This window comes from Lolium rigidum, chromosome 6, assembly GCF_022539505.1.
Source record: "Lolium rigidum isolate FL_2022 chromosome 6, APGP_CSIRO_Lrig_0.1, whole genome shotgun sequence".
NCBI classification, from domain to species: domain Eukaryota; kingdom Viridiplantae; phylum Streptophyta; class Magnoliopsida; order Poales; family Poaceae; genus Lolium; species Lolium rigidum.
Window position 1 is genome coordinate 7,838,622 of NC_061513.1, and position 72,089 is coordinate 7,910,710.

Consider the following 72,089-nt stretch of genomic DNA (forward strand, 5'->3'; position numbering starts at 1 on the left):
GAAATACAGACAATAATTTGTGTGAATATACTTTTTTTTAAACCAGGTTACACAGACACAAAAACAACATAGTACTTATACCTAAAGAGAAAAAAAACATATATAATACGATGAACCACATATAGATAACAAAAATGTTAACATAAGTTTTATGTAGTCGTAGACATCAACAAATTATCCCCAATATGATCCATCATCAAATTATAGTACATTATCCCAAATATGATCAAACATAAAATTATTACAGGCTCGCCAAATACCCAAAACTATGCAAGTTCCCGACATAGTACATCCCAAACTCGCAGTTCGTCTTCGGCAGCTTCTTCACCAACCTGATAGTAGAAATGGTGGAAGGAAGGGAAACTAGTTTTTCTCTTGAATTAAAAACAATTTTGCCACTCTAAGGAGTGACCTCATAGTGTACAAATCACATCTTGTTGTTATTTTCCGTTTATAGCTACCCTCAACGTCGAGAGTTCGTATTTCATTTGTCAAATTCTCTATTTTGTAGAAACACTATAAGCCGAAATTTGTGCCAGAATTATGATGCATACATTCTCAACTATGTGTGCGAAAGTAGGTAGGAGTATAGGACAAATAAGGGTGTCTCCCAAGATTTGTTTTAGCTGAAGCACATTAAAATAAATAATTTTAGTACTAAACTTTAATAATTTTTATATATTTTTCATTACTAAGGTGGCAATGTACAACACATAATATGACCGAATCACATGAATATACGATGTTCTTTACTCTACATTTACGATATCCTTATCAAATAATATACTTACACTATACTACCTCCGATTCAACGAATAAAGCGCCCTTATTTTACGTGCTTTTCGTTTGACTAAGTATTACTTCAAATATATAAAGATTGTTTGTATAAAATTAACATCATTAGAAAGTGCTTTTCAATACGAAACCAACAATACTAATTACATATAATATAACTAAGATTTTGTTGCTCAATTTTTATGGTCAAAATTCGTCTTGGAATACGTGTGCACCTTATTCCTTGGGACGGAGGTAGTACATTATATTCAAACCATCTTTGTAATGTTCTTTAATTTCACTTTTAGACACATTATCACTTTATATGTTTAGCTAAACTCAATCCAGTCAGTTGTGAGAACAATTAAACGTAGGATAAAATTTCATGATGTGAAATATTAATTTGGGACACCTTAATGCTATATACTATATCTACATGTTTGTGTGTGTTTGTGCATGCAAATGTGTTCACTTTAAATCCTCAAGTAACTTTCTAGATATCTCAAAAGGCTCCATAGGTGTGAGTTTAAAGCAGCCATGATGTTTGAAAAATAGTGGCATTTTGTTTTTTGTTGTTGTTGCTACAAAGGGATGCTGATGTTCCGTCTAAAAATAAAATGAACTTGGTTTTCCTGTCTAAGAAAACTAACGGATGATGATGAGGACAGTATCTTCACTGATAGTGATGAACCCATTGGGAATTGATTTGCTATTATCATGATATGTATTTTCTGAGCCTAATGTTGTTGTGTTCCGGTTGTAAGTTGGTTATTATCAGTTTGTTCCTAACTATATATTGAACTCCGAAAGCGTCTTATATTTAGGAACAGAGAAAGTATTACTTTCTGTCGTAATTTGGATGTTCCTTTTGTCATTATTTGTTAATATTTATTTTTTACATTTTGGAGTGCATCAATCTTCACATAATAATACTGAACTTGCCTTTGCACATTACTATAGTGTAATTCGTTGCCTTCCGACACGTACTGGACCGGGTCATCACCGGCAGGTTTGTCGATGGAGCACATAGAGGTTGGTTCCTGCGCTAGGCCTAGCGCGGCTCACGGCGCGAAGGAACCTGCCTTTGCTATGAAACAAAAGGAATATGATCCGTAAAGAATTGTAGTCGAACTCGGATTAGTCCCTCCCACACCGACCACCTTGTGCCATGTGGAACCTGGGGCCTCCGTCGCACACCCATCGACCAAACGCACAAAGTCGTCGCCATGGAAGCCGCCGTCCGATCCTCCTCCGTCTACACTCCTTTGCCGCCACCGACAGATGCCGATCTGATTTGCCGCCGTCGCTGGAGGGACTGGGCTAATCTCACTGATGGACCGACGGGGCTCATCGCCGAGCACGTCCTCGCCCACGACATCTCCAACTATGTCCGCTTCCGCTCAGTGTGCCGCTCGTGGCGGCGGTGCTCCGCCGACACGCACGCGCACTGCGGTCTGGACCGCTGGTCCATCCCTCGCGTTGGACAATGCTCCAGGATGAACTTGCCGCGCTGGACCGCCACTGCTTCCTCAACACGTCCACCGGTGAGTGCGTGAAGGTTGATATCCCGGAGCTCCACCCCCGAGCTCCCCGCCCTACCCCCAGGGGCCTCCTTGTTCTTGCGCACAAGCCTCCCTGCGACACCACCATCTGCCTGCTCAACCCGCTCACCCGCCACCTCATCCAGCTTCCGCCACTCAGCACGCTGGTGCCCTCTAAGTACCACAACGACATGCTTCCTAAGCGCGATGGCCTTTCTTTAGGATCATACTTCCGAGCCTGGGGCTCGGGCATCGCCGATGATGACTTCACGGTGGTGCTCTGCTTCCACTAGCTCAATATGCTTGGGATGGCCAAGCCCGGCGACGACCACAGCCCACAGGACGCTGCTCGACTATGATGGTGGTGGCATGTCAACTACGCCCATAATTTTTAAAGGCCGATTCTACTACTGCGTTAACCGCAACAGTGTAGAAATGATAAAGTTTTTAATGATAAGAATTGTTCTTTTTTTTATTAGAATTGTTCTCCCTTGCAGGTTATCTACAGATGTACCGCTACGTTCCGTTCGTGGTCTATGCTACAGAAGATGGAGAATCGCGACCTCTTTACGGAGGTCTGTACACGGTTGAAGGATACGGCGAGTGGTACTTTTTCCCTACATGGGTGGCAGCATGATTTGCGGATTGGGCTTCAACTTTCTTCTTAGACATTTTACAGTTGCTCATGTTTTGATATGTAATTTGCCTTATTAGCTATCATTTCAGACTTTTGAGACTACTTAAACGGCTGTGTGTATCTTAACTATGCAGAGGTCGGGTGTAATTGCTTTCATAAGTAATAAAGCGCCCATTATCAAAACAAAAAAAACCCGCAGCGGTGTCATGGTGTTGGAAACAGGGCCGCCACGCCTCGAGGTGGTTGCCAAGCTGAAAATGCATTTCTACACGTTGGAAGATACATTTCCACCTCGTCAACAGTTGTGGAGTGTTGATGCTGGTGCATTGTCACATCGGATGGAAGAAACCAAACCAGGTACGATATACGACATGTATCGTGTGGATTTGGCCACCAGGACACTACTCCCTGTCATGAGCTTAGGCGGCGCAGGGCGTTCGCTGTTCTTGGGCTGGCGTTGCTCTCTCTCGGTGTCTCTAGAGGCCTTCCCCTCCGGCACCATTAGCCCCAATACCATCTACTTGAGCTTTGACATGTACTAGAGACTAAAGAGAGCTGGTAAAAGTTGAGGCATATCATCTCGCAAATGGAAGCGTTGATCCCACCAGTAGCTTGGTGTCACGGCCACATTCTCTCGCTGAATGTCTATCTCTGGCCAGTACTATCAAATGAACGAACCGAGCTAGAGTTATATCTGGCTAACTGGTCATGCTTAATTTGCATGTTGAATCCACCAACCATCCATACATAATTGTAAAGCATCTATCTAGCTAGTCTAGCATAGAGGAGTTTGGCCCTGAAAGTCTTTCTTCTACTGTTGTGGGGAGGTGATGATGCTGATAAATTAGTTTAGTGACTTTACTAGACAAGTAAAGTTACTGAAAGAATACATTCCACAACAAGCAGCTTCTTCACCATATAACAAAAAAAAACAGAATCAAGAATTGAAAGTGTTTGATTTAGATGAATAATTTGGTGAAAATGAGAGATGAAAAATAAGTGGTGAGAACACCATTGCTGATCTTAACCTGTAACTGTCAAATAATAATGACATTCTTATGCAGTTGGAGTCCTAGTTCAGCCAAACCGAGACTTAGCACAGCAAGATTGCTTCTCTCTAGCATGCACACATTTCTAAAACCAAGTTTTTTTTGCATCAACATAACAGAAAGGATGTAGTCTGAAAATGATAGCACCTCTACTACTTTATACAAAGTTGCCTTTAACAAAGAGATAATACAGTTCTGCACATTATCGACAAGCCTGTTAGATCATTATTGATGCGCAGTACAAGACTACAAGTACGAAACTAGCACCCAGAGTTAATCGCAGCTTAGCCTCAGCAAAGATGATGAAATCATCGTACAGTTATCGGAAAATTAAATTCCTCATATTTAAGGCTAAAAAATATTAACACCAAACTATATGGCATGCAAAGGCCTGAATATGACCATGCCGAATTTTGGTGCATGCCTGAGAAGGTACTGGCCTATATATTTGTTCATCCTAATAATTTTTTGACATTAACTTAATTGGGACAAAATTACTAATCCGAAGAACAGTAATAGTCTTAGCTGAAAATCATCAGAATCAGACTAAGAAACAAATCTCTCATTGGCCTGATATGGTACGCACTAAATATTCAGTGAAATTAGCGCGCAAAGGTCGCTGCCTTCTACTTCTGTAGTATTGAATAATAAGATCATAAAAAACTAGGTTGCTCCATCGTGTGCATCGCACCGATTTTAGTGCAAAGGACTGAATAAGACCAAGCAAAATTAGCCAACTGAATTAGATCATTACCACTGATTTGGTGGTCGGCTGGTGGAGTAGGCTGCGGCCTGCCTGCAGTGCGCCTCCGGCGACGGCAGCGGAACTGGTGCCCCTGGGGCATTCACCGTGCTTTTGCCTGTGGGGGCACGACTCGCGAGCAGCTTCTTGTAGGCGGCCGTTGGGCGGGGGCAGAAGGGGTCCGAGCAGGCAGAGGGAGGGCCCGGCCGTGGAGGCGAAGGGGCGAGGTCGGACAGAAGGCGGGGAGGGTGCGGCGAGGCAAGGGGCAGGTGGGACGCGATGCGAAGGCGGCTTCGACCGGTGGAGCCGAATTCAGTGACTTCTCCCTTCCCATCCAGCTTGCACTCCACATCCAACGTCCCACGGCCCACAGCAACCTGAGCAAAACTGAACCGAACTAATATAACAGGTGACGGACTGGTCTTGGATTCAGCAGCAGGCATCAAGCTCATCACCAGTATCCTAGCCTCACGTCCAGTCTAGCAGAATATATGAGTAGATATGGCAACATATAGCACAAGATTTTCGATCCACTAAACCTCAGGACAGTTAAGTGCACATGGTTCTTGTTTCAACAACCAAACACAAATTAAGCTCAATTCATGGTCCATCAATCAGACAATCACACACAGCTACATTTATGATGCACACCAGCACACACAACCTTTTTTTTATTACAAACAAGCAGTTAACCAATACAACTGAAAAAATCCAGATTGATCGGTCGTGAACACCACACCACACCAAGCTAGAGAGACCGAGCGGTACAATCCGGTGCTGCTTGACCGCACACCAATCCCAGAACACACACACGTACTGATATGATCTGGAGATCATATTACCGCACACCAATCCAGATCATATCAGGTATATGGACCATTTTATTCGATGCGCAAGTAGCAACAAGACTTGCACCAACGCCACACCGCAGATCAAGCTTGTAACGAACACACTTGCAAACTAAACGGAAACACTTCAGAGAGCTATGGGATCATTTCAACTTGATTGTACCAGGATACAATAAGATGATGCATGATCCATGTAAGCCTATCACTATCCACCTCCCTTTGCATGATCCAGATTACCTAGACATGAAGAAGAACGGAAATAAAAAAGCATTAGTCATCCACATATATAGTAGTAAATCAACGGCACTAGCTTGCTCAGCTCATCTATATGTCGAAACATACCTTAGAACGGAGACCCTCGGGAGGGTCTTCTTGTAGTGAGCCGGGTGGCGTGTCTCGAAGAGCGATGGATCGTGGTTGGCATCGGAGTCGTCCCACTCAAGCATGTCCCACCAGTCTTTCTCACAATCCACCACCACCTTGGGGCCTTGGCGCGACACAGCTGGTAGCCGTCTCAAGGCCCAGCAGTCCCTGAGGCTAATCGTTTCCAACGCCGGAATGGTGAGCCTGGCCTTGCATATCTGCTCTAGTTTGTGGAGATGGTACAGCTTGATGTGCTTCAGCTTATCAAATGTGACACCAGATGCTATCTTTTGAGGGCACTTGTCGTCCAGTGGAAAAATATGTTGGAGGTTACCACAATATGCAATCTGAATGCTCTCCAAGTTTGGCAATCTGAACGAAATGGAGAGGACGTACTCCAGCCTAGGACAATTGTGCAAGTATATGTGTTGTAGCTCTTCAAAGGCCTTCCAGTGATAATCAGTGTATGTACCCCAAATACAATAGACCAGTGGGAGATGAGATGCAGAAAATATCCTTAATGAATTAAAGCTCCGATATCCACCCCAACTAGGGAACACAGTGTGCAGCTTGCAGCACCTCTCAATATGACACCATTGTAGCTTTTCCCAATATCTTGATGGCCCCGGAAAGATAGCTGTGATTGAGATATTGCCATGAACATGCAATGACTCAACAATCTCTATGAACCGTCTGAAAGCTTCATGGTTGTTTATACTGTCTAAATGGTGGCTTGCTTCACCAATCTCGATATGCCGACGCAAAGGATAGAGCTGTTGGTGGTCCCACACCAAAGATGAGCATGTGACAGTATCCTTGCCAAGGACAGTATCCTTGTATGGTAAGAAGGAACCTATTGGAACCAAACCATCCATGCTAGGCCCTATCTCCTCGATACTTTTGGTGATGTTGACCTGGCTTTGAATTTTTGAAGAGATATGGAGGTACAATTTGGAGTTATACCGAGTAATAGAAAGGAGTGATCGTATGACAGACCAAACAAACCTTCCATCTGTAAAAGCCACATGTGCCTCTAAGGACATTTGTTCTCCACAAATGATCAGTGGTCTACTCTCCCCCCGAGTGTCTACGTGTATAACTCTCAATGAATCGTTTGTTCTTCCATCCCAAAATAGGCTATGGAGTTGCTCACAACCAAGTAGGAATAGCTTCTTTATTTCAGGAACATCCATTTTACCGAGATCAAGTTCTCGAACGGCTGTGTTAGAGAGGTCCACCTCCTCAAGATTGGGCAAGGCACGCAAGAAAATGTTGCGCAATCGAGTGCAACCCTTTAGAGAAATCCTTCTCACTTTGGCTTCTTGAACTAGATGAGTTCGAGACTTGGGCCGCAACTCCACTTTCGGTAGTTGTATGGGGTGTGTCCACCTCTTTGCTGGACCATAACCATCGAAGCTAAAACTCTCGAGCAGTGGAGGGGCTCCTTCTAGTGCAACATGCTCCAAGCTAGAACAACCATCAAGAACAAGCATCTTCAGGTTTCCCGCTGATGACATTGTAGGCAATGACTCCATATGAATGTTACCTGACAAGTCAAGAAGTTCCAGATTCATCATATCTATGGAAGAGCAGTTGTCCACATTTATCACATCTGAGGATTCAGTTACCCTAAGCTTGTGAAGGTTTTGCAGCTTTTTCCATGCATAATTGAGCGTCCTCCATGAGACACCCTTGGTATTTACCTCCCTCAGATTGATCATCACCTCTATCGTCTCTGGTAACAATGGAAAATCGGTGAAGCGAATATCAAGCACCAACATGTTCGGGAAAAATGGCCCGCCACCTTGATCCTCCCCTGTGTTTGTGCAATGATCAAGCCAAAGGAATCTTAGGTTATGGCAGCATCGAAAAGGAGGGGATGTAAAATCAAAGTTGCTCTTGCAGAGTTTCAGCACACGGAGGTTGTTGGCTAGCTGAAAAATATCATTTTTCAGTTGTGGTTGACCGTCTCCCTCAAATGATAGGAAATAGGATGATGCATCTTGTGATATTTGTTCATTGGAGGAGACTGAAATCCACTGTTTATATCGTTCTGTGTGTGGATGAAAGACTGACATTTGGAATGTTATTGCGGCTAGATTGGGCACCATTTGTATCACACTATGCAATGCACTGCCAACATCGCATGCTTTGTCCCCATGAAGGATGCCATCACATATCCAGTAGTTGCAAGCATGAGTATCCCATTCATAGTCAATATTGCTACGGTTACGTCCTCCTTTCTCTACTAGGAAGAGTGAGTACAAGAAGCAATCCAAAACTATTGATGGGTTGATGTTGTCTATGCCGGTGTAATCAATCACTTCAGCAGCTTCTTTTTTCAATAAATGATTTAGTAATTGCTCGGTATTGACATTATCAGGATGTATAGTAATTCTTTTAAAATAAGCAGAATTGGACTTTAACCCCCTTTTTCTCCCCAAGAGCTGAAATCTTCCATAACCGCTCCATAATAGTTTTCCGGTTGAATAGGTTCCAAATTCAGGATTAGGAATGCCACACTCGGCTAGATCGATATCTTCTTCTCCCTCATAATGAAAAATCATCAGAAATCTTTCATTTCTTAGAAACGCATATATCTCACTTCCGATGCTCTCTATCTCTTTCCTAGAGCTGACGGCTATCCCTTCAAAATCATCCTCCTCATCCTGGTTATCAAAGATCGGCATTAAATGACCAAGGTTTAGCTCCTTCGCGATTGCCCTCTGCATATCTCTTCTGTTTTTACATAGAGAGTAGTCGACATGAATAACTTTTCCAAAATGTTGTGTCGTGTCAGGATGACTTCTTCCGGATTTCAGGAGTTCGACAGTGGCTCTAAGAACAGCAGAAGCTCCAACACCCTCGCCGAACCAGCCAGCCAGGAAGAATGATTTAGCTTTACGATCGTACTCTAACCGAAGCAGAAGATCAAGCAACTTCCTCGGGGCATCATCAATACCGTCTATGTACTGCAGTAAGAACATTTGTTAGATGTGAATTGTGCAGTACATATATCACTACCATATTTTGAAATGCTATAACTTTTAGAATGAATATATTGGGACGATGAATGATACAATGTTAATTCCAGAATTCTTACTCATGCAGTTGCATGATTCGAAAGAAACAAATGCACTCTCGAGACTCACATCCATCCCTGTACCGGCCCGCCACCACCAGTGTGCCGTAGAGGTCCGCGACTGCTAGAATGGCAGCGCGTGCCGCTGCAGTCCTTCGTGTGAGCCTCTCCCGCGCACTACAATGTTCTCCATAAGCGACGCCTACAAGAAGGGAACAATGCACAAGTGCTGTCGTCGTCCGATCATAGATCTTAGATGTTCACCCTAAAGAAACTTCCTACTCTCAAAATAATGTCTTCCACAAGGCCATTGCCAGGCATGACATTTAAGGCAAGACCTTGGATTTTCACCCTGGAAGGTAAGACGTTGAACTTCACATGTGTTGTCAACCCCACTTGCATACCATTGCCATGAATCGAAACACCAAGCAACTCCCTCGTCGCTGCAAAGACTCGAACCACCATTATTAGTGCTCAAATCTCGGCTTCCATGCCATTATCCTTATTCGACTTCACCATGAAACGAAAAAGACATGTTCCATGATGGAAACAGATAGCATAGCTTCGTTCTGCCCCCTACTGGGACTAAACGGCCAGAAAAAACATGGGTGTGCATGAACGAATCCCATCTGATCCAACAAAATTAAGACATGATTCACCGAATGGAGTTCGCCGACTGAGCCTTCTAGAACTTGACACTCCGGCTAGATCAAGGCCGAAAGGCATGTAGCAGTTCTTTATCTTGGTCCGAGAGAGACCCTAGGTCTGCAGCCTTTATTCAGGCCAAGCCCCTCGGAGCAGCCCATTCTTGGCAGCCCGACCTACCGGAAAAGGTTGGCAGATCGATGGAGGCACGTAAACTGGACCTTCACCGCCGAAGATCTGTGTGGGGTCCCAAGATCCCCCACCCCATATCCCATCGAGGCCGTCCATCTCTAGAGAGGAGGTCGCCGCCATGCCCGAGGTCACCGCCCCCGCTCCCATGGTGCTGCGGGCAAAGCCACCTTCATTTCCACGCCCAGGGAGCCAGCAGGGTGCAAAATCGGGGCCTCACGAGCTTGCACACCGCTGCTAGCCATATGTAACACCATGCCTCCAGCCACCATCAAGCACCATCGCAGTTTAAGAGGGAGAGTGGCCGTCACGGCCATCCCGGCTAGCCGCACCAAGCATGATCCCTCCACTGCCACATCGTGTGTGATTTCCTTGATGGTGTGTTTGGCGGCGGAGGAAGGATTGGAGGTCATGGGAGGAAGCGGACGAGCCCCCAAGCGGGGAGGCACCACCAGACGAGGTCGTGGGAGGAGGAGTTTAGGCTAGGCCAAACTGCGCAGTTGCCACCTCAGACATGAAACTAATGGAGTAAGGCTTAGAGCATGCACAGTAGGCCACTGGCCACCTCAGCTGTCTATAGCGGGTGCCACATGAGAGTGTTATTTTTTTTTTATGTCTAAGTAGTTTAAAGAGTGTGTTTGCAATTCGTCAGGCTTTTGCCTTTGTATGCAAGGCATCGGTCATCTGCCTTTTTCCTTACCAAAACCCAATCCCGTGATTTTATTTTTCCTGCTTCATTGGCATTCTCACAAGGGATTTCGACGCATCCTACATGCTCCAAAGAGACCTGAACAACTAGGGCATCCATGCTTCTTGACGTCGAGTCACCTCCATCCGGCCAAGTAGAATGTACTGCTCACGCTACACCACTGCAGCCTTGAACACAATCAGATAATTGTGGCCATGTGTAAAGGTACATTGCCCCTATGTGTGGGTTTGGTAATTAATGAGAACCCCTATGGACTAATGTTTGCATTGAGTTTATATGAAGGAATATTCCATATATACTACTTGTAGTCCATGTGTTGGATTCAAGTATGGATGCCATGAAGATAAAAGATATACCTTGAGTATTGGCATCAAGATCATCGATTTGAAGACATATATGTGATATGATCATGAAGAAGAAATGAAGATGGAGTTCTTATGTGGAACTCAACATTAGCCATGTTCTAGCTTATGTGTTAAGCAATGAATGATCAAGATCTTGAGTGCTTTGATTCCAAGTGAAGAATTCAAGATATGGCTCTAAGTCGGTGGCATGATAGTCTCATGAGTTGAGCTATGGTTTTGTTGCGGTCAGAAACCCACCGGCGAGCAGCGACGGGCAACACGGTAGAGCCGGGAGGCTCCCAGGACTGCGGCTGGCCCTGGTCCCTCCGAGCGACGGCCCGCAAAGACTCGGCACGCACGTCCGATGCTGGTGCAAGGCGTGCCACCCGACCTATACCCGGTCGGGAAGGTGTTGGATGTGCCTCGCTTAGTTTCCTGCATGGCATACACGTAAACATTAAATACGAGCCTCGATCGGCTCTCGAGTTGTCCCGTGAATCGGCTCAAGGAGCCGATCCACCCATGATCCGTACGAGGTGTACGATCAGATGGTGGTCCTGCTTGATCAAAATAAAGCTAAAACGACCTACTACGATTTAGGGTTTTCACCACATAATCGGAACATCCTACTCGTGATTGAGCCTGGCGGCCATGCACGGTGATCGTAAACCAACCCTAGATAAGGCCTAAAAACCAACATAAAGTTGATCCCCGGAACATCCTGTCTAGGGCTAGCAAACTACACCCTACGCGCCACTGGATCCTTCAACCCGTTTGTAAGGCCTAACTATGCAGATATTAAACTAATCCTTGTAGAACAAGGAGCAATCATGACGGATCGGATCTACTAAATAATAATCAAGCGGGGTGCCGCCCTTACACCTAAGATAGGTGTAAGGGCGGCTAGACGTCTAAGGGTTGCACGACGACAGCATATGATACGATGAACAATGCTAACCCTAACACATCTATGATAACTACGTTGCTCGCCATCAACAAGGCTTCGATGACGAGCAACGCATGAACAGCGAATAAACGTGTATCGCCTAGATCGCAAGATGCGATCTAGGCAGCATGATGCTTACCCGGAAGAAACCCTCGAGACAAGGGAGTTGGCGATGCGCCTAGATTGGTTTGTGGTGAACGTGATTGTTGTTTATTTCATAAACCCTAGATACATATTTATAGTCCGTAGACTTTCTAACGTGGGAATAATCCCAACCGGGCACGAGCCAAACTCTATCTAATCGACACGTATCCTACTATGTTACAGATACACGGGAAAACTAGCCCAAACTTTGTATACAAGGCCGATTCATGTATTTCTTATATGTATATTCTTCAAGCCCATCTTTAATCGCGGCCCACCTCTGATCCGGTCAAATTCTGGTGATAACACATGCCCCCCTGGTTTTGGAAATGACAATTCCAAAATCACTGCTTTTTTCTTCGTCGGGTCATGTCGTGGCGGAGCAGTAACCGCCGCAGTATCCTTCATCATGATGCCTTGCCTCCTCCACTTCTCCGCGTGACTCGGCAATTTTTTTTTCTGTTGGGCACCACTTCCTCGGAAACTGCTGTGGCATTGAATCTCCACTATATCCCCTTTTATTTAACCGTTCCAAACAGTTTGCTTCTTCATCCCCTTCGCATTAGCACTCCAAAAAACCCTCCTGCGCCACCATGTCTTCTTCCTCCTCCGCCTCATCGGGTCTTTCCACCCAATCCTCCTCCTCTCGCGAGCCGACGCCAGAGTGGGACCCGGAGGAGGCCCATGCGGCCAACATCCGCCGCGCCATCGAAGCCGGGGAGGAGTCCAGTCACGACTTCTCCGTCCGGTCTGAGGACGATAAGTCCTCGACCGACGGGGAAAGTGACCTCCGCTTCCTTGCCGACGGGGAAACGGAGGAGGAGAGCGATGACGATCGCTTCTCCTGGGATGACTTCACCTCCTCCGAGGAGGAGGAGGAGGAGGACGACACCTCCTCCGACGAACCGCCGGCCAAGCGCTTCTGCCCCTGGCCGGGGAACCTCAGCGACTTCGACAGCGACGACGACGACGCTGGCGAGGAGGACGAGGACAACGAGGGCCCTGTCGGCGGCCGCTGCAGCAGCGACGACGAGCCCGCCGGGAGTAGCGCCGACAACGGTGACGACGGCGACGACGAGGGCAGCGACGGCCCGTAGATAGGACCCTTAGCATAGGATCAGTAGTAGTAGATGGGGCAATGTATCCCCTAGTACTTCCTTTTGAGAGCAATCAGCTCTTTATGTAAGAAATCTCGTTTATCAATGAAGAATTTCCCCGAATTTGATTTTGCCGATTTCCTTTACGCTAATTTAGCCGATTTCCCCTCATACTGACTTTGCCGATTGTCCACTTAGCCAATGCTCAATGAGCCGATGGCAACGCATCGGTCCCTCATAATTCGCCCTTCATCTCTTCGGCTAAGGAGTGATTGTAAACTTGGTCAATGCTCAATAAGCCGATGTCAACGCATCGGTCCCTCACGATCTATCCTTCATCTTTTCGACCGATGACTTTGAGCTCTGGTGGACAATGTGGAAGACCAATGCCTTCAAGAGAGCCCTAGGACCGCTCGCTGAAACGACTTGACGCCGAAGCCGATACTTCGCGGCAACGGATGTCACCCGCTCGCAAATCTCCTCGGTGATACTTTATAACCCTGCTCTGTTCCTTTGCAGCAACCGGATGGCCCAGAGCCAACTCCCTATCGGTGATGATGGATCCCTCTTAAAATTCCTCCTACCAGCTCCAGTGATCCTCTTCTGCAAGAACTCACCACCTTTGAAGAAGATTATGATGGAGGGCCAGCCGATGAAATCCCAATCGGCTTCTTAAAAACAGAGTATCTACCAGGTCAGTTGCCCCCCGAGCCTCAGTCAAGGCGAGAACGGCGGTGAGGACACACAGCTCAATCGAAGAGCCTCGAACTCAAGCAAACTTGAGACAGCCAAACTCCTCCAAAGGGCAGGGCAGCTCCATCCTCTCCTCGGCTCAACTTGGCCAAACCAACCGCAGAAACACCAGAGCCGATCGCCTCTTCCTCCGTTGAAAGCCGATATTGCAAACACCAACGGCTTAATGAGCAAAAGGCTGCCTTGTGCGCCAAGCAGAAGCCCTCGAAGCTGAACTGAAGACCGACTTGGTCGAAATCCGCGTCGGGAACATGCAGACTGGTAGATCCCGTGTAATTTGTACTAGAGTCGATGGCTGTGCATCGGCTTTGTTTCTTAGCTCTAAAGTCGATGTCCGTGCATCGGCTGTACATCGTGAGAATTTTTTTTATCGGCCGATTTTTCTATCGGCCCCCAATATTTCACCGCACATGTATCGCACATGTTCATCCGATTAGGTGCCCCCGAGCCGAATCTGCCAGGTAACTGCGGATATCGGCTCTTGTAGTTAGCCAAGGCACTGTATTTGAACGTCGGCTTCGTTAGGACCAATGTTGACTTCTTCCAGCTCATCAGCCGACGTAAAACCGCTGCCCATTAGATCGACGTTGAACACAGGCAAAACGTATGGTGAGGATAATTTTGGCCGATTGCTGGAATCGACCTCCATGTTGATTGAATCGCTCAATGAAGGTTTGTAATGTTCCTCCATATATCTTCGGGGCCGATCACACGGATCAGCCTCGCCACGTTTGTCCATAGATGTTGCTCTTGTTACACGGTCAGGCCGGTGGATAAGACCAGCCTCACCCCGTCCTTTGTCACGTCGATGTGCTCGCAGTCGTCCAAATTGATGCCTGAGAGTGGCTCTTGGCCTGTTGTCTCCCAAACGTTCATGCCAGCCGTTGATATCTCGGCTGAATCATCTGCGTGGACGACCTCTACTTCATCTCCATCCCACTGTATTAAGCATTGGTGCATTGTGGATGGAATGCAACAGTTGGCGTGGATCCAATCTCTTCCTAGTAGGACAGCATAGGTGATCTTGCTGTCGACAATAAAGAACGTCGTAGGGATGGTTTTCCTTCCTACGGTCAGATCCACGTTCAGAACACCTTGTGCATCAGATGCTTGGCCGTTGAAATCGCTCAGTGTCACGTTGGTCTTGATCAGATCCGAACTAGAGCGTCCTAACCGCCGTAGCATGGGGTATGGCATAATGTTGATCGCCGCTCCGGTGTCCACCGAGCATCTTGTTGACGGGCTGCCCATTGATATAACCTCGCAAGTACGGGGCCTTCGGATGTCCGTAGCTTCTTTCTCGTGGCTTCTCAAAGATAACCGGCCGTGGGCCGCAGTCAAGTTGTGCCACAGGTGCTTCGTCTAATCCTGGAGCACTAAACTCCGTCGGCAGGATGAACACCATGTTTGTGCCAGCCGATGTTTCATCATCGGCTTTCTTTTGTCTGGGACGCCACTCTTTCCTTTGTGGCCGACCTTCTTTGTCCAGGGTTCGCTGAATTTTAGCGGCCAGATCAGGCCGCGCCTTCCTCAACGTGTGCAGGTATAACCTTTCGGCTTCCTCCAAACCACGTAGTCGCTGAACCCTACGCCTTTGGGAACGGCTGAGTCCATCAGGGCACCACCTTGGCCGGTGGTACTTATGTTCTTCTTCATCATCGTATTCTAGTTCCTCGAGATCTTCTACCCGAGAGGACTCAGCGTGCTTGTTCCGGGGCGGGAGAGGCCCTAGACGTTTGAACACGGACACGTTAGCTGCATCCTTCTTCTTCTGTCTACATTCTGGGCAGTTGCCGATTGTAGGCAATCGGCTCATTCCTGAATCCCAGCAGTGTCTGAAGAAGGGACAGTCCCAGTGCCTGTCCACATCGTCTTGCTCTCTCGACTTTTCCTTGGCGTGGCGCTCATATCTCTCCTCGTCGCGATCATGCCGACGGTGTCTCCTGGCGTTCCTAGCCAGACGATCTTTTTCATTATCGTCGTTGTATCGTCGGCGTTGGTCGTATTGACTCACATATTTGTTGAGGAGGTGATCAGAGAGAGGTCGTTGATATCTCACATTCCTCACTTCTCCCTCTGTGATGTAGCGCTTGCCATCGTGCCGGAGCCGATCGCGTGGAACGGCTTCCTCTCGTGTCCTTGCTATGAGAGCAGCTGCCCTCGTCTCCGTCCTTACCAGAGTGGTGCCCAGGCCCTACCATGTTGATGTTGAACGAGAATCCTGGCTGGCACCCTTCAGGGTAAGTGCACTCCACCATGTTAACGGCGGGGAAGGGGTGTGTGTCGACCTTCATGGCGTACTGGCTGAAAATTAGACGCCCTTGTTCTATCGCCATTTGGACCTGCTGCCGCCACACCCTGCAGTCGTTGGTGGCATGGGTGAACGTGTTATGCCACTTGCAGTATGGCTTTCCGTTCAGCTCCTGCGCCGTGGGGATCTTGTGGCCTTCGGGTACCTTTAGCTGCTTCTCCTTAAGTAAGAGGTCGAAAATCTGTTCAGCTTTGGTCACGTCGAAGTCAAACCCTCTTGGAGGCCCTTGTGGCTTAACCCACTTACAGGACACGAGGCTTGCCCCCCGAGTCCATTCAGCCACTGCTACCTTTTGATCTCCCGCAGAGCCTTCATCTTCATCTGCCTCAACCAGGACCACCGCACGCTTGAATTTATCCTGGTATACATCTGGGTGGCGCTGTTCATATGCTGACAGCTTCTGCACCATGTGCGCCGGTGAAGGGTAGTCTCGCTTGGGAGGCCACGTCCTTGATCGATGATGAGAGACCCACCACCGCCAACTCGATCGCTTCCTTTTCGGTCACATGAGCCGAATAGCATCGGTTCCTAATGGTCCCGAAGCGCTGGACGTATTCCGACACCGTTTCCCCGCGCTTCGTCGTACTTGTGCTAGATCGGCAATGCCAGCCTCGGAAGCCTCCGAGTGATACTCGCATGTAGAACTGTTCTTCCAACTCGCTTCCAAGTCCGGATTGAGTCCGGTGGCAGCGATGTGTACCACCCGAAAGCCGATCCTGTGAGGGACTGTGCGAAGAACCTCACACGCAGATCATCTGATGCTGAGATCGTGCCCAGCTGTGCCAAATATCGGCTCACATGCTCGATGGAACTGGAACCATCTGATCCATTAAACTTAGAGAAATCAGGAGCCGATATTTGGGTGGTAGCGGGATCAACTCGTTGGGGTACGGCTTGGAATAGCCGGTTGTCCTCCTTTTCGGCACCATGCCGAACTGGTCTCTCAGGATTGTACTGATCTGATCCGCGGTACTGGCTGCAGGAGTCGAACTCTGAAGATTCGCCGGAGTGGCATACTTAGCCAGCCATGCTTGCTTTTCCAGCTCCGAGCCAACCGCAGGAGCTGAGCTCGGAGGTTTGTCGGAGTGGCATACTTAGCTAGCCACGTCTCGTTTCTCAAGATCCGTTCCCGAAGTTCCTCCCGCTGTTCCGAAGTCCCTGCTGTTGCGATCCGGTTTGTGAGTGCCCGAGTCATCGCGGTCCGGCACGTATGTGCACGTGTATCCGTGACGGATCTCCTTAGGCGCCTCATGCAAGAACTGGTAGTCACTAGGGTCACCACCGATCTTGTAGACGACGTATGCCGGTGAACTCGGCACTTCTGGGGCTGCCAATGCGAATGACAGCGGTGGACGGGACTGGAGTGGCATCTCTCCTTGGTGGGTCCCTAGAGCTGGTCCTGACGGAGATACTGATGTCTCATGATTTCCTGGATCACCCGAAGAGCGACACGCTCCAAAGTGTTCACCAGGCTCTCAGAATGGCGGTGCAGCGAATGAGCTACCATGAAGTTAATCTCCTGACGCAGGGACCTGGTGCGTTCTTCCGACGGGGTGGATAGGTCCACTCCATCAAGCGCCTTCAGGTGAGAACCCTTTCCACCTGATGCCATGTGAGCGGGTTCTGTGAAAAGAGCCGATGAGGTCGGCTTCGAGGACTGCTTTGATCTCGTCATACTTCTCCTTGAGCTCCTCGGTCAAATCCTCGTACGTGAGTGGAGTGCCTTCCGCCATCTCAGATGTAGATGGCGCTGCGGTTGATGTCGAAGACTGTCCCACCGGGCGTGCCAGAATGTGTTGCGGTCAGAAACCCACCGGCGAGCAGCGACGGGCAACACGGTAGAGCCGGGAGGCTCCCAGGACTGCGGCTGGCCCTGGTCCCTCCGAGCGACGGCCCGCAAAGACTCGGCACGCACGTCCGATGCTGGTGCAAGGGTGTGCCACCTGACCTATACCTAGTCAGGAAGGTGTTGGATGTGCCTCGCTTAGTTTCCTGCATGGCATACACGTAAACATTAAATACGAGCCTCGATCGGCTCTCAGGTTGTCCTGTGAATCGGCTCAAGGAGCCGATCCACCCATGATCCGTACGAGGTGTACGATCGGATGGTGGTCCCGCTTGATCAAAATAAAGCTAAAACGACCTACTACGATTTAGGGTTTTCACCACATAATCGGAACATCCTACTCGTGATTGAGCCTGGCGGCCATGCACGGTGATCGTAAACCAACCCTAGATAAGGCCTAAAAACCAACATAAAGTTGATCCCCGGAACATCCTGTCTAGGGCTAGCAAACTACACCCTACGCGCCATTGGATCCTTCAACCCGTTTGTAAGGCCTAACTATGCAGATATTAAACTAATCCTTGTAGAACAAGGAGCAATCATGACTGATCGGATCTACTAAATAATAATCAAGCGGGGTGCCGCCCTTACACCTAAGATAGGTGTAAGGGCGGCTAGACGTCTAAGGGTTGCACGACGATAGCATATGATACGATGAACAATGCTAACCCTAACACATCTATGATAACTACGTTGCTCGCCATCAACAAGGCTTCAGTACGAGCAACGCATGAACAGCGAATAAACGTGTACTGCCTAGATCGCAAGATGCGATCTAGGCAGCATGATGCTTACCCGGAAGAAACCCTCGAGACAAGGGAGTTGGCGATGCGCCTAGATTGGTTTGTGGTGAACGTGATTGTTGTTTATTTCATAAACCCTAGATACATATTTATAGTCCGTAGACTTTCTAACGTGGGAATAATCCCAACCGGGCACGAGCCAAACTCTATCTAATCGACACGTATCCTACTATGTTACAGATACACGGGCAAACTAGCCCAAACTTTGTATACAAGGCCGATTCATGTATTTCTTCTATGTATATTCTTCAAGCCCATCTTTAATCGCGGCCCACCTCTGATCCGGTCAAATTCTGGTGATAACACATGCCCCCCTGGTTTTGGAAATGACAATTCCAAAATCACTCTGTTTTTTTTCTTCGTCGGGTCATGTCGTGGCAGAGCAGAACCGCCGCAGTATCCTTCATCATGATGCCTTGCCTCTTCCACTTCTCCGCGTAACCTGTCAATTTTTTTTTCGTTGGGCACCACTTCCTCGGAAACTGCTGTGGCATTGAATCTCCACTATATCCCCTTTTATTTAACCGTTCCAAACAGTTCGCTTCTTCATCCCCTTCGCATTAGCACTCCAAAAACCCTCCTGCGCCACCATGTCTTCTTCCTCCTCCGCCTCATCGGGTCTTTCCACCCAATCCTCCTCCTCTCGCGAGCCGACGCCAGAGTGGGACCCGGAGGAGGCCCATGCGGCCAACATCCGCCGCGCCATCGAAGCCGGGGAGGAGTCCAGTCACGACTTCTCCGTCCGGTCTGAGGACGATAAGTCCTCGACCGACGGGGAAAGTGACCTCCGCTTCCTTGCCGACGGGGAAACGGAGGAGGAGAGCGATGACGATCGCTTCTCCTGGGATGACTTCACCTCCTCCTCCGAGGAGGAGGAGGAGGACGACACCTCCTCCGACGAACCGCCGGCCAAGCGCATCTGCCCCTGGCCGGGGAACCTCAGCGACTTCGACAGTGACGACGACGACGCTGACGAGGAGGACGAGGACAACGAGGGCCCTGTCGGCGGCCGCTGCAGCAGCGACGACGAGCCCGCCGGGAGTAGCGCCGACAACGGCGACGACGGCGACGACGAGGGCAGCGACGGCCCGTAGATAGGACCCTTAGCATAGGATCAGTAGTAGTAGATGGGGCAATGTATCCCCTAGTACTTCCTTTTGATAGCAATCAGCTCTTTATGTAAGAAATCTCGTTTATCAATGAAGAATTTCCCCCAATTTGATTTTGCCGATTTCCTTTACGCTAATTTAGCCGATTTCCCCTCATACTGACTTTGCCGATTGTCCACTTAGCCAATGCTCAATGAGCCGATGGCAACGCATCGGTCCCTCATAATTCGCCCTTCATCTCTTCGACTAAGGAGTGATTGTAAACTTGGTCAATGCTCAATAAGCCGATGTCAACGCATCGGTCCCTCACGATCTATCCTTCATCTTTTCGACCGATGACTTTGAGCTCTGGTGGACAATGTGGAAGACCAATGCCTTCAAGAGAGCCCTAGGACCGCTGCTGAAACGACTTGACGCTGAAGCCGGTACTTCTGCAGAACAGATGTCACCTGCTCGCAAATCTCCTCAGTGATACTTTATAACCCTGCTCTGTTCCTTTGCAGCAACCAGATGGCCCAGAGCCAACTCCCTACCGGTGATGATGGATCCCTCTTTAAATTCCTCCTACCAGCTCCAGTGATCCTCTTCTGCAAGAACTCACCACCTTTGAAGAAGATTATGATGGAGGGCCAGCCGATGAAATCCCAATCGGCTTCTTAAAAACAGAGTATCTACCAGGTCAGTTGCCCCCCGAGCCTCAGTCAAGGCGAGAACGGCGGTGAGGACACACAGTTCAATCGAAGAGCCTCGAACTCAAGCAAACTTGAGACAGCCAAACTCCTCCAAAGGGCAGGGCAGCTCCATCCTCTCCTCGGCTCAACTTGGCCAAACCAACCGCAGAAACACCAGAGCCGATCGCCTCTTCCTCCGTTGAAAGCCGATATTGCAAACACCAACGGCTTAATGAGCAAAAGGCTGCCTTGTGCGCCAAGCAGAAGCCCTCGAAGCTGAACTGAAGACCGACTTGGTCGAAATCCGCGTCGGGAACATGCAGCTGGTAGATCCTGTGTAATTTGTACTAGAGTCGATGGCTGTGCATCGGCTTTGTTTCTTAGCTCTAAAGTCGATGTCCGTGCATCGGCTGTACATCGTGAGAATTTTTTTACTGGCCGATTTTTCTATCGGCCCCTAATATTTCACTGCACATGTATCGCACATGTTCATCTGATTAGGTGCCCCCCGAGCCGAATCTGCCAGGTAACTGCGGATATCGGCTCTGTAGTTAGCCAAGGCACTGTATTTGAACGTCGGTTTCGTTAGGACCAATGTTGACTTCTTCCAGCTCATCAGCCGACGTAAAACCGCTGCCCATTAGATCGACGTTGAACACAAGCAAAACGTATGGTGAGGATAATTTTGGCCGATTGCTGGAATCGGCCTCCATGTTGATTGAATCGCTCAATGAAGGTTTGTAATGTTCCTCCATATATCTTCGGGGCCGATTACACGGATCAGCCTCGCCACGTTTGTCCATAGATGTTGCTCTTGTTACACGGTCAGGCCGGTGGATAAGACCAGCCTCACCCCGTCCTTTGTCACGTCGATGTGCTCGCAGTCGTCCAAATTGATGCATGAGAGTGGCTCTTGGCCTGTTGTCTCCCAAACGTTCATGCCAGCCGTTGATATCTCGGCTGAATCATCTGCGTGGACGACCTCTACTTCATCTCCATCCCATTGTATTAAGCATTGGTGCATTTTGGATGGAATGCAACAGTTGGCGTGGATCCAATCTCTTCCTAGTAGGACAGCATAGGTGCTCTTGCTGTCGACAATAAAGAACGTCGTAGAGATGGTTTTCCTTCCTACGGTCAGATCCACGTTCAGAACACCTTGTGCGTCAGATGCTTGGCCGTTGAAATCGCTCAGTGTCACGTTGGTCTTGATCAGATCCGAACTAGAGCGTCCTAACCGTCGTAGCATGGAGTATGGCATAATGTTGACTGCCGCTCCGGTGTCCACCAACATCTTGTTGACAGGCTGCCCATTGATATAACCTCGCAAGTACAGGGCCTTCAGATGTCTGTAGCTTCTTTCTCGTGGCTTCTCAAAGATAACCGGCCGTGGGCCGCAGTCAAGTTGTGCCACAGGTGCTTCATCTAATCCTGGAGCACTAAACTCCGTCGGCAGGATGAACACCATGTTTGTGCCAGCCGATGTTTCAACATCGGCTTTCTTTTGTCTGGGCCACCACTCTTTCCTTTGTGGCCGACCTTCTTTGTCCAGGGTTCGCTGAATTTTAGCGGCCAGATCAGGCCGCGCCTTCCTCAACGTGTGCAGGTATAACCTTTCGGCTTCCTCCAAACCACGTAGTCGCTGAACCCTACGCTTTTGGGAACGGCTGAGTCCATCAGGGCACCACCTTGGCCGGTGGTACTTATCTTCTTCTTCATCATCGTCTTCTAGTTCCTCGAGATCTTCTACCCGAGAGGACTCAGCGTGCTTGTTCCGGGGCGGGAGAGGCCCTAGACGTTTGAACACGGACACGTTAGCTGCATCCTTCTTCTTCTGCCTACATTCTGGGCAGTTGCCGATTGTAGGCAATCGACTCATTCCTGAATCCCAGCAGTGTCTGAAGAAGGGACAGTCCCAGTGCCTGTCCACATCGTCTTGCTCTCTCGACTTTTCCTTGGCGTGGCGCTCATATCTCTCCTCGTCGCGATCATGCCGACGGTGTCTCCTGGCGTTCCTAGCCAGACGATCTTTTTCATTATCGTCGTTGTATCATCGGTGTTGGTCGTATTGACTCACATATTTGTTGAGGAGGTGATCAGAGAGAGGTCGTTGATATCTCACATTCCTCACTTCTCCCTCTGTGATGTAGCGCTTGCCATCGTGCCAGAGCCGATCGCGTGGAACGGCTTCCTCTGTGTCCTTGCTATGAGAGCAGCTGCCCTCGTCTCCGTCCTTACCAGAGTGGTGCCCAGGCCCTACCATGTTGATGTTGAACGAGAATCCTGGCTGGCACCCTTCAGGGTAGGTGCACTCCACCATGTTAACGGCGGGGAAGGGGTGTGTGTCGACCTTCATGGCGTACTGGCTAAAAATTAGACGCCCTTGTTCTATCGCCATTTGGACCTGCTGCCGCCACACCCTGCAGTCGTTGGTGGCATGGGTGAACGTGTTATGCCACTTGCAGTATGGCTTTCCGTTCAGCTCCTGCGCCGTGGGGATCTTGTGGCCTTCGGGTACCTTCAGCAGGAACTAAGCTTGGGGACCCTGATACGTCTCCAACGTACCTATAATTTCTGATGTTCCATGCTTGTTTTATGACAATACTTACATGTTTTGCTGGCACTTTATAATGTTTTTATGCATTTTCCGGAACTAACCTATTAACAAGATGCCGAAGTGTCAGTTCCTGTTTTCTGCTGTTTTTGGTTCCAGAAAGGCTGTTCGGGCAATATTCTCGGAATTGGACGAAATCAACGCCCAGAACCTTATTTTTCCCGGAAGCTTCCAGAGAGCCAGAGTGGGACCAGAGGGGAGCCCTGGGGGCCCCACACATGGTGGTGGCGCGGCCTAGGGGGGGCGCCCCCTACTGTGAGGGGGCCCCGTGGCCCTTCCGGCTCCGAATCTTCGCCTATTTAAGCCGTCCTGACCTAAATCTTCGAGACGAATGGACGAAACTCCAGAAAGACTCCAGGGGCGCCGCCGCCATCGCGAAACTCCGTTTCGGGGGACAGAAGTCTCTGTTCCGGCACGCCGCCGGGACGGGGAAGTGCCCCGGAAGCCATCTCCATCAACGCCACCGCCTCCATCATGCTCCGTGAGTAGTTCCCCCATGGACTACGGGTTCTAGCTGTAGCTAGTTGGTATTCTCTCCCCCATGTACTTCAATACAATGATCTCATGAGCTGCCTTACATGATTGAGATTCATCTGATATAATCGGTGTTGTGTTTGTTGGGATCCGATGGATTGTTACATTATGATTAGTCTATCTATAAAGTTTGTGAAGTTATTGTTGCTGCAATCTTGTTGTGTTTAATGCTTGTCACTAGTGCACGAGTGGCATGATCTTAGATTTAAGCTCTATAATTATTGCTTAGATTGTATCTACAAGTGGTTTGCACATGTCTATGTCCGGAACCCGAGGCCCCAGAGTGACAGCAACTGGGATAACTGGAGGGGAAGGCGTAGGTATGAGGATCGCATGATTTCACCAAGTGTTAATGCTTTGCTCCGGTGCTCTATTAAAAGGAGTACCTTAATCGCCAGTAGATTCCCTTGAGGCCCGGCTGCCACCGGCTGGTAGGACAAAAGATGTTATGCAAGTTTCTCATTGCGAGCACGTATGAATATATATGGAAAACATGCCTACATGATTAATAATCTTGATGTTCTATCTTAATGCTTTCAATCCTATCAATTGCCCAACTGTAATTTGTTCACCCAACACTTGTCACTTGTTATTGGAGAGTTACCACTAGTGTAGATAGCTGGGAACCCCGGTCCATCTTTCATCATCATATACTCGTTCCTATATGACATTGGAAGTAGTATCAACTATTTTCTGGTGCCATTGCCTCCGTGTTACATGTACTCGCTGCTCGTGTTACTCGTTACTATTGCTTACTCGCTGCTTTCACATCACCCCCGTTACTAGTGCTTTTCCAGGTGCAGCTGAATTGACAACTCAGTTGTTAAGGCTTATAAGTATTCTTTACCTCCCCTTGTGTTGAATCAATAAATTTGGGTTTTACTTCCCTCGAAGACTGTTGCGATCCCCTATACTTGTGGGTTATCAACGCGCCATAGTTTGAAGTCAAGGCGTTGGAGTGGATCTGTCTCCATGGCGCCACCACCCGCCCATGACGAGGAGACCACGTGTTGAAACCCTTCAATCTTAGTCCAACAATGCTCAAACCGAAACCGCCTCTTCACGGAACAACAACGGCCGTGGACATCAGGATGGGAGCATAGTCGGAAAACGAAGAGGACAACACAGAGAGAGAGGCGAAAGGGTGCAAGGCATCCCATTCCACCGACCCAAACCACCGGTCAATCCGCTCAAGGGTTGGCGTCGCCCGCTCATTGCTCCACGTAAACCTCCTCCCCAACAAATTCGACTCTTTGAGCTCCAAATCTTTGACAGCGCGTCGAAACATGGCCATGGAGCGGCGGTTGACGTTGGTGTTGTTCTTATCATGCGCTTCGAGGATAAGGTTAAAATCGTCGGCGACAGCCCAAGGCCCGGTACAAACACCCCGAAGGAACCGCAGTTCGTCCAGGAATCCAGGCTTGAGGGGCAAGGAACAGGGCCCATACACAGCCGTCAACCACAATGTCTGCCCACCCTCTGTAGAGAGGAGGATCAAAACTAAGAAACAATCCGTCTGTTGTGCATGGACCGTAACAACCTCAGACCTCCACACTACCAGCACTCCTTCGGCCGAACCAAGCGAAGGCAAGTACGCGAACCTGTCAAAACCGGGTCCAAAACACTCAACTACAATGTAGGGAGATACAACTTGGAGCTTAGATTCGGAGATACACACAATAGCCGCACGAGACTCGGTGATAGACGCCCTAACAGAGGTTCTACGAGCAGGATTGTTGAGGCCCCGCCCATTCCACAATGCAATGTTTAAGTTGCGCTCTTCCACTGACAAGAGCAACCAGGTGTCCACCAACAAGAGGCGCGCACTAGGCAGCAGGCGTCTCCACCAGCGAGGCTTTTCCGCAGCCGTTGCAATGGCGATCACCTGCCCAGGCCCAAGAGGCGAGGCGAAAATGGTAGCATACTCGTCGAGCTACCGAGCGGAAAGATGTTCCTCTAGCCAACAAACTCCGAGCTTCTCAATGAGAATGAGCTATGCACGCTTGATAGTGGATGTCCGAAGTCCCTTCCCTTTGGCAGCGAGATAGCTGCTGCGTCGCGTGGGAGCTTTGGCAACTGGGAAAAGCCGACGACGGATCACCATGGGGTCCAGAAGCGCGAGCAGCGGATCATCAGTGCGCTGCATGAACTGATGAAAGAGATTGGATAGGGATTCCTTGTCTGCGTGAGATGAGTAGCGGGAAACAAGCTACACGAGAGGATCTAGGGAGCCATGCATCGAAGGCTGCCTAGCGGGATCCATAGCCACAACATGGGCATCCACCGGCAGCAAGACACGGTCCCCACCGGCAACACCGCCTTCAGGCATGCATCGTTGTTGGCACCGCAGGTGTGCCAACCACCGCTGGTGTGCGCATGCGCATCCACTTGCATGCCGCAACCCATAGGTGAAGCCTGTGCGGATGCGGGGGATCCGGAGCACATGGGCCTAGTGGGCAGCACATAACCCGTCAAGGACCGAAGAGGAAAGGCAGAAGGACTCGCCTCCAAACCAGAAACCGCACGACGCTCGGAATGGAAAGATTCCATAGCTACAATCGCATACATGTTCCTTGCCATGAAAGCAGACCCACGATGCCAACAGGAGACAACGTGGCGTTGCAGGACGAGTTGGACCGTTGACGAATGAGTGACAAGCCCAGATCCGATGAACCGCGCGACAAACGAGGCTGCCGCGGCCCGGTTACCGAGGAAGCAGAGCCCATAATATGCTTCGTAGACGTGGCCGCGCACCCGTGACCTTGAATAGCGAAGCCGTGGACCCGATCCAGGCCAACGCTAGCCTTAGTAGGGCTAACGTCAGCACGCACCACCACCACGGCCCCGACGAAGCGGCATGGCTCGGCTCTGGCCGCCAGCGCTCAGTCACTACCACGTCGGAGCCAACAACGGCGACCACCGGCACCAGCGGCAGCGCGGGCGAACCCATACCAGCAGGGATGCCCGCAGCAGCGGCCTCCAACGGTGGAGCATCAGCAGTAGCATTGCCAACCCAACTCCTACACCGCCGCAGGGCGCACCTGTGGCAATTCCTGTGACTGCGACCAGCACCACCAGCAGGGGCGCTACGACCACGGATCCATGGCGTCGACCATGCCGGTGCCCTCCAAGATCATAATGGCCATGCGGCTTGGCCCAAGCATGGGATCCCTCTGATCTCGATCTCAGCCAGGAAGGGAGCTTCACGAAGCAGCGCTCCAGCATGGTGCGACTACGGCGCAAGGTTGAGTATGCAAAGCGGCGAGGCGACCTGTCCCGCGACGACGAGGTGATTGCAGACCACCATGTCCCGGCAAAGGATGAGGAAATCCGCCGACTGGAACGCCCGAATGGAGAAATCCATCCGGATGAAGCCGAGCTGAGCGTGAATGGCGCCCACCGCAATGACCAACGGCACCTGAGGACGGGTACCAGAGATGGTGACCATCACCGCACGATCGAGGGAGCCCTTGACGGCGGCTCCACCATAGAAGGTGCCGGCGAGATAGACGCAAATGGGGCTTTGAAGTCCAGCGGGCTAGAGGCGTTGCCACCGTCGCGGGAGCTACGCGAGCTCACGACGTCGTGCCATGACCACCCCGTGCTGTCGGAGGCAGGTCCATGGGCCGGCCCTAAGGGCCACCGCGCTGGGGGCCGCAGCGGCTGCAGCCTCACGGATAGGTGGAGCAGTCCGCCCTGGAGGCGGAGGACCGGATCCAACCCATGGCCGCTTGCAGTCGCGGCTCGTATGCTGAGAAGTGAGAACCGGACGCAAACCGTATCATTGAGGCACTGAGAGGCGATATGTCCTTGCTCGACGTAATTGTAGCAGCATCCATGGAGGACCACCGGAATACGGCTCTCGCAGCGCCTCCTGGCGGCGGCCTCGCGACCGGCAACGGCCGGGGAGCTCACTGGCGCGCGCTTTGCTGTGGACGCGGCAGCTGCATGCAGCTGCTCACACGCACGGGCACACCGAGCATGGCGGCCGAGCGAGGTCTGCCACACGTCCACCGGTGGCCGGCGCAGCATGAGCAGGCCGGCTTGGGCCCGCACCCGCATCCCAGCCCCTCGACCCCAGTCCCATGCCCGCCGGAGCGACGACCATGGAGCGTAGGGGAGGTGCAGGCCGCAGGCACAAGCGAGGTGATGGACGGGGCGCTCAGATCGCATGGAGCAGCGGCGGGGGTAGGTCCACGAAGGCGACGGAGGGGGGGGGGGGGACGCCGGCGCCTGGACGGCGACGGCGGGGAGCTACCTACCTATCTTCTTTCTCGCGCAGTATGGCAACAAAATTAGAGACCGGCTGACGATAGATGGGCCAAATCATGCCCAGATCGTAGCCGTAGCCTCCTGGCCCTGGGGTTTTCAGATCCCAACGGCTACTGCTAAATCTGTTTGAACCTGGATCGATCCATCTATGCACAAAACAACTCATCGTTTGTGTCCTCGGTTAGTTTCTTGTGGGTTGCTTGAGAGTGTATTTGTGTTACACGCGCTTCGGTGAAAGAGAGAAAGAAAAGATGAAAAAAAAAAACAGAGGTGCGCTTTGGTATTGCTTGCTGGATGCATGCCTGAGTGTTGCCATGCGGTGCTCATGCGAACAAAATCAAGTTTTGAACGAGCAACTAGTATTTAAAACTGCAATTATTCCCATGCCACGAGGTTAATTAGCATGGACTATTCCCCCCTTTCCAGTAAAAAAATATATAGGTTAGCAATGGAGTGGTACTTACCAGCCATCCTGTACGATTCACTTTACCCATTTTGATCTTAAGCACGATCAGAAGTAAATGGTAGCTAGTACCGGCAGCAGCGCGCGGCAGAAGAAAACCATGAGGGCGCGCGCGCGGAGCATATATATCTGTCTAACCCATGGCCTGCAGATATTATGTGAAATTAAGTTGCTGATCCCACACTGACCGCAAACACAGACGCAGCTTCGTGACAGACATATAATTAAAATTAAGTTGCCGATGTCGCAAAAACAGATGCAGTTTCGTCAAAGAGATGCATATGCACACAGATATACATGTCCTATGATGAAGAGATGTGTCACCTGATCGAAGATGATTCACCCAGGCCGGTGGCAGAGCAGAGGTCTGGCTCTGGGGAGAGGAGCTGGGAATGCTACGGTAGATAGAAAGATAGATGGGTCGGATGGTGCCAGAGTAGCTACATACTCACATCACATTGCTTTGCCTTTTTTTTCCCTCCATGGTTCTTGCTTGCGCTGCACTACGTCAGCTTTTGCTTTTCTCCTTTGCTTCTTTTTTCCCACAATGGTTCCTTGCTTCCGCTGCGCTTTGTCTTCAGCTTTTTCTTTCCGCCTTTCCTTCTTTCTTCCTTCCATGGTTCCTTGCTTGTCCTTCTCGTGTGTTCCTCTCGTACACGCATTTCAGGTGACAGTTGGATAAACATAATATTGCTCTTTTATTATTATGAATATCAAATGAAGGTGTATTCGACAGGTAGAATAACAGTCTACTTCCAGCTAGAAAAACATATATACCGCTTAACAATGAACGGTTGCAGATTGAATTGGCAAGGTAACAGTATTAGGCAATGTTAAGGAAATCGGTAATCGTTAACTGCTCGGTCAGCATGGGAGTAGCGATTAATCGGAATTCAGACGATTAACTGATTTAATCGGTCGGTCATTAATCGGTAAAACCTACACAAATTAGCACTTAAAACAGTTTATATAAGAAAATAATAGCATATGAGCCTCTATATGTCTGTCCCTACTTCTCTAGAGCCTAAAATCCTGAAAAAACATGTATCAGTGACCTAATCTTCAAAGTCACGAGCGAATCAGGATCCACTAGCCAAAGGTGCATTCCTTACTCCCACCTCTTCTCCTCTCACCTCTGAAGTTTATCTTCTCCCACCACCTATCTAGGGTACGAACCCTCTTATACCTCAACCACCTAATCTATTGAAGGCGTCCTCGAGCTCCTAGACTAGCTCCTCAAGGTGGTCGAGCTCCTGTATCTGAGGTTTGGGTAACTGTGAGTAACTGGTCTGGAGGGCAAGGACCTATTTGGCAATAGTGGAAATCAAGCTACTGGAGGTTGCAATTACACGGGAGCTTCGCAAAACCTACTTTATTGGGGAGGGTTAGCGCTTGTATTAGCGATATGCATTGCCAATTTTGTAACTTTTTTGACCAAGTGTAGTAGTTAATCGGGAACATACCTAGTAATCAGACTTTTAGACTGATTAATCGGGCTAAAGGATTAACACAAGCGATTAATGATAATCGACACGGTCAGGCCCCTAGTAGCGATTAATCGGCCTAGTAATCGTTGAATCGGCCTAGTTTTTGAACAATGGTATTAGGAGTACTAAGAAATATTATTTAAAGCTTTAAGCCTGTTGCATACCCAGCCTGGTGAGCTACTCCCAGCAGATGTCTTTATCACCGTTGGATCATGGATGTGAGGCCATCAAGACCGTCAAACAGAACTGGTAACCTGATTTTTCTTTACCGTGAGTGAAGTTTCTTACATCAAGCCATAACCTGGCCCGGACGCAGCGACCGCTTACTCCCTGTAAGCCGGAAAAAATGTCTGGGGCACCTAGATCTCTACCCCGATTTCTCTCTTTCATCCTGGCCCGACTCTCCCCTGCTTCCTTTCTCTCCCCCGGAGTGCGCCGCTGCACCAAGTCAGGCGGCCACCACCACCTGCCTGGATTCCCTCCGCCGGAATGCGCCTCCCACACCGGTTCCCAGTCAGATCCGGCCGATTCCCGCACTCATGGACGGAGCTGTCCCGAGCGCACCGACTCGGGGAACAGCGGTCAGCCGGGCTCGGCACAAGCTGCACGGCGGCTTGCTCCATCCGTCCGTCCTCTCCTGCGGCGAACTCCTCGAGATGGCACTGGTGGAAAAACAGGCTTCCGGGAAGCCCCATAAGTCGCGAAGGTAAAGGAACCGCGACTAATGGGGTCTTTAGTCGCGGTTCGTGTGGCGAACCGCGACCAAAGGCCTGGGCCCCGGGCGCACGGTGGCCAGCTGGTGCACGTGGGGGGCTTTAGTCGCGGTTGGCCAGCCCAACCGCGACTAAAGGTGCCCGAAGGCCTTTAGTCGCGGTTGGCCAGGCCAACCGGGACTAAAACCCCTCCCCTATATATACCCATCCAGCAGCCAACACTTAGCCATTTGGAGCCATTCTCTTCACAAACTTCACAAGTGAGTGTTAGGTTTGCTTTTGGTTCCTCTTATGCACATAAGGTGTTTGATGAAATGCCCCAAGAGCATGAAACAAACATGATATGAAGTGTTGGACTCACACTTGAGCTTTCTCATTTATTTTTTCCTCCTCGATCGCGGTTAGCAACTTGAACCTTTGATGTGTCATTGATAAAATATGCATGTGTGTGTAGTTCATTGTTTAATTTATATTGTTTGTAGCTAGTTAGTTTAACAAATGCATGATGGTTAATTATATATTTTATATTATAATAATGCGGATGAATCGGCAATGGATGTACGGTAACCGACTCTCCGGCGAGTTCGAGTACGGGTTTGAAAGATTTCCTCGTAGTGGCTAATGCGAACAAGCGGGGGGTTTTGTTATCTGTCCATGTGTTAAGTGTAAGAATCGGAAGGGTTACTCTTCCTCAAGAGATGTTCACATGCACCTGCTTCGGCACGGTTTCATGCCAAGCTATAATTGTTGGACCAAGCATGGAGAAAGAGGGGTTATAATGGAAGAAGATGAAGAAGGGGATGATTTCACCGATGAAAGCTATCTTTCTCATTTCGGTGATACTTTCATGGAGGATGCTCGAAGGTGAAGGGGAAGGTGAAGGGGAAGGTGAAGAAGAGGCACGTGATGATCCCGTTGATGATCTTGGTCGGACCATTGCTGATGCACGGAGACGCTGCGAAACTGAAAAAGAGAGGGAGAATTTGGATCGCATGTTAGAGGATCACGGGAAGGCGCTGTACCCCGGATGCGATGATGTTCGAAAAAGCTGGGCTGCACACTCGGATTTGCTGAGATGGAAGGCACGGGCAGGTGTAGCTGACTCGGCATTTGAAAACTTGCTGAAAATGTTGAAGAATATGTTTCCAAAGAATAACGAGTTGCCCGCCACTACGTACGAAGCAAAGAAGGTTGTCCGCCCTCTAGGTTTAGAGGTTCGAAGATACATGCATGCATCAACGATCGCATCCTCTACCGCGGTGAATACGAGAATTTGAATGAATGTCCGGTATGCACCTGCATTGCGTTATAAGATCGAGGCGATGACCCCGGTGACGATGTTGAGGGCCGGAAACCCAGGAAGAGGGTTCCCGCCAAGGTGATGTGGTATGCTCCTATAATACCACGGTTGAAACGTCCGTTCGGGAACAAAGAGCATGCCAAGTTGTTGCGATGGCACAAAGAGGACCGTAAGTCGGACGGGGAGTTGAGACACCCCGCTGATGGAACGCAATGGAGAAAGATCGACAGAGAGTTCAAAGATTTTGCAGGTGACGCAAGGAACATAAGATTTGGTCTAAGTACGGATGGCATGAATCCATTTGGCGAGCAGAGCTCCAGCCATAGTACCTGGCCCGTGACTCTATGCATCTACAACCTTCCTCCTTGGTTGTGCATGAAGCGGAAGTTCATTATGATGCCAGTGCTCATCCAAGGTCCGAAGCAACCCGGCAACGACATCGATGTGTACCTAAGGCCATTAGTTGATGAGCTTTTACAGCTGTGGGGCAGACCTGGTGTCCGTGTGTGGGATGAGCACAAAGAAGAGGAATTTGACCTACGAGCGTTGCTTTTCGTAACCATCAACGATTGGCCTGCTCTTAGTAACCTTTCGGGACTGTCAAATAAGGGATACAATGCATGCACGCACTGCTTACATGAGACCGAAAGTGTACATTTGCCAAATTGTAAGAAGAACGTGTACCTTGGGCATCGTCGATTTCTTCCGAAAGGTCATCCGAGTAAGAAAGAAAGGCAAGCATTACAACGGCAAGGCAGATCACCGGCCGAAGCACTGCGGAACACTACTCGGTGCTGAGGTATTTGATATGGTCAAGGGTTTGAAAGTCATCTTTGGAAAGGGTCCCGGCGGACAATCGGTTCCGAAGGGAGCCGACGGGCACGTAGCCATGTGGAAGAAGAAATCTATATTCGGGAGCTAGAATATTGGAAAGTCCTAGAAGTCCGCTCCGCAATCGACGTGATGCACGTTACGAAGAATATTTGCGTGAACATCCTAAGCTTCTTGGGCGTGTATGGGAAGTCAAATGATACAAAGGAAGCACGGCAGGACCAGCAAAGTTTGAAAGACCCCGATGACCCGCATCCGGAACGGTTTCAAGGTCGTGCCGGCTACGCTCCGACCAAAGAAGAGAAGGTCATCTTTTTTGAATGCCCGAGCAGTATGAAGGTCCCGTCAGGATTCTCGTCCAATATAAAGGGAATAATAAACATGGCGGAGAAAAAGTTCCAAAACCCGAAGTCTCACGACCGCCACGTGATTATGACGCAATTGCTTCCGATTGCTTTGAGGGGCTCTGCCGGAAAATGTTCGAGTAGCCATTGTGAAGCTATGTGCATTCCTCAATGCAATCTCTCGGAAGGTAATCAATCCAGAAGTTCTACCACGGTTACGAACGATGTGATCCAATGTCTTGTCAGTTTCGAGTTGGTGTTCCCGCCATCGTTCTTCAATATTATGACGCACCTCCTGGTTCACCTAGTCGATGAGATTTCCATTCTCGGTCCTGTATTTCTACACAATATGTTCCCCTTCGAGAGGTTCATGGGAGTATTAAAGAAATATGTTCGTAACCGTGCTAGGCCAGAAGGAAGCATCGCCAAGGGCTATGGAAATGAGGAGGTAATTGAGTTTTGTGTTGACTTTGTTCCTGGCCTTAAGCCGATTGGTCTTCCTCAATCGCGGCACGAGGGGAGACTAAGTGGAAAAGGCACGATCGGAAGGAAATCAATAATATGTATGGACGGCCATTCTCTGACTGAAGCACACCACACAGTTCTGACCAATTCCAGCTTGGTGGCTCCGTACTTTGAGAAACACAAGAATATTTTACGCTCGGACAACCACAGGGAAGCCTGAATCCTGGATTAGGAAGGCCCACATGGAGACTTTCGGCGGTTGGTTGAGAAAACATTTAATGAGTGACAATAAGGTTGTAGATCAGCTGTACATGTTGGCCAAGACACCATCTTCGACTATAACGACTTTCCAAGGGTACGAGATAAATGGGAATACATTTTACACGATCGCCCAAGATAAAAAGAGCACCAACCAAAACAGTGGTGTCCGCTTTGATGCAGCAACCGAGAATGGGCAAAAGGTCACATATTATGGTTACATAGAGGAGATATGGGAACTTGACTATGGACCCTCCTTTAGGGTCCCTTTGTTCCGGTGCAAATGGTTCAAGCTAACAGGAGGTGGGGTAAAGGTGGACCAGCAATACGGAATGACAATGGTGGATTTCAACAATCTTGGTTACCTTGACGAACCATTCGTCCTAGCGAAAGATGTCGCTCAGGTTTTCTATGTGAAGGACATGAGTAGCAAACCGATGAAACGGAAAGATAAGAAAACGATCAGTACATCATGCGATGATCCAAAGCGCCACATTGTTCTTTCAGGGAAAAGAAACATCGTGGGAGTGGAGGACAAGACAGACATGTCGGAAGATTATAATATGTTTGCTGAAATTCCGCCCTTCAAAGTGAACACCGACCCAAGCATTAAGTTAAATGATGAGGATGCTCCATGGATACGGCACAATCGTAAGCAAGCAGGGACACAAGGGAAGAAATGATGTGTAATAATTTATTATTGTACCAAACTTTGTTGAATGAATCATGTGAATTATATTACCCGTGATGTGTTTGGTGTCCATTTTCGAATGATTCAATTGACTCGAGATAACACTGATGATACATGAAATTTGGAGTGACTAAGTCATACTCCTGCATACATGAAATTTGGAGTGACTAAGTCATACTCCTGCATACATGAAATTTGGAGTGACTAAGTCATACTCCTGCATACAGGAAATTTGGAGTGACTAAGTCATACTCCCGCATACATGAAATTTGGAGTGATTTAGTCATACTCCTGCCTAGGCGTATAATATGCATACTCGTAGTCTTCATAGCCGCCGCCGTTGTACTGGTAGTCGTCGCCTTCTAAGTTGCCGGCGTCGTCGTCGGCTGCTGCTTGTCGTCGGGCGGCGCTCGTGGCTCGAACCGAGGGTAGCGCAGGCGGGGGATATCGCCGGCCGTGATGTAGTCCATGACGCTCTGCGGAGTCCGGCCGTACCACCATAGCCGACGGCCGGCCTCGTGGAAGTTTCCGGGAGGCGGACCGTCCTCCTCATACCCGGCGAGCGCCCTCTCACGCCGATTGATGAAGAAGGCGTCACAAGTATGCTGGTTATCGGGATGACGGCGGGGATTCATCCGCTGCTCCGGCGTGAGGTAGAGGTAGTAGTGGTTCGTGATGGCCGCCCGGCGCGCAGTACCACGAGGGACGGGAGGGACCGGCACGCCGCCGGCGCTAGGCTCCGGCCGGCAGGGACGCGGTAGCCCGGAGGGCAAGGGTAGTTCGAGGCGCAAAGCTCCTCCACCTGCCGGTAGGTTAGAGTGGGTGCGGTGGAAGCCATGAGAGAGTGATGAGAGATTGTAGAGATGTGATAATGCTGGCCAAGCCGGGCTACCTATATGTAGTGACAAATGGCGGGAAAAATGGGAGCGGGAAGACAGGAGGCGGGGAAGAAAGAGGCGGGAAGAAAGTGGCGGGAAGAAAGAGGCGGGAAGAAAGTGGCGGGAAGAAAGTGGCGGGAAGAAAGTGGCGGGAAGAAAGAGGCGGGAAGAAAGTGGCGGGAAGAAAGTGGCGGGAAGAAAGAGGCGGGAAGACGGAAGAAATGGCGGGAAGACGAGGCGGGAAGAGGGGGTCGGCGGAAAGACAGAGGCGGGAAGAGGGGCCGGCGCCGGAAAGACAGAGGCGCCCGCGAAGAACTGGTGGGAAGATTATTTGTATTTTTAAGATTTTTAAATGAATTAGTTTTATTTTTCTGAATTTTTTGATATATTATTTGTATTTTTAAGATTTTTAAATGAATTAGTTTTATTTTTCTGAATTTATTGATATATTATATGTATTTTTCAGATTTTAAATGAAAACTAATTTGAAAAATAGCCTTTGGTCGCGGTTGGGGTCACCAACCGCGACTAAAGGGTATTTTCCGCGGGAAACGAAAAACCCGCCGAAAAAACCCTTTGGTCGCGGTTGGGGTCACCAACCGCGACTAAAGGCCCTTTAGTCGCGGTTGGTGACCCCAACCGCGACCAAAGGTCCTGAGCTATAAAAGCTCGCGCCCGAACCGCCGCGCGCCCATCGTCTTCTCCGCCCGAACCGCGGCGAAGCCCTGCCCCGCCGCCGACCGGCCGCCGCGCCTCGACGCCGCCGCCGCGCACCCTTCCTCGCGCGCCGGCCCCTCCTCCTCTCGCCGACCGCCGCCGCGCCGCACACGCGCGCCCTCGATCGACGCCGTCGCCGCCGAAGCCCCGCCGCGCCGCACACTCAGTACGTGTGCCGCCCCGCCCCTGCTCCTCGCCGCGCCGCGCCGCCGCTGTTTCCGCGCCGGCATGCAGAGAGAGGAGGTCGCCGACCGCGCGGAGGGAAGAGAGAGGGAGGAAGGCGCGCGCCGGCGGCCGCGCCGCGCGTGGGAGAGAGAGAGGCAGGGTCGCGCCAGTACACGGCGCCCCTGCCTCGATCTCTCTTTTTTTTAAAAAAAAAACTTAACAAAATAACTTAGCAAAAAAATAACTTAACATGAATATATGATATAAACAAAAATTTAAACTTAACAAAAAATTTAACTTAAAATTTAACAAATATGTAATATATATTGTATAATGTATATAATTTTGGATACTTAACAAAAATGAACTAAAATTTTGACTTAATAAAAATGACTAAAATTTTGACTTAATAAAAATTGACTTAATAAAAAATGAACTAAAATTTTGACTTAATAAAAAAATGAACTAAAATTTCACTTTGTTTTATATTTGAACGGCGATGCCGTCAACGCGCCAATGCGCCAATACCAACGCGCCGTCAACGCGCCAACGCTACCTCTATTCATAAAAATGTAACGCCGTCAACACGCTACCTCTATTCAACGCGCCAACGCCAACGCCGTCAACGCGCCAACGCCAACGCGCTCGTCCTCGCCTCCCTCTTCCGCGACACCCTCTCCCACCCCTTCCTCGCCCCCTCCTTTTGCCACCGCTATTTCACCACCGCCACCGGTCTCTCGGTCACTTTTAAAATAACTTATCAAAAGTTTGTCACTTTTAAAATAACAAAAATAACTTAACCACCACGCGTATACGGAGGGGGCACCGCCACCGCGAGGGTTATATATGTGTCCTCGGCACCGCCACCGCCCTTTCACCACCGCCACCGGTCTCTCGGTCACTGCGTCCCCCCTCTCGCCTCCCTCGTCGTCTTCTCTCTTTATATGTAGAAAGATGTGATAATGCATATACACAATTAATTTGTTTTGACTACATGTTTTCAGGACTGACATATGGCGGACGATAGAGCTGACCCGATTATGGACAACTATGATCCGGACGCTGAAGAACAAATCTTCGGCATCATAAAAGGCGATGTTCTATATGTGCCGACCGGACAAGAAGAAGATGATATCGATTCTTATCCGAACTTTGAGGGTGAAGATGAAGGGCATGGTCAGCAAGATGGTGCCGAAGGAACATCGATAAACGACGATAATCTTCGGTTGGAAGTAGCAACCACCTCCGGCGCCGAGGTATATATATATACATATTGAGCGTACGGTGATACAACTAACCGATTTGAATAAATGTGTGTGTACTAACGCGCGCGACTCTCTTTCTTATTTTAGCCCTCGGCCGGATCGTCGAAAAAATCGAGTACGTCGTCGTCAAAGCGTGGCGCAACCAAGACGATGAAAGCAGGAGAAACATGCACCATCGATGTTGTCGACGAAGCAACCGGCAGGCCGCCGGAGCCCAGCAAGAACGCCACCAAGTTTGTCAGCCAATGCGGAGCCGTTGTTAGAGACAACGTCTCGATCACCCGCCGAGAGTGGAATGAGCCAAAGAAGGCACGTGTTGGTTTCACTTTTGTCGATAAGAGAGAAAAAAAGATTGCTTCAACAAGCTTATGGAACATTTCGTTCTACCTCCGGAATACCGCAAATACGATGAGGAGGGTAACAAGATTGCGGAAAACAAGAATAGGCGCAAGCTAGTCAAACAGTTCGCTCTTTCTAGGATGGCCAACGCATTCCGGAAATACAAGCAAAATCTAGCCCATGACTTTGTCAACCAGGGCAAGACTCCGAATTTCAAAGGACAATATGAGAAACTGCAACATGATTGGCCAGAATTTGTGAAGCAAAAGAAATCGGAGCAGTTCCTTGAACTATCGAAAAAAATAAGGAAAATGCGGCCAAGAAGGAGTACAATCATAAAATGGGGCCAGGAGGGTATCGCTTTTGGCAGCCTAAGTGGGAGAAGATGGAGAACGAGCCGAGGGCGCGAGGAATCCGTCCGAGTACGGAGGGATGGGACCCAAGGGCCAAAAGCTGGTGGTACGGGCATGGGGGATCGCCGAACCCGGAGACAGGGGAGTGTGTTTACCGAGGGCAAAATAATTACACCCACCCAAAACCTTATTGAGGCAATGAGGGATGCTCAAGAGGGGAGGATCAGGTTCAACAGAGAGAACGACGCCCGACAAAAGCCCTCGGGAATCCTGAACACGGAGGACGTGTACGAGGCATGCCCGGGGACATTCCGTGGAAACTAGGGTTCCCCCAGAAAGATGACCCGTACGGTTACGTAAGCCGTAAGAGAAAGATGGATCGGGATGCGGATGTTGTGGCGAAGTTGGTAACGGAAATGGATGTGATGAAGAAAACCGTGAGTGTACTAGTCGCCGAAAGAGATGCAGCTCGGGCGCAGCATGAAGATCATCCAATGGATCTCGGAAGCCAGCAGCGGAGAAGAAGCGAGCGTGGCTTCCACGGAGGCCTCACCGGCTGGTGCACCGACGATCGAAATTACCGCACCGGAGCCTCAGCCGGTGGTCGGAGTTACTGCACCGGAGCCTCCTCGCTACCCCGTGGACGATATAAAGGAGATGAAAGCATGTCATCCGTATTATCCTATCGGGAACATGTCCATGAAGGTAGCCATCGGCAGTGCTTTACCACTGGAGCACTCCACCACAACAACCCCATTCAAGATGGCTATGCTCGTGTGACGGTGGAGGAGATAGTCCAAGGGTTTGAGGACCTGGACATTGACATTGCTACACCTGAAGGGGTGAAAAGACTTGGAGATGTCAAGCGCCGGTTCATTCTATGGCAGAAGAAATTTATCAAGTTTCCGGGCGAGGCGCCAACAAGTCCACCCCGTACGGTCGTGGTGGTGGCGGTGGCGGTGAAGGTGGCGGTGGCGGTGACGGTGGCGGTGGCGGTGACGGTGGCGGTGGTGCTTCACCTAATACACCTCATTCACGTCGGCCGACGCCGCCCCCGGTCCTCGTCCGGCGGGTGATCGGACACCGGTACCGCCCCCAATCCACCTCCGGCGAAGAAGCGAAGCAGTCCTGGGTTATTAACCCGGACCCTTACGTACCTAAGAAAACAAAGGTACCGGAGGTATCACTGAAGCCTCTCCCCAGGAGGTCTTGGGAAAGTAGTGCCGAGGAAGTCGAGGCGGGCGCGGCTGCTGATTTAGAGAAATGGCAGGGCGAGCGTCAAGAAGAAAATAGAGGGCGAGCCCAAGCCGGTATATTCGACAAGGAAAAGCAGTGGGCTAAGTCATTTTTGAACACACCGTCCCAAGCCGCGAAGAATCGCTCGACGACTATTTACGTGAACTTCGTAGGCAAGCACTCGCGTTCAAGAACAGGAAAGAGTTGGCGGAGAAGAAAGCCTTGGAGGACGAGGCCGAGAAAAAATTAGAAAGGGGAAAAGAAGTTGCCCAGCTCGGGGAACAAAGTAAACAATCGATCGCCCCGCTCATAGTGCAAGCCGCCGGTCCGGATGCCCCCGCTATCATAGCAGCTGCGGCAGCACATGGATTGACTGTAGAAAGTGCCAGAAAACAAGCGGCCGACTTAGGTATCACTCTTCGTGCAGTGTTAGGCCTTGATGAGGCGCCAATGAAGGACGTAGTATTTACATATGTGAAGAATGGCCCTCTCATCGAGCCTGCGCAGGAAGAGGATCTACCTCGACAAATGAAAGGTCTGCTAAATTGGTACAAGGGTTACATAAAACATGAAAACGCCAAAGACTATATCTATGCGGAAGTTAAATATGTGCATCACTTCAAACATTACTGGGTACAAATTCCTCTGAGTGAATTGTTCCAGCTGTTCAATCTGCGCGAGCTCGACAAATCTAACATCAGTTGCTACGTTCTGTAAGTGATTTATTAATTTCTACCCCATCTCGTTCATTGCCTGCACTATATATATATATATATATATATATATATAGGTAAACTAACTGGTGCACCATGGTGCCTGAGCACCATGAATCATAACTATCTTGTTGTGTAAGCTATATATTATGCAGAATGAAGAAGCGGGAAATGCGAATAAGGAACATCCATGATGTTGGGTTCATTGACCCACACATCGTTAATTCATATGTGTTAGAACACCACCCCGCCGACGTGGAGGAAGACCTGTGGCGGTTTATTAGAAAACAGCAAGAGAAAAGTGATATTCTATTTCCTTACCATTTTGGGTGAGTGTTTCGTCTTGAGCACATTCTCTTTTGTTTACTCCATGCATGGTATGTGGCTAATCGATGAGTTATGCATGATCGTGCATGTATCGTGTCCGCAGGTTCCACTGGATTCTTATGGTAATTAAAGTTCAGACCTCCTCGGTTCTCGTCCACGACTCTCCGAATATGGATCCGGCGCTTTGGGGCGACATGAGAAAAATGATGCAAAAGTAATTATTTTCATTCATTTGCGCTCTATATCGATCGGCCTATTTCGTTCATCATTTCCTAATATCAAGTAACTAATTAATAACTCTCTTGTTTATTTAATTTTCTTTGCCTCGTAGGGTTTGGAGACGGTTCGTAGATACCAAGGTCGGTGAATTCAAAAAAGAGCTACATTTTAAAATGGCGAGTGCCGACGACTGGGGATACTCAGCCACCGGGGACCAATCTATGTGGATACTATGTTTGTGAGAGGATCCGGAGATACCGCAATGAGCGGGACCGGACGTGTGAGAACAACATCCCGAGGAATAACCTCCGGAAGACGCTTAGTCCGAAGCTCGCTTCCGACCACTTCAAGAGGAACTAGCTGGATGGTTGGCGAGGGAAGTCATCGATCCTAGAGGAGAACACTATTACGATGACGTAGATCTTTATGTGCACCGGAATTTGTAACTAACTTGTTCAAAATTGTATATGGTCATCCGATATTGAATATATATTGTATATGGTCATCCGATATTGAATATATATTGTATATTCCTCTTGAATTCTTTTTGGTTCTAATTTCAAATTTGTTTGAAATTGTACATTCATATGCATGTATGTATACGATACCGTAGAATATGTGAAACTCCTTCAAAATTAAAACCCGAAGAAATAAAATAATACAAATTAAAAAGAAACCAGATTTAGGGGAGGGGGTGCTAAACCCTAAACCTCGCGGAGGCCTTTAGTCGCGGTTGGCCGGAAGAACCGCGACTAAAGGTCCTCCGCTCCGGCGCTCGCCTGCGGCCCACGTGTATGGGCCTTTAGTCGCGGTTCGTAAGGAACCGCGACTAAAGGGGGGGGCCTTTAGTCGCGCTACTTTGGTCGCGGTTGGGCCACCGCGACTAATGGCAGTTGCCAACCGCGACCAAAGCCCCTTTTGAAGGAGATATGCCCTAGAGGCAATAATAAAATGGTTATTATTTATATCTTTATGTTTATGATAAATGTTTATATATCATGCTATAATTGTATTAACCGAAACATTAGTACATGTGTGATATGTAGACAAAAAGAAGTCCCTAGTATTCCTCTTAAACTAGCTTGTTGATTAATGGATGATTAGTTTCATAATCATGAACATTGGATGTTATTAATAACAAGGTTATATCATTATATGAATGATGTAATGGACACACCCAATTAAGCGTAGCATAAGATCTCGTCATTAAGTTATTTGCTATAAGCTTTCGATACATAGTTACCTAGTCCTTATGACCATGAGATCATGTAAATCACTTATACCGGAAAGGTACTTTGATTACATCAAACGCCACTCGCGTAAATGGGTGGTTATAAAGGTGGGATTAAGTATCCGGAAAGTATGAGTTGAGGCATATGGATCAACGAGTGGGATTTGTCCATCCCGATGACGGATAGATATACTCGGGCCCTCTCGGTGGAATGTCGTCTAATGTCTTGCAAGCATATGAATAAGTTCATAAGAGACCACATACCACGGTACGAGTAAAGAGTACTTGTCAGGAGACGAGGATGAACAAGGTATAGAGTAATACCGAAGATCAAACCTCGGACAAGTAAAATATTGCGTGACAAAGGGAATTGGTATCGTATGTGAATGGTTCATTCGATCACTAAAGTCATCGTTGAATATGTGGGAGCCATTATGGATCTCCAGATCCCGCTATTGGTTATTGGTCGGAGTGAGTACTCAACCATGTCCGCATAGTTCACGAACCGTAGGGTGACACACTTAAAGTTGGATGTTGAAATGGTAGAACTTGAATATGGAATGGAGTTCGAATATTTGTTCGGAGTCCCGGATGAGATCCCGGACATCACGAGGAGTTCCGGAATGGTCCGGAGAATAAGATTCATATATAGGAAGTCATATTCCAAGTTTGGAAATGATCCGGTGCATTTATGGCAGGTTCTAGAAGGTTCTAGAAAAGTCCGGAAGAAATCACCTTGGAAAGTAGAGTCCCGGAGGGACTCCACCTTGCATGACCAGCCAACCCTAAAGGGAGGAGTCCAAGGTGGACTCCCCTAGGGTGGCCGGCCAACCCACCTCAAGGAAAGGTGGGAGTCCCACCTTGGGTAGGACTCCCTCCTTGAGTAGGTTTCCCACATATGGGAGGTTTTAGTGTTGGGGTCTTATTCGAAGACTTAGACTAGAACTCTTGGTGCTTCCACCTATATAATGAGGGGCATAGGAGAGGGGGCTGACAACTTCAAGCCTCAGCCTTGGCCGCACCCCTTAGAGGGCCGGCGCCCAACCCCCTCTCTCCCCAAACCCTAGCGGTCTCTCTCCTCCACCACATCCCGCACGCTTAAGCGAAGCTCCGCCGGATTTCTCCACCACCACCGACACCACGCCGCCGTGCTGTCGGATTCAAGAGGAGCTACTACTTCCGCTGCCCGCTGGAACGGGGAGGTGGACGTCGTCTTCATCAACAACCGAACGTGTGACCGAGTACGGAGGTGCTGCCCGTTCGTGGCGCCGGAACCGATCGTGATCAAGATCTTCTACGCGCTTTTGCAAGCGGCAAGTGAACGTCTACCGCAGCAACAAGAGCCTCATCTTGTAGGCTTTGGAATCTCTTCAAGGGTGAGACTCGATACCCCCTCGTTGCTACCATCTTCTAGATTGCATCTTGGCTTGGATTGCGTGTTCGCGGTAGGAAAATTTTTGTTTTCTATGCAACGTTATCCTACAGTGGTATCAGAGCCGTGTCTATGCATAGATGGTTGCACGAGTAGAACACAATGGTTTTGTGGGCATTGATGCTCTTGTTATCTTTAGTTTGAGTACTTTGCATCTTTGTGGCATAGTGGGATGAAGCGGCTCGGGCTAACTTTACATGACCGCGTTCATGAGACTTGCTCCTCGTTCGACATGCAACTTGTATTGCATAAGAGGCTTTGCGGGTGTCTCGTCTCTCCTACTATAGTAAAGATTCAATTTACTCTTCTATTGACAACATTAGTATCAACGTTGTGGTTCATGTTCGTAGGTAGATTATATCTATATCGAAAACCCTAAACCACGTAAAATATGCAAACCAAATTAGAGAGCGTCTAACTTGTTTTTGCAGGGTTTGGTGATGTGATATGGCCATAATGTGATGATGAATATGTATGAGATGATCATTATTGTATTGTGGCAACCGGCAGGAGCCTTATGGTTGTCTTTAAATTTCATGTTGAGAGGTTTTTCAAAGTAGTTGTAATAGTTGCTACATGGAGGACAATCATGAAGACGGCGCCATGAACCTTGACGCTACGCCGACGATGATGGAGATCATGCCCGTTGATGATGGAGATCATGTCCGTGCTTTGGAGATGAAGATCGAAGGCGCAAAGACTAAAGGGCCATATCATATCACATATGAATTGCATGTGATGTTAATCCTTTATGCATCTTATTTTGCTTAGATCGCGACGGTAGCATTATAAGATGATCCCTCAAATTAATATCAAGATAATAAAGTGTTCTCCCCTCGTATGCACCGTTGTACAGTTCGTTGTTTTCGAAGCATCTCGTGATGATCGGATGTGATAGATTCAACGTTCATATACAACGGGTGTAAGCCATGTTGCACACGCGGAATACTTGGGTTTGCTTGACGAGCCTAGCATGTACAGACATGGCCTCGGGACAACGGAAACCGAAAGGTTGAACACGAGTCATATGGATGATATGATCAACATGTTGATGTTCACCATTGAAGCTACATCATCTCACGTGATGATCGGTTTTGGTGTAGTGGATTTGGATCGTGTACCACTTAACAACTATGAGGGATGTTGTATTAAGTGGGAGTTCATTAGTAATAAGATTAGAACATGAACTAATTATCATAAACATAGTCTGAGTAGTATTTTGAATTAATTTTTGTAGTATTGGCATCCGTTTTCTACTGTGCGCTAGTCTTGTTATTGAGATAGAAATACTGTTAAAATCTGATAAGAAACTTTACGGATTGGTACCGTATTGTTAATGAATCAAGAAATGATTAAGTCCTATTGCAAATTTTTAGTAAACCTCACATTTTTTATTCAAAGAGCTATGGTTTCAATTAGTACCTAAAGTTATCTTGTCTCCGTCAAACTTGAAGTTCAAATTTGTTTGAAAAGTAAGGAGCTGAAAATTTAGTTTTCAGAAATAATCAAGGTATGAGATATATGAGATATCTAAGACCTTATTGCAAGATGATAGAATATTATATGGTGAGACTACATAAACTCATAAGTTTTATGGGAATGTATGAAGGTTGAAGACGCCGGGCGTCACAATCCTCCAACTATTGGGGCACTAATGATATTCGCATATCCATGAAGTGGTCGTCCTTAGTATACACCGTTGCTAAGACTCGTAGTTTCGTAGCATCACGTGATGATCGGGTGTTATAGATTCTACGTGTGCATACAACGGGTGCAAGCCAGTTTTGCACATGCGAATACCAAGGTTAAAACTTTACGAGCCTAGCATGTACAGACATGGTCTCGGAAAGTCGTCATGATATGATGGATAAAATTATGAGTGAAATTGTTCATCATATTACAAGGTTACTAATAGTGAAATCCGGAACACTTGTCATATGATGATCAACTTAAGAACCTCAAGGTTATTGGTATCAGACCAACAAACCTAGAAGTTATTAATATTGAAGTGTTTTTCTGAATAATGAGGAAAGCTAAAAGAGAAACTGCAAAAGATATTTTGGCAGAAAGAAAAGAAAAGACTAGAAAGTCTAGCTCAGGTGTATATAAATGATATACATGTTATGGTTGTATTCCTAGTTAAGTCACACAATGAAATTCTTGGGTATTAATACCATATTGGTTGGTATGAAGTGTCATACAAAACAACGCAATACAAGAATACAATGGCCTAAGTGACTGACAAGGAATATGATAGGAATGCACGTCCGGAACAAAATAAAGTGTTATTATGTTCGTCGTTGGCATTCTATCTAGCCCTTAGAATTTATAATAAAGAACTTAATAATTGTTATTTTGCTCTGGTCAAATGAAAACAATGAGTTGTTCAAATTATGACATTACTCCATGTATGATGGATAAGTTATTATAAATCTTAATGGTGAAACACACATACATAACACTGACGCTAAAAATGCCATAAGGCAAATGATTTGAACTCCACTTATTTGTGGAACCGCCATTTAGGTCATGTTGGAAAGGAACGCATGAAGAAACTCCATGCAAATGGATTTTTGGAGTCATTTGATTTTTTGAATCGTTTGGCGCTTGCAAATCTTTTCTAAAGAGAATGATTAAAATACCGTTCATAGGCCAAGAGTTGAACGGGCAACTAACTTAGTGGAAAAATACATGATGATGTATATGGTTCACTGGGCATAGTTGTGTGCGGGAGATTCTTATACTTCATGAAAACTTCAAACAATGAATTGAGTATATATATGTGGATATATTCGATAAGGAAGAAGTTTGAAACATTTGAATGGATTCAAATAAATTTCAGCATGAAGTAGAAATCATCGTAATAGAAAAGTCAAATATCTATGATTGGATCATAGTGGAAATATTTGAATTACTAGTTTTAGTGAACATCTAAGAGAGTTATGAAATTGTTCTACAACTCACATTTCTTGGAGTATCATAGTGATGATGAAGTATCCGAGAGATGTATCCAAACCTAGTTGGGTCAATGATGAGATAAAATATTAATGCCATTATATTTTTGTGAATTATGCTTTAGAGACTACCGCTTTACACTGAATAGAGCATCATCATGATCCGTTGAAATGACATCATACGAGTTATGACATGGGTATAAACCCTAATAGTCTTTTCTTAAATTTTGGTATGCATAGCATAAGTAAATAAGTTTACAACCAAAATCGGATGAATGTCTTTGTTGGTTATCCCGAGAGAATTGATTGGGAATTCTTCCCACAATGGAGACAAAGACAAAAGTGTTTGTCAATGTTTCTTATTTCCAAGAAATTGTTTCTAGCGAAGTTTTTGAGTGGGAGGACAATAGAACTTGATAAGGTTTATGAACCCGAGCATAATGATCGGAGTAGCGCAGCATCGGAATTGGTTCCGAAGCGGCCACGACGATCATGGCTCCTATGACTACAAAGTGTTTTAGCCATGGAGATCGAAGTACATATTGAACCTTGTAGGTATGGTTTACTTTGTGATCAAATAAATGATTTGTGGACAAAGGATTGATTTTGAACAATGATAAACCAACTACAAGCAAAGAAGTTATGATGGGCCCCGACTCCGTTAAAATGGCCATGCACCATGAAATCCATAATAGATGAATACTTTTTGAAAGTAAATGGATCTATAGACTTAGATGAAATATCTTTGAAGAAGCTCGACTTGTTGAAAAATTGTTTACGACAAAGTTCAAAGAGTTGACTACGATAAGATTAGATCTTCCGTAGCAATGCTTATAGTCTATGTAGATTATTCTAGTAATCACTACATATTTCTTTTATGAGATATGCTAGTAGGATGGCAAAATACATTACTTATCAGAAGTATGTACTAAAGGTGTATACAAGATACAACCAAGAGTTTTGCTGGTCCGTGGAATACTAGATAGGTATACGAACTTCAATTGGATGAAGTAAGTATTGCGGAGTTGGAATCTTCACCAGATGAAATAGTCAAAGAGTTTTTGATTTCATCAGAGACGATGAGGAGGCTTGCATTTGCAAGAAATTAAGTGGGAGCGCTAAGACACATTTATAATACTTTATGTAGGTGACATATAGTTGGTTATAAATGATGTAATTATATACTTGATTAAAAAGGTTTCATTGAGAATTAACTTCAATGAAAGGATATGGACTGAAACAAATTTAGTGTCAAGATCTATGAAGATAGATTGAAACACATAAATAAGTTTAAGTCAAAGTACATATGATGGATATTGAAGTAGTTCAATATAGAAATATTAAGAAAATGTTCTTGTCATGTGAAGGTTTAACAAGACTTGAGTGTATCCGACACTCAATGAGTAAAAACACATGAGTGATTATAGATCACGAATAATATGTACACAATCAGATATCATGTGCTATAAAGTGTTATGAGCATATACCAGAATGATTCATATGATGATCATTGGACGACAGTAAGAATATCCTTGAGTACTTTAGAAGAACTAAGGATATATATATATATATTTGTATGAAGAAATGACAAACAAATCACTGTAAGGTGTTACACCGATATTGGTTTTGTCACATATAAAATATAATTTCAATCTCAAATTAGACTAAGTGTTGTTTAAAAGGTAGCACAATGAGCTAGAAGTTGTCTATGCTAGATTTAGAAGAGTTCTAAATATTGTGACGGATTCTACAAAAGAAGGCGGAGTATGTCATTATTTTGACAATGACAAAGGATGTTAAGTCAAGAGGTTCTTTGAGAACTTGGTGTAGTTCCGACAGAGTCAGAACTTTGAAGCTATATTGTGTGTGACAATATTAGTGACATATTTCAGACAGCGGAATTAAGGTTCCACCAGAAGATCAAATATATTTAATGCCAACTCATTTGGAAATGAGTGATGCGTTGAGACGCAAATGAATTACAAAATACATAGTTTTCTGAGCATGTCAGATCCAATGACTAAAAACCTCTCCCGTGAGCAATACATGATAAAGCACCAGAAGGCCAAGGTGTTATATCTTTACAAATGTAAACTAGATTATTGACTCTAGTGCAAGTGGGAGACTGAAGGAGATATGCCCTAGAGGCAATAATAAAATGGTTATTATTTATATCTTTATGTTTATGATAAATGTTTATATATCATGCTATAATTGTATTAACCGAAACATTAGTACATGTGTGATATGTAGACAAAAAGAAGTCCCTAGTATGCCTCTTAAACTAGCTTGTTGATTAATGGATGATTAGTTTCATAATCATGAACATTGGATGTTATTAATAACAAGGTTATATCATTATATGAATGATGTAATGGACACACCCAATTAAGCGTAGCATAAGATCTCGTCATTAAGTTATTTGCTATAAGCTTTCGATACATAGTTACCTAGTCCTTATGACCATGAGATCATGTAAATCACTTATACCGGAAAGGTACTTTGATTACATCAAACGCCACTCGCGTAAATGGGTGGTTATAAAGGTGGGATTAAGTATCCGGAAAGTATGAGTTGAGGCATATGGATCAACAGTGGGATTTGTCCATCCCGATGACGGATAGATATACTCTGGGCCCTCTCGGTGGAATGTCGTCTAATGTCTTGCAAGCATATGAATAAGTTCATAAGAGACCACATACCACGGTACGAGTAAAGAGTACTTGTCGAGAGACGAGGATGAACAAGGTATAGAGTAATACCGAAGATCAAACCTCGGACAAGTAAAATATTGCGTGACAAAGGGAATTGGTATCGTATGTGAATGGTTCATTCGATCACTAAAGTCATCGTTGAATATGTGGGAGCCATTATGGATCTCCAGATCCCGCTATTGGTTATTGGTCGGAGTGAGTACTCAACCATGTCCGCATAGTTCACGAACCGTAGGGTGACACACTTAAAGTTGGATGTTGAAATGGTAGAACTTGAATATGGAATGGAGTTCGAATATTTGTTCGGAGTCCCGGATGAGATCCCGGACATCACGAGGAGTTCCGGAATGGTCCGGAGAATAAGATTCATATATAGGAAGTCATATTCCAAGTTTGGAAATGATCCGGTGCATTTATGGCAGGTTCTAGAAGGTTCTAGAAAAGTCCGGAAGAAATCACCTTGGAAAGTAGAGTCCCGGAGGGACTCCACCTTGCATGACCAGCCAACCCTAAAGGGGAGGAGTCCAAGGTGGACTCCCCTAGGGTGGCCGGCCAACCCACCTCAAGGAAAGGTGGGAGTCCCACCTTGGGTAGGACTCCCTCCTTGAGTAGGTTTCCCACATATGGGAGGTTTTAGTGTTGGGGTCTTATTCGAAGACTTAGACTAGAACTCTTGGTGCTTCCACCTATATAATGAGGGGCATAGGAGAGGGGGCTGACAACTTCAAGCCTCAGCCTTGGCCGCACCCCTTAGAGGGCCGGCGCCCAACCCCCCTCTCTCCCCAAACCCTAGCGGTCTCTCTCCTCCACCACATCCCGCACGCTTAAGCGAAGCTCCGCCGGATTTCTCCACCACCACCGACACCACGCCGCCGTGCTGTCGGATTCAAGAGGAGCTACTACTTCCGCTGCCCGCTGGAACGGGGAGGTGGACGTCGTCTTCATCAACAACCGAACGTGTGACCGAGTACGGAGGTGCTGCCCGTTCGTGGCGCCGGAACCGATCGTGATCAAGATCTTCTACGCGCTTTTGCAAGCGGCAAGTGAACGTCTACCGCAGCAACAAGAGCCTCATCTTGTAGGCTTTGGAATCTCTTCAAGGGTGAGACTCGATACCCCTCGTTGCTACCATCTTCTAGATTGCATCTTGGCTTGGATTGCGTGTTCGCGGTAGGAAAATTTTTGTTTTCTATGCAACGTTATCCTACACCTTTTTCCACCAGTGTGGTTAATTTTTGGTTGAGACATTTTCCACATGGTCCAGTTCTACACGACCCGCCTCTATGCTTTATAGCAGCAGAACATTGCCAATGGTAATACCACACTGGCGCCTTCTCTTCAACGGCATGTGGCCTGGCCAGGTCGCCCAAAAGGTAAATATTATTCTCTCGATTGCATGAATATACCTTGTTTTGTGCGATTTATTCATGTGGGGTTCCTACTAATTTTATTTAGCTCAGTAGGGATGATTGTTTGATTTTAGAAGATTTGTGTGAGCATAGAATTCTTAAATAGTGTGGCTGTTGAGACACAACTTTGAACTGGATGTTTGCTGGCAATAGGAGCACCAAGTGAGTGTGCATTTCCTTTTAGGTATGCGCCTCGGGGGCATTCTCGTGGCTTATTAGTTGGGGTTCGAACTTCGACTATGGAGATTTTAGATAATTTCGGAGGTGATTTTCATATCAAACTTCACATTCGAAATAAGTCTGATAACTTTATATGGAGTTTGGTTTTTGTCTATGGGGCTGCTCAGGATGTTGATAAACCTGCTTTTTTCGTGAGTTGGTAAATCTAGTAAAGCACAATCCGCATCCGATCATTATAGGAGGGGATTTTAATTTGCTTAGATACCATCAGGAGAAGAGTAGAGGCAGATTTGATACACATTGGCCTTTCTTATTCAATGTTGTCATTGACAGTCTGGATTTGAGAGAGGTTACAATGGTTGGGAGACAGTTTACTTGGGCAAACAGTCTCCCTGAGCCTACGTACGAGAAGTTGGATCGTGTACTGATGGACTCAGATTGGGAATTCAAGTTCCCTCTAGTCTCAGTATGTGTTCTTCCTCGGATTGAAGCTTTGTCAGATCATGCTCCAATTTTATTAACTACTGGGACGCCATTACCGCAACGTAGACGTCCGTTCAAATTTGAACTTGGATGGCTAAATCGGCATGGTTTCTTGGACATGGTTAAATTTATATGGGATAAGCCGGTTGCTGGGAACACCCCAATACAAAGGTAAAATAACAAACTATGTTTGATGCGTAGATACAATGGTGGGTGGGCTAGGCACATGATTGGGCAGCTTAAAAAAAATGAATTAGTGCTAGGAGGAACTAGACACTAAATGATATAGTAGAAGCGGGACCTCGGCGTGAGAATTCCAGAAATTCGCTCCTGGCAGGATTCGAACTCTGGTCGTGGGATGCGCCACTACGACCTCAACCACTGGGCTATGCCCACGTCCTCGACTGGGCAGCTTAAACAAAAGAAACTCAGCCTATCACCATATATTGATGTATTAGAGGCAATCGCTGAGGTACGACCGCTGACTACACAAGAGATTGAACTTAAAAGTCAATACAATGCAAAGTTAGCCGATTTACTTCGGGAGGAGGAACTCAAATGGTACCAGAGATCTAATGCACAATTCTTGTTGGAAGGAGATTCGAATACGAGATACTTCCATAATGTTGCCAATGGTCGACATACAAAGAAACTCTTTCATTCTCTAGTTCAGGAAGAGGGCCTGATCAAAGGTCAGGAGCAGCTCAAATCATATATTACATCTTATTATAAAGGTCTGTTTGGCGATCCTGAGGAATCGAATGTATCCATGGATGAATCCAGGACTGATGATATTCCCCAAGTGGCACTAGAACAAAATGCTATTCTAACCGCCCCTTATTCCGAGGAGGAGATCAAGAAAGCGTTTTTTCTAATGGAACACAATAAGGCGACGGGATTGGATGGTTTCCCGGCTGAATTTTATCACACCTTCTGGGATATAGTTAAGGTTGACTTATTGGATCTGTTTGCTGAACTCCATGGAGGGCAGCTGGATTTGTTCCGTATCAATTTCGGTGAAATCATGCTTTTACCAAAAGTTATTGATGCGGAACGAATTCAGCAATACAGACCGACATGTCTTCTAAATGTTTGTTTCAAAAATTTCACAAAAGTAGCTACTATTAGACTTAATTTAGTGGCTGATCTAGTGGTGCGCCCATCTCATACGGCTTTCATGCAAGGTAGATACATCCTAGATGGAGTCGTCACTTTGCATGAAACAATCCATGAGATGCATCACAAATAGTTGAATGGGATCATACTCAAAATCTACTTTGAAAAAGACTATGATAAAGTTAGATGGTCTTTTCATAACAAACACTCAGGATGAAAGGTTTTTTTGATGAGTGGCGCGCTTCATTTTTTTTTGACGATGCCAACCTTTATGCCGAGTTATTCGGATGTGGGCTGGGTTATTTTCCGATTAGCTATCTTGGTATTCCGATTCATTATCGGAGACTAACGCTGGCTGAATAGAAAATAGTTGAAAAACGACTTCAGAAACGTCTTAGTAGTTGGAAAGAAAAGTTACTATCCATTGGGGGAAGATTAGTTCTCATAAATTCAGTGCTCACAAATATGATACTGTATATGATTTCTTTCTTCCAGCTGCCCAAAGGTTTCTTGCATAGATTAGATTATTTTCGATCAAGATTCTTTTGGCAAGGGGATAGTGAGAAGAAAAAAATACCGGTTGACAAAATGGAGTGTTGTATGCCGTCCAAAAGATTAAGGTGGACTTGGTGTTCATGATCTTGAAGTTAAAAACAGGGTTTTGCTAGGAAAAAGGCTGGCCAGGTTGTTAACGGAGGATGGTGTATGGCAGCAACTACTGCGGAAAAAGTTTGTAGGTCCAAAGGCGATCTTCCAGGTTATTTGGAAACCGGGTGACTCGAACTTCTGGGCTAGTATTATGGCAACAAAAAAAGCATTTTTTTCCCATTTGGTTCCTTCTCCATTAGGAATGGGGCGGAGATACGGTTTTGGGAGGATAGATGGTTGTGAACAACCACTTTTCATGAACAGTATCCAGTCTTGTACAATATTGTTCGTTATAAGGGGGACACCTTACAGAAGGTGATGGAATCTTCTCCTCCCTCGGTGACGTTCAGAAGTGATCTTATTGGCCCCCGACTAGATGCTTGGAACGAACTGCTCCAGCGGTTAGATTCAATACAGTTGGCTGAGGGGACCGATGAATTCCAGTGGAGTCTTACCAAGAACGGTGTATTCTCGGTAGGGTCTATGTACAAAGCTCTTTGCATTCCTACTCAACCGATCGTAAATAATAAATCCATCTGAAAGATGAAGATACCTCTGAAAACAAAGGTCTTTGCATGGTATCTTTGTCGATGTGTGATTCTTACTAAAGATAACCTTGCAAAACGTAACTGACAGGGTTATAAAAAATGTGTGTTCTATCATGAAGAAGAGACAATAAAACTCCTTTTCTTTAATTGTCGGGTTGCTAGATCTATATGGTCAATCATTCTAGATGCTAGTGCAAACAATAACAACAGAAATGTGTATATTGATTTTTTTTGTCAAAATGATAAAAATTCAGAGCTCCGCCAACTGTCACTAAAAATGCAGCGAGCTTTCAAACAGGTCTCGATCTAGATTCAAGCGGGAGTAGTAAATTTCATCAAACGGATACGTACACTACCCAAATCGGTGCCCTATACCAAAACAGAGATCCTTGGCAAAGCTGTTATTGAGACCCCTCCCGCACCCCCAACCCTAACCCATCTCCCCGCCGCCGCCGCCGGTGGCACCGCCGGGCAAAGCCCACGGGGTGTGGCGGCGGGGGATCTTCCTCCTGCTACGCTGGGTGGCGACGGCCAATACCCTCCTCAACGCTAGTGACGGCACGCTGGTGGTGGCTGGCGGCGGCCATGTCCTCGATCTGCGCTACTGCATTTCCCTGCCTCCCGTCGGTGCGAGGTGGTGCTCTTGGGCTTCTCCCGCAGCACGAGGTCGCCCGGGGCAGCAGCCCTGGGTTGGATGGCGGAGGCGGCCCTCTTCTTTGCCGAAGATGGTCGGCCTGAGGATGGTGGTGGTGGGTCTTTCGATCTGCCACCGTGTCCCGGCGGCGAGATGGGGAGGCGTGGAAGCCGGCTATGTCCGAGGAAGGCATGAGCATCCTGGTTGTCACCGTTGGAGGGCCGGCTGGCTGCAAGGCGTTGCCCATTCGTTTGGTGTCACCGCTTTGCCACTGCTGGTTTGGGATGGTCGGCGGCGTCGGAGCCCGACCTGAATAATGGTGGTGGTCCTAGGATCTCTCTTGTGCGAAGATGAAGACCTACCTGAGGCTTGTCCGTCTAAATCTGGCCGGAGTGATGAGTTCCGGAAGGCTCGGCCGGCGAATGTAACAGTGCACCTTATGCCTGGAGTTCGCTGGATCGGGTGGTATTCGGTCGTGCGCACCCATGCTTTTCTCCAATCAAATATCAGTCTCGAGTACACATATATTTTCTAGCACAACCATGCAAGATGCAAGAATGAAGTACACAGATTTTCTAGCACAACATGCGAGATGCAATAATTTGTTTATTCAGTATCACATCCTGATAACACCAGTAGGCTAAACTCCTCTTCGCACTAGGCTAGCCAGATGGATGCTTACACAAGTGTATGTATGGCTGGTGGATTCAATATGAAAATTAAGCACAAGCAATCATCCATACATAACTCTAGCTAGATAAATACACTCAAGTACTTGCTAACCAAAGGGATAAAGATTGCATCCTGCATATATAACCGTGTATGCTAATCTATCAAGGAAATGGGATATTTCCTCAGGCAATATTGGACAAGGATAGACAGTCACCGAGAGTGAACGTCCGTGGAACCGAGCAACAGGCGACTTCGACTCTTCCATTTGTGAGATGGTATACTCCAACTTTTAACAGCCTTCTCTCGTTGACATCAAAGCTCAAGTAGATGGTGTCGGCACTAATATAATGGAGCCAGGGGGGAAAACCTCACCGAGAGAGAGCAATATCTGCCCATAAACAGCTCACGACCAAGTTCTTGACAGGGAATATTGTCCCGGTGTCCAAATCCACCCGATACGTGCTGTACCACCAACGTGGTTTATTTGTTGATGTACATCCGCCCTGATTGTACTTGAGCAACGTCCAGTATGCAGAGCCTATCGAAGCAGAGCAGCGCAGTTGAATCATGATTGGCAATACCAGTGCCCCATGCCATGAAGTCCGTGTTGAAATGGGGATTACTCCACAAACAGTAGTTGTGGTCCTCTCGGGGCACTAGCGTGGTGAGTGGCGGAAGCTCCCTGAGGTTTAACAAGGAGGCCCTCAGAAGTTCGCCTTGTGCATCCGCTCCTCTTTCCCCTCTCTACAGTTCTCTAGAAAAGCGAAAAGGAAGGCGGCCGGTTTCCCTCGATCCACCGCGGGCGAGCTCGTTAGTTCCCTCACCCTCCGTCGGCCGCTCCGGCGGCGGGAGGGTGGGGGAACTCGGGAGCTCGGTTCTCCGCGTGTAGATAGTAGGGCTAGTTTGCTGCACACCGTCGTTCGGGTGGTGGCGGCGAGGGCGTGGTGGCGAATAAAGAGTCTGCAGATCTCCCCATCTCGGTGCTGCTCTTCGGTGCGGCGTCGAGGATCTGTCGACCGGTGTCTCCCGTCGGTCAGTCGGCCCGATGGGATTAGGTTTTCCAGCTGTGGTTGCCGTGGCGGCGGCGGCGACCATGGAGTGGACTTTTGTTCCCCGGCCTCTCGCTCCGTCCCGGCGACGCTCGCTCCGGCGTCCTCGCGAGGGCCGTGGGATCCTGTACGGGAGTTTGAGAAGGAAGGGTGGCCCGGAGCTGGGTTTGCGGCGGTCGGTGGCCGGATCCGGCTTTCTTCCTCGACGACGTCAAGTGGAGAAGCCGGCTGCGGGAGCCATGGAGCTCGGGGACGTTCCCCGGCCGACGCGCCACAACCGCCATGGGCTGGCCCTGAGGGGCGGCCCTCAACTTCGGCTCTTAAAGCCTTCGTGCGATGGGGCTTCCATGGCTCGTCGGGCGGCCCGTTTCGTCTCTCTCCGGCGTGTGCTCCGGCGACGGTGGAGGTCAACGGCGGGTGATGCGGCAGTAGGTTGCAAGGACCTCAAGGGGTTGTGTTGTATTTTTTGTTTTCTGAGGTCTCGTTTGCAAATGTTCCTGGACACCTGTTCCTTCCAGGTCTTTCGACGGTGTTCTGCGTGTGTGTGTTGTACTTTTATGCCTGATGAACACGTAGCATCTTTCTCAAAAAAAAAAAAAAAAAAAAAAAAAAGGAGGCCCTCAGGGGTGCAGCGAGCAGCTAGTAGTCGCGGATCTCCGGGATGTCGACCAGAACGCACTGCCCGGTGGATGCGTTGAGGAAGGAGCGGCGGTCCGGGGCGGCGAGTTCCTCCCGTAGCATGGTCCACCTCCACGGAAGGAACCGGCGCGCGGTCGAGGCCGCCGTGCGCGCGCGCGAGGGCCAGTGGAGCGCCGCCGCCACACTGGCAAGACGAGGCGGAAGCGCACGTACGTAGTCTGCGTCGCCATAGGCGAGGACACGCTCGGCGCGCGATGAGCCCCGCCGGCCCATCGTCAAGAGCCGCGCGCCCAGCCCATCCTGCAGCAGGGCACGCATCGGATCGTAATCCTCCTCCTCGTTCAGTAAACAAATCGGTTTAGCTGCAGAAAACTCACGTATCATCCATGACAAGCAGCTGCTAACCTTCAGGGTGGGTGGGATTCCTCGGCCGCTGCGCTCACCGTCGGCTGCACGCCGCCACCGTTACGCCCGGCGGGAGGAAAAGGGGATGGGCAAGAGGAGACGAGAGCTTGAAGCTGCTGCCTGACCCGCCTTTGGGATGGGCCGGTCGATCCATGGTTAAGGACGTGAATGTTAACCCGTTCTGAGAAATACAATGTTTAAAATAGCCGGCTACAGGATATAGAGGTACCACTAAAAAAAGACTGACCTTCTCAAAGGTCCAGCCCGTCCGTGAGCGACGCTGACGGCACGACGCGTGCCAGCTGTCCGTGCACGTAGCCGCGACCGTTCCTCGCACGCGTGCTTCTCTCGCGCACGTATGCGCAGCCGTAACTGAGAGCATCTCCACTCGTCCCCCCGACGAGGCCCCCGAGCGACGTTTTTTCCATCCGGACGGCGAAATTCGGCCCAGTCGCGCCCCCGGTTCCTCGTTTTCGTCCGGATTTGGCCCTTAATCCATCCGGCGAGCCCACGCCACCCCGGCCCCCCGGGGCGCGCTCGGGGACTCCGGACGAAAGATTTTGGCGCGAAACGGCGTGTGGACCCGCGTAGTCGGCGACTGGAAAACCAAATCCTGTCGATTTTCCCTCCAATTTGCTTGCATATCCCCCATTCCCTCCAATTTGCTTGCATATCCCCATTCTCTCCCGCCGAAATCCCCCAATCTCCTCGTCTTCCAGCTCCAGTTCCTGGCGGCGTCTTCTCGTCCACCACCACTCTCCTCCTCGTCTTCTCGTCCACCACAATGCCGCCGAAGGCGCCGGCGAGGAAGATGCGGGCGAAGAAGACGAAGCCGCCGGGCATGTCGAACGCCGAGTGGGCGGCGGACGAGAAACGGCGCGAGGTGGAAACAAGCGCCGGGGCGGAGAGGGTGAAAAGAGCCGCCGCAAAGAGGTCGGCGGAGGCGGCCCGGGACGAACAAGCGAGGCTGATCGGCATGGCCTATAGCGGCGGCATGTTCCCCGGCCAATGGCCGACGCAAGGTACAACAAGTTCCCCGTCTTCCTTCTCGCCTTCGCCGTACTCGCCGTCGCCGACTGCCGTGTTCCAAGAGGGCGCCTACGTCCAACCGTCCAAGCCCACACCGTCGCCGCCCGAGCTTGACGTCGGCGGCGGCGGCCTGTTCGAGGGCACCTCGCCGGCCCTGCGACGAGGGCCGCTCCCGTTCGGTGCGATGGCGGCGCCGAACGAAGAGGAGATCCACGAGATGATCACCTCCGGCTCCGCCGCCGCCGCTGCGAGCCCGGGGTTCTTCATGACCGCCGCCGCTGCGTGCCCGGGGTTCTTCACGCAAGAGGAGACGAGGGCGACGGCAGCCGTGGCGGCGCGCAACGAGCATCGGGAGGATGTTGCCGACGGAAGCCAAGCCGTCGAAGAAGAAGGCGAGGAAGAAGAAGAGCCAAGCGAAGCCGCCGCCAACCCGTCGAAGGGGAAGAAGAAGAGGAAGAAGGACTCGCCGCCTGCCGAACCGCGTATCAAATGGACGCCGAAGGAAGAGGAGTGCCTCGCCGAAGCTTGGATGACCGTGTCCACGAACGGCATAATCGGGGCCAATCGGTCGTTCGACACATGCTGGTTTCGAGTGAGGCAGGCGTACGAGGAACGCAAGCTCGTCGATCCCTACTTCAACAAGACGAACATGAACGTGTACCGGGGAGACAAGGCAATGGCCACCCATTGGGGGATCATGCAGACGGCGTGCAACAAATGGCACGGCGTACAGGAGGAGATCGACAAACGGCCGATCAGCGGCCACGACTTGGAGCAAAGGGTATGCTCCGCCGGCCCTACACCACCGAGGTACATCGTCGTTAGCTGACCCGTATCGCCGTGCTCTTTTTTCCCAGCTGCGCCGAGCTTTGGACATGTACACGGACGACACCGGCCTGCGGTTCAAGTTCCTCAACGTCTACGCCCGCCTCGAGAAGTGCGAGAAGTGGAAGGAAGTTCGCACGTCCCTCTCGAAAAGCAAGACCGAGCGAGTACAACCCCGACGCTCCGGCGGCTTGCGCGGCGGAAGGGCGCCCGAGCTCGGCCGGAAGAAGCGAGAAAGAGCTCAAACGGACGGACAATCCCGCCGACAGGATGCGGGCGTCGATCGACAAGTGCTGGGCCGACTTGAGATCGCACGCCGACGGGAGGAACGACAAGTTCGACGGCAGGTGGCGGGAGATGCTCGCCAACCAAGGCGCCCGGATCGCCCTGCCGAAGACGACGGTGGCGGCGAAGAAGAGGAACACGGACTTGGCGTTCCTCATGGGCGGCGGCGACATGGAACTGGTGGACGCGGAGACGAGGAATTGGTACCGGGGCCACCGCAACGACATCCTCCGAGCCACTACGTCGTCTCCGCCGGCTCCTACCTCGTCTACCTCACCATCTACCTCGTCGACTGCGGCTGCTTCGACGTCCACTGCCGCTGCTTCATCGTCGCCCGCCGCAGCCGCTTCGGCCACGGCGTGTGAGGAAACTGGTCCGTCGGACACCGCCGTGCCGGCTGGGACTGCCGACGAGTCTGTCTCCGTGTAATTTCCCTCCGATCGCCGATCTGTGGCTGATCCTTTTGCTCCTTTTGCCGATTAACTGGCCGTACTTGTAGCGCGGGACGGCGATTTGTTTGAATTTAAACTCTATCCGCCGAACTCAGGGTGGACGACTGGAAATATGGTACTCCCCACGCCTTAATTTCGTCCAATCCGGTGGTAGTTTCGTCCAGATTTGGGCGTGGGGAGCGCCAACGAGTGGGGATGCTCTGACCCCCGCTCCCGCATGTACTTCCGTGCGCGTAGCTCCCCCCGTCGTGGGCAATTCACTCAGGTGCAAGTACTTAGCCCATGCATGAGCAGTACGTTCGTAGCCACTGCATGCATCGCTTGACTTGCTTTTCTTTTTAGCCGATCAGCTACATTTAGTTTAGCAAGTATGCACATTGATACAAGTAAAAGTACAATTAGGTATGACACGCGAGTACAGTTACGTGTACCACGCAAATACAGTTACATATAACACGCGAGTACAGTTACGTGCACCACATAAATACAGTTACATACAACACACGAGTACATATACGTGTACCACACGAGTACAGTCGCGCACACGAGATAGGTACAGGCGCGCAAACAAGTAAGTACAGTCGCGTACACGTGCGAGTACATGTATAGAAGTACAGTCGCACATGCTAGTAGATACAGTCGCGCACACGAGCAGGTATAGTCGTGCACACGAGCAGGTACAGTCGTGAACACGAGCAAGTACATGCACGGAAGTACAGTGGCGCACACGAGCAGGTACAGTCGCACGTAAGTACAGGTACAGTCCCGCACGCAGGCGAGTACAGTTAGCAAGTAAAGGGAAAAATTGCACCAAATACACTAAAAACAGAAGTACTTATCAGTTGAAACACGAGTACAGTTAGGTACACACCACAGGTACAATCATAATATTATTGGAAGTACGAAAAAAAGTATTTCCAAACCTATCAATATGGGATCTAGTTTTGAAGATCTCGACGCGAGGATCTCAAAAGTGAAAACGGTTCGCAATTTGGACTTACGGTTCTCAAGATATTTCATTTTGAAAAAAACGAATCTAGAAGAAAAAGGGAAAAACTGACCCAACCCAGTCTTCTCTCTCCTCCCTCATCCCCACCTTGGTTCCCCTTGCGACACGTGGCGAGCAGGGAGACCACTTCCCAGGAATTTTCTGGCACCACAGCGCGCCACTGGTCGCGTGCGGAGCGAGTTATCTTCCCTTCGCGAAGGTCGGCCTTTTTCTAGAGTTTTCGCAGGATATAGCCGCGACTTCGCAAAACAGCTATAACCGGGCTATAGCAGGCTATTTAAGGATTTTAACACCTTTTAGCGGGCTAATGCAGTTAGCCGCACCATGCGGGAAAGGCTATAGCCGGCTATAGCCCGGCTATAGCCGGCTATTTTAAACTATGGAGAAATACGTCGGAAGATTTTCATTTTTGACATGAGTCGGAAAAAATATTGAAAACATGCATATACCTCTTTTTTCTTCCATCGGCCCGCATAAGAGCTACCTCGCCGTTCCTGCCTCGCACGCCGCCCAGGCTGGACGCCCTTGAACTCCCGGCAAGCAGGTCGTGGTACTGTACATCAAATTGCCACCGTACTGGTACCCTTGGTCCTGTCGAGGTACTCTTCCGGCCGCGATGCCTAGATAGAGCTTAGCAGTGAGCAGATGTCAGTTTCAGAAGACAACATGAAGAAGAGATATTGTATAGGGCGTGAGTACCTTGCACAGTTGCATGCTCTTGTGTTACTGTTAGAGCATCTCCAGCCGCGTCCCCCAAACCGCGCCGGATCGAGCGTTTGGGGGACGTATTTCGTTCGTGCCGCGTTTGGGGGACGTCGCTCCCCAGCCGCGTCCCCCAAACGCCGCCCCCAAACATTTAAAATAATTTTTCTAGCATTTTTATTTCAATTTCCACAAACTAATACATAATTTGGAACGTGGTTTACACGAAAACACAGTTTGGAACATGGTTTTCCACAAACTAATACATAGTTTGAACCATGGTGGACACAAATATAAAATATTGCAAAGAAACTAAACCTAACTAGGCCGTGCATCGAAGGTTTCGTGTGTTCGCTGCTAAGAAAGAACACTCGAGGGCACACCCAGATCACCTAAGCTGGAAAATCCAGCGGGAGGATGGTGCCCTTGTTGGTTCTACCGATGAGGCGAACAGGCGAAACCTCCGTGCACGTATTCGCTGCGAAGAAACAACACTCATTCGGTCGTCCTCCTCGTCGGTGTTGTCGTCGTCCTCGTCGACGTGGTAGTCCCGGAGGCAGCGCCTCTCGTCGAAGACCTTGACTTTCATGTCCCTGTTGCCGAAGTAGGAGAACACGAGGATGAAGCCGGCTTGGAGGCTGTGGTGGCGCGCGAACTTCTCCCGGCCCGATGTTGAGGTACATCTTGCCGCGCGCGTCGTAGATCGCCTTGACGATCCACCGGCGGTAGCCGCACGAATGCTCCCGCGGATGCATCGTGCGCGGGCGTACGCCGCCGATGTACTCGGCGAAGGAGTCCGGCAGCCTCCGGATGCCGCGCGGGTCGCCCTTGAGGACGTGGACGAACTCGAACGGGACGTCCGGCTCCACGTCCATCTCCGACGATGATGAAGGCGGCGACGTGGAAGGCGACGGCGAGCGTTCAGCTGCGCCGCGGCCACGACCACGACCACGACCACGGCCGCGGCCGCGAGGTCCGCCTCCGCCTCTACCAGACATAGCGTCGAGTCTTGTTGAGAGATGGTGGCGGCTAGGGTTTGGGAGAGAGGCGCTAGGGTTTGTGTGTGAGAGGGACGATGAGAGGCGCCCCTTTTATAGGCCGGAGGGAGGCGGAGGAGCGGTGGCGCTCATTAACGCCGGCACGCAGAGCTAGGCGCGACGGGACGCGTCGGCTGCGCCCTCTGCGGGAACTGCACCGTCGCCGCGCGCCAACAACTTCCGTCGCGAGGTAGGCGACGGTTAGGTTTAAATTAATTGTGCCGGCCGACGGGTCGGCCCCGCCACTCCCCGCCTCGCTTTTCGTTGTGTCCGGCGTCCCCGGTGCGTCCCCCGTGGGACGGGGACGGGCTCGGGGCGCCGGACACCGAATGGGGGCGCGCCGGACGAAAAAGGGCTTTGGGGGACGCGGCTGGAACGCTTTTTTTGTCCGGCGCGCCCCAAATCGCTTTGGGGGACGGTTTGGGGGACGCGACTGGAGATGCTCTTATCAGTTAGCACCACAACACTAGAATCGGCATGCCATAATTCAAGCAACGCATATGTATTATGTCATGTCAAATATGGGGTTGGCTCCAGTCTAAATTTATAGCGATCTGGTTTAAGTTTTTTTTGTATGCCCACATGATTATATTTGGTTGCTGATGGCCTCATCCCCCTTAGGCTGGTGCCAACGCAGGCGTGAGTGAGGACGGTAGCGGCGGCGTCCGGGCGAGAGAGAGGCGGGAGTGGGGCGAAAGGCCAGCGGCAGGCGACGGCGCGGGCGCCCGGCGGTAGCGCCCGCTCCCGCCCGGCTAACGCCTGCGTTGGGGGCGAGAGGGAGGCGAGAGAGGGGCGGTAGCGAGGCGGCAGCGTTGGCGGGGCGGGGCGAGAGAAGGGCGGGCGAGAGGGCGGGCGAGAGCGAGCGGTAGGCGGGCGGTAGGCGGGCGATAGGCGGGCGAGATGCGGGCGAGAGCGGGCGAGAGGCGGGCGGTAGTGTGTAACGGCTAGCTGAGGTGGCGCGATCTGATTCGTCCACCTCAGCTAGCCGTTGGGGTTCAAAAAATCCTGAAAAAATGCCAAAACCCCCTATAAATACCCCCCATATGGTTTCACTCATTTCACACCTCACTTCATCAGCTCCACTCTCCATTTCCACTCCTCTCAACGCTATGTCTTCGTCTAGCAGCAGTTCGAGCGACGGAATGGAGGGTGATATGATCGAGCAGTTCCAGGAGGAGTTTTTTTTATGATGTAATCGGTAACAATTTTAGTTCAATAAAATAATTTCATTGCATTATTTATATTGTTGTAATCTGAAAATGAAATGCTGATGTCGAGGAGAGAGAAAAGCTGACGTGGAGGAAAGAGAAGTAAAGCTGGCACTATAGCCTGTGCATTGGCACCGTAGGGTGAAAGTGGGGTAAGAGTGAGGGAAAAAGCTGACATGGCAGGCTAAAGTGAAGTGGTGCATTGGCACCAGCCTTAGGCACCGGCTATGGTCATACCTGCCGCCCGTGTGCGATCTATGCTCACGGTGGCAGAGGCCAGTGGGCGTGGCGACCGGCAACGCTGTCCCCATCCTCTGCATCACACGGGCCGGCAGCGCTGTCCCTCATGCCTCCAGCCGTTGTCGCATCCATTCTGAATTAGCAAGTCTCGTCCTTTGAATTTCGCAAACAGAGAAGGACATGACCGTATGTTTTGAATTTCGCAAACAGAGAAGGACATGACCGCATCCTCTGAATTTCGCAAACAGAGGAGGACACAAGGGGAGACTAGGCTGCGCAGTCTGTATCTCTCTCAGTTTCTGAAAGCGTCGGCATCCTGCGCGTGAGCGGTGAGCAGCAGCTGGCTGGCAGTATCTCAGCGTTTGTTGCAAGGTAGCTTCGAACTACTCTGATTTCCTCTAGAAATTTGTTCTTTCGTATATTCTACTACTTCGTTCTACTGGAGTCTCACTATTTTCACTATTTCGTTAGAGCATCTCAATTTGGGAAAGCTCTACAGATTTCTATATTGCTATGAACGATCGAGTCATCTTACATAATACATAGAGGTGAATGTGAAGCTAATTAACATGTAGATTTGGTGTATTTCTGATGTTGGTCTATTATCTGCACTAACGAATTATTTGTTTTCTGGTTCTTGGTTGCTCTAACTAGAGGTTGAGAGAGGTATAAAGGTTGAAGAGCTTGAGAAATGCAATTCATATTCATGTGCATATACCTATTCACATTTTCTTATTGCCAATTGAAACATTTAAAAATCCTCAGGTGCTTGTGCATGATAGCGGATGGCGGCCAGCGACGGTTGAAGATAGCCGGGAACGTAGAAGCACAACTGCTGTGGTCCAGCAACGGAGGACGGTAGAGGCAGGGTCTGGTGATGCTTACACGCCAGCGCTAAGGATTAAATCCCGGTTGTTTTTGCCCAATTCCGGTCTTTTTCGGACCATCGGGCGCAATATTAAGATTTCGATGCAAAATTACGAGCTCGGTGCCTTGCGAGCTCGGAGGCCCATCTGGCCCTGGTGCCTTGCGAGCTCGGAGGCGTTTGATCGCATTCCAGATTTCATCCAAAGAAGCCATCTGGCCCTGGTGCCTTGCGAGCTCGGAGGCGTTTGATCGCATTCCAGATTTCATCCAAAGAAGCCATCTGGCCCTGGTGTCTTGCGAGCTCGGAGGCGTTTGATCGCATTCCAGATTTCATCCAAGCCAAAGGGAGTGTCAAGGTCATCAAGAGTGGCGGCAGGCTCAATAAGTTGTGCCATGTCGATCGTGTACTCGAGTCCCAGATCAGTGCCCAACAGGCCATCGTAGTTACGGAACCCGACCTCTGCCATGTCCTTGTGCTCTGTGAGAGCTCGATCCTCAATGGTCAAGCTGTGCAGGCGGTTTTTGTACCAGCGGTAGGTACACTGTCCAGAGAAGAAGGAGGTATTGGCATCTCCATCTTTCAGCACGGCGATGCGGGCGCATTGACGAGCGATGGTGTGTTCAGAGAGGCAAGTCGAAGGTAGGAACTATGCTCTGCTTGTGCAGCCAATTTTCTTCAGGCGTCAGAATCCTATCTTCTTGCCCTTGTCGAAACGCAGCAGTAGCTCACAAGATAATGCTATTTTGTGGCGCATGTTCCCCACTGACAAGGGATTAACTTATCAATGCCTATGGATTATAGGCTAGGGTTTAGTTAGAAGTAGAGGGCAAGTAGATCTCGAAGGTTTCAGCCGAAAAGTGCTCGACGAATATGAAAACTAGGGTTTGCAGACAATGATTCGATGATCTCTTCGTCCCTCGACTCCCCCTTTATATAGGAGGTGGAGCCGAGGGTTTCGTTTTGTACAAGTTACGGAGTCCGGGACGGTTTCTAACTCATCCCGCCAGATTACAAATAACACTTCCTATTACAACTCTATCTTTTCCTTAAATACATCTTGGGCTTCCGAATCTTCTTATTCTTCGGGTAGTGGGCCTTCAATAAACCCCGGGTACTATACTTGGCAGGCCCATTTGGGATGCCTATATCAGTAGCCCTCGAGATTTTGCTTGAATCATAGAGTCAAGGAAAATCTCCACTGTTTATTTTTATTCAAAAGCTCTAACTTTTATACTTCTTCTCATAAAATTCTATATTGTACAGGGATATTGGTAGTTGGGGCTAGTTCATCGACGGATCAGGTACTAGTTAAGCTGCTCTAGTGGCAATCCGCAAAAACCTACTTCAAAATCACGTCCCTGGACATGATCTCGGGATACTGGTGTAAACTTCGACGGGTGCCGCTTAAGGTCTTACCATTACGTCGAGTCCCGGTTAAATTTATCGAGTACCTAACGCGTCCGTTAGGATTTTTCTTCGTATCTGTTGATACGGATAAAAGTAGCAGAGCACGGTCTTCGGCGATGCCACGCCCGGCGAGAATAGATCCGGGGTCTTACCTTCGCAGATTTGCGGCATTCGAGAAATTGATCGCAACTTTGGCGTTACGAGAATATATTGTCGAGTGCTTTTCCGGCTGTTGGAATGGCACATTTTACCGAGTCAAATATGACTTATACTTGCTCTCCCGATGGGAGTATATGGAGAGTTAATTATAACTCGAAATATACTCTCTTGCTTGTTCTATTTTTCCTTTGTTAATTTCATCGGGCACGCGAACAGCGTTCCCGATGGGAGTAGCCCCCGAGGCTACAGCCAAGAACTTGTGCTTGGTTGTAGGCTCAACATTTTAGTCCACCTTGTCGCTATATTGCCATTATCTTCCGATATTCTTTCCCTTCTTCTTTCTCTATTTTTTTTTTTATCTATCTATCGGGTGCGCGAACAGCGCTCCCGATGGGAGTAGCCCCCGAGGCTACAGCCAAGAACTTGTGCTTGGTTGTAGGCTCCCACAATTTCTATTTTTGCCATAATCGAAACTTTACCTTTTTTCGAAGTAGCCCCCGAGCATTTGGGCAAAAACTTGTTCTTGACCAAAGGCTCCCGAAGTATGCAAATAAATCATCCTGTCGCCATTCTCCTTTTATTTTTCTTGTCGACACATTTTCCCTTGGCAAATTTTCTTCAACTCCATCTATTGCCGAGATTTTTCTGTTTTGTGGGTCCATCGTTTCCACCATGCTGACACGTCGTGCAAGCGGGGGACACACGTCCTCCGCTTTTTCTGGCGCACGTACTGTAACGCCTATCCCCAGTAAAAATACTTTTTTGCCCTTGTGTCTAGAAGATCTATTCTCACCACACGATTTCCTCATCCAACGGCACACTGCTTCACCCAATTCTTATATAAACCTGTCTTCAACCTCCGTTCATCCCCTTGCTTGCGCCGCTCACCTGTTCCTCTTCACAAAACTTTCCCTGCGCCCAACTCTCTCTGATTTCCCGCACTCGCATACATTGCTCTACCCATTGCCGTTGATGCCACCGCGCGCGCGCCTGACTCGCCACAGCACTCCAGAATCCGCAATGGCTGCTGAAGATCTTGAGTGGGAGAGATCTAAAATCTCCAATCAAGACGCCAACCTGATGAAAAGGCTTGGCCTTATGAAGAAGGAAGACGCCATCCGCTTTCCTAGCGAAGAAAGCTATCCCAACCCTCCAATGGAGTATCGGGTTAGTTTTGTTGATCATCTCATTCGTGGCCTCTCTCCCCCAATCCATGATTTCCTCCGCGGTCTTCTCTTTGTTTACGGGATTCGGTTGCACCGGCTGACTCCCAATTCGATCCTCCATATTTCTATTTTTATCACTCTTTGTGAATGCTTCCTTGGAGTCGCTCCCAATTGGGCTCTTTGGAAGCGCATTTTCTGCCTTCGCCGCAATGGCGCGCACAACGCCACTTACAACATAGGTGGCGTAGTTATCTGTGTCCGAACCGATGTCGATTATTTCGACGTCAAATTTCCCGACTCTGTCCAAGGATGGCGCAAGAGGTGACTCTATATACGCGAAGAAAGCGCCAATTCCGTGGAACATAACATAGTTCCCTTCGACGGAAACGCGAAGATTCAACGCCGCCACTCCTGGGACGCCGAAGTTTCCGAAGAAGAGAAGAAGGCGACAGACGCTCTTATGTCTCGTATTCATCAGCTCCAAAATACTCGAGGCAAAGAGTTATCTGGTGTCCAAATCACAGCCTATTTTCTTAGAATTAGAGTGCAGCCTCTTCGAGGCTCGAAAAAATCCCCTTTGGACATACTACGGTACCAATGACGCCAATAGGCTCTCCGGAGATCTTTACGTGAAGGACTTGGAGAAGCTTATTCGAAGAATTACCTCGCTGAGTAAGAAGGATCCTATTCCTTCCTCCTGTCGCGTGGCACCCTACAACTCCACCAATCCTCTTCCCGAGGTATTTTGTCTTCTCGAATTTTTATCTTGTTCCGAATTTTTCCTGCTTCTCATTGTATTAATATCTCGCTATTTTTCCCTTTGTCGTTATTTTTTTATAGGATCACCCTACTATGGCTTCCCTTCCTCCTCTTCCTGAGGATGGAGAAGTCGAAGAAATGGGTATAATTGCCGAAGATGCTCAAGGCTCTTCTGTTCCTGAAAGTGAAGTCGCGGGTTCTCACAAATCTGCGGCTTCTCATGAGAAAGAAGCTGAGTCTGAGGCCAGTGAATCGACTGAATCCCTTCCTCCTGCTGTTTCTCCAAAGAACAAAAGGAAAAGGACTGAAGTCGAGGATTCTGGCATTTCTAAGGCAGAAGAAGTTGTTCCTTCTAATCCGAAGGCAGCTTATGATCCTTATTTTGAGTCCCTCATCAGCTCGTAAGTCAATTTTATCTCTCCTCCTCTTTTTTATGTACTCGAAAGATTTAACTTGTCTTGCTTTTTGTACTGTCGATTTTTGTTCCCTAGTGATGAGGAAGAAGTACCAGTTACTGACGTAGCTCCTCGGACCAGCACGTCACGTCATCGTGCTTGTTTCAGACACGTTAGTTGAAGGAGATGAAACATCGCCTCCCCAACAAAACGTCGTCACTACTACTCCACCATCGAGCCCCCTTGTCCCTTCGCCAAAAAGGGCAAGGGTTGAAATGATCGTTGAGCCTCCTCCTCAACCGAGCAGCTATTCGCCGCAGCTCTTGGATGATGTAAGTTTATCGAGATCTATCTTTCCTCTTTTTTGCTTTTATGGAACCTTACTTTTTGTAATGCCGAAGTTTTTCCCCTTTTCTTCTTCTTCTTTGACAGCCTATGATCAAGGATCTTATCCGTATCGGGTCCCAATTTATTGGGTACCGCGAGTATGCCAGCAGAGCCGAAGGTAACGACTTTTATACTCGCTTTTTTCTGGTTTTTTACTCATGCTGCCTGTCGCTATTTTTGATCTTTCTTTTCCACATCTCAACAGAAAAACTTGCGGAGGCTAACCAACGTGCCGAGACACTTGCTCGAAAACTCGAGCAAAGTGAAACGGCTCGTAAGAAGGCTGAGCTTGCCGCTAGCGAAGCTAGAGCTGAAGCTGATGATGCTAAAGCAAAGGCCGCTAGTGTCGAAGAACTGCAGCAAAGGCTCAAAGATGCTGAATCTGCCTTACACGAGCAGAAAACTGCACAGGCTGCACGTGAGCAAGGGGTCATCAAGCGTTTGAAGTCGCAATGTCGACGTACCCTGAGTAATATCCTCAATTTCTTCTATTTTGTCGCATTTCCTGTGTCTTGGTTTTCGACTAATATGTTGTCTCATGTGTCAGCCCAAACAGGCCAAGATTATGATCTGGAGAATCCCGTCAATGACCCTCTCCTTGACGCACTTTCTCTTTTGGAGCTTCATGGACGCGAAATTCGTGAAGGCGTGGCCAATGCCAGTGGGGCTTTGTCGGCGTTGTTCCCCTACTTCTTCCCGAAGAAAGAGGAACCTTCGACTTTCCTTGACCTTGCCAAGCTTTTCAATACATCAGAAGATCTTGGGCTGAAGATGCGCCATGAAAATATGAAGGTGGTCTGTTGAAAATATTGTTGCTCCGGTTGCGACAGCCAGCGAGACTCTCGACTCGGATGAAGGTTGGCGACACCGATCGGATAGAACGGTCGAGGTGGAAATCACTGATGAAGGCGGCCAAGCCCAATACGAAGAAAATCTTGGCGTATCTCGGGATTAAGCCAACTTCGACTCCTAGCTCTTCGAGGCCGGAGGTCTAGTGGCATGCCTCCTTGTTTCCTTTTCTATTTCTTTTGCTCTTGTCGCCATTTTAGCCTTGGCGACAATTACTCACTTAGTCTTCCTGGAGAACTTTCTTTTGTAATACCCATGTAAATATTCTAGCAAGTAATGAAATTTCCCTTCGTGCTGTTCATTGATCCTGGGCCTTTCTTTTCCGAGTTAATATTTGATAACTACTCGACTCCTCCTTGCTCTGCCGCTGCTTCACCTGCATCTTCCTTCTCGAAGAAAATATTAGTCGACCCTGGCCTCCTCAAGAGTTCGTCAAGCGGACATTTGTCGGAAGATTTACAAGAACTTCGACAACAACTTCAGTCTATGAAGAAACAAACTTTGGCCATGATGGAACAATCTCGAAAAGCTTCTGAAGGAGAAAAACTTGCTCTTCATCAAGCCGAGGAAGCTGTGGCTGCTAGGGATCTCTGCATGTCTTGGAAGCAAAGGGAGCCACAACCCGAGAAAATAGTATGCTTGAGCTAATGCTAGAAGCTAGCACAGATATGCTAGGTACGTTTTTGCCTTCTTTTGATGCCTCTTCTTTATCTTGCTGTGCCTTTCTTCCAATTTATTGCCCTGTTGCTTTTAACAGGCTCAGTTCTTGATTCTGCTGCCGAAGATCAGAGGGTGAATGAGAGGATAAATCTTCTTGTTAACCTCTCCCTTAATCATGGGTGTTTGTTACGGGCCACTCCTGAACGAACCCAACAAATTGTTAGGTTCCAAGATCGTGCTTGCCGGGTGCGCGATTTTCTCAGCTTTTGCACGTCGACATTAACCCTTGTCTATAGGAATCTGTTTCCGCGAAACGAGGTTCCGAAAACTCTTCCCGAATTATTGGAGGTATTCGAGAGATGCTCCTCGCATCCATAACTTTGTGCGGGCTCAACTCACTGCTGGAGCGAGATTTGCCATGATTATGATAAACATTTGTTACCCAAAGTTGGACTTGACGAAGATTGTTGCTGGTTGCCTGGCCAAGAAAACGCGTCGAAAGAATGATATTGACTCGATCGATGCCATGGTAGCTCCTGTGGCCGAGTCGATGATAGATGAACTTCTTCGGATGGACTCCGAATTCTTTACCAAGGGTTCGTATGCTGAACACAAAACAACCAGGGGTTTATCGGTAGATACTATCTTGGGATTTCATTGACTTGTATCATGTAGAAATCTTGTATCTCATATTTCCGAAGGAACTCGTTGTATGTTGCTGAGGTCCTCTATGTTGTTGAAGCCCCCGAGCCTGAAGATTGCACTATTTTTCCTTCCTTGAAATCTATTTTTCCTGAATACGACATATTTGTTTGTCCTTTTTGGTAGATTGCCCGTTTTTGAGTATCGTTGATGTCGAAGTTCTATATTTTCATGGCGAGGTTTTTAAACCAAGGCACTTATGTTTTTTGATGTGTATACTATATTTATGATTGCTGTCTCCCGATTTTTTTATATTTGGCGAGGTATTAATGTACCAAGGCGAAATATTTCAGTGAATCTATATTGTATGTATTTTGAGGCTTGAGCGTTTGAGCCCCGAGCGTGTCGAAAAATAAGAAGTATATCTCCACTATCTTTATTATATTGTAGCACCACGAGCCCGCCTCATTAAAAACCTTTCCCGGCCCCACTCGGTGCCCCGAAAAAGGAAAAGAGTGCGTCCGAAAACTCGTGGGCGTTTCGGTACATTGAAGTTTTACAAGGACTATATTTCGACTCTAGGCGTAGAACCGCCTGAGTTGCGCCACGTTCCAGGGGTTTGGCTCCTCCACCCCTGTCTTCTTGTCCTTTATCCTGTATGCTCCTCCTCCGATTACTTCCGTGACGATGTAAGGACCAAGCCATGGTGACTCGAGTTTTTCATGACTTTTTTGCGTGAGCCGAAGAACTAGGTCGCCCACCTGAAAAGATCTTGGCCGCAGACGTCGACTGTGGTAATTCTTCAAGTCCTGTTGATATTTGGTTACGCGAGATAGTACTTCGTCTCGAGCTTCGTCGAGTGCGTCCACATCGTCTTCCAATGCTATCTTTGAAGCTTCTTCATCATATGCTGTCACTCTAGGGGAGTCGTGCTCTATTTCTATTGGAAGTACTGCCTCCGCGCCATGAACCAGAAAAAACGGGGTTTCTTGTGTCGCCGTATTTGGTGTTGTTCGGATGCTCCACAGCACACTTGGTAATTCTTCAGGCCAGGTATGTCGAGCTTTTTCTAAAGGTCCCAACAGACGTTTCTTGATGCCATTGCAGAT

The 72,089-nt window shown here is 48.7% G+C and overlaps 1 protein-coding gene across 1 annotated transcript; it reads right to left on the reverse strand.

The window, feature by feature from the left end:
* Nucleotides 1-5,797: 5,797 nt before the first annotated feature.
* LOC124662121 lies at nt 5,798-27,199 on the reverse strand. The gene is made up of 6 exons (XM_047200004.1): nt 26,988-27,199; nt 26,645-26,792; nt 8,547-8,926; nt 7,105-8,351; nt 5,934-6,135; nt 5,798-5,828 (listed from the first exon to the last, which is right to left on the reverse strand). The coding sequence occupies exons 1-6, from the start codon at nt 27,197-27,199 to the stop codon at nt 5,825-5,827; spliced, it is 2,193 nt and encodes a 730-aa protein (XP_047055960.1). The 3' UTR covers nt 5,798-5,824.
* Nucleotides 27,200-72,089: the final 44,890 nt, after the last annotated feature.

What these genes read in the sequence shown, in the direction of transcription:
- LOC124662121 (XM_047200004.1), bottom strand. Translation starts at nt 27,199, where the DNA reads ATGGTCACCATCTCTGGTACCCGTCCTCAGGTGCCGTTGGTCATTGCG. An exon ending in TGCATACTCAACCTTGCGCC is followed by an intron (nt 26,793 to 26,987) that starts GTAGTCGCACCA and finishes GAATTGCCACAG; the next exon opens with GTGCGCCCTGCGGCGGTGTA. An exon ending in GCTATTCCTACTTGGTTGTG is followed by an intron (nt 6,136 to 7,104) that starts AGCAACTCCATA and finishes CGGCGTTGGAAA; the next exon opens with CGATTAGCCTCAGGGACTGC.